The following is a 71917-nucleotide window of genomic DNA, read 5'->3' on the forward strand; positions in this document are numbered from 1 at the left end:
CCATCCTCGCTTGTACGAAATTCTGGCATATTTGTCACTGTTGTCAGCTCCAGCTTTTTGTGAAACCCTTCTGGTCCCACCGCGCAGGCAGGCACCAGCCTGTCCCCAGCTGTCACCCCACGGGCGCTGGCAGGAGAGAGCATGGGTTCACAGCGCAGCCCCTCGGGTGCACATCCCCGAGTTATCCCCCGCTCGTGAATCCCCGGGCTGCGTGATGCTCGCCCTGTTTGCCGGGTCTCACAACCACCTCCTCTGCTTCTCCTTCTCAGCCAGCAAGGCTGACATCAGTCCTGACTAGACCTGACTTTAACCAGACCTGACTTTAACCAGACCTGACTTTTGGAGGATTTGGTTTAAAATCCCACTGCTTTCTTACATCATCCTTAAACCTCCTTAAAATTGCCTGCCAAGAGATAAACACACCTCTACAGATGCTGCTTAGATCTGCTCTCTCCGCTTTTGAGGCCAGAAGACAAAATTTAACATACTCGTGTTTGGGGGATTTTGTTTGTTTGTTTTGGCATTGTTTTGGCAGGGTGGGATGGGTGGGTTTTGGTTGTGGTTTAGGGGGGGTTATTTGGGGTTGGTTTTTACTTCTGCTTCATAAAGTAAAATCTCACATTGACTATCATTTTTTCTAAGTAAGTGCTCTGGCCAGCTGGAGCCAGGTAGTTGGCTCCACACTTTTGGAGATTTCTAAAAACCTTGTACCTCACTCCTTTCTGACCAAATGAGGGTTGGTTGTTAATTATTCTGATTTTCCTGTGTTGCAAAGGAACTTCAGGTAAATATTGCACATTGGAAAAATGTTGACAAACCATGCAGAGCATCCATCACCAAATCGCCTGGTCAGGTTTCAGGAGTTCCCACTCATTTCAAAATCTTCCTGTACGGCTTTGTAACAGCAGGATTGGGCAGCGATTCTTCCCATTTACTCAGTGTGGAAACCAGAGTCAGATGTAACGACGGCTTCTTAGCTCTTTATTTAAACTTCTGAGGACAGAGGGGTCTTTTTCATGATGATTTGCAAAAATCTGTACAAACAATTTAAGAAGGAAACAAAGCTGATAATATTTAGCTGATAATAGTTATGCCATCTGTATGCATGGGAGGTATTTCCTGGTCTTTTCTGCAACCTCATCACTATTCTACTGAGCAAAAGTGCATTTGCATCAAAGACGCCTCAAGTCCCTAACAGCTCAGCACATCAAGAGCCGCTCTCGCTCCCTCTGCCAATCCCAAGCGCTGTGGGAAGCAAAGCAAACTGATAGATTAACAGAAGATCTTTCAGAGAGGCAATCCTTTCTAAAGGTACAGAAATGTGTTAGGAACTTAGACCTAGAAAGGCCCTGAAGCACCAAGATCCTATTGATTTTAAAGGAAGCAAGGTACTTGGGTAACTGCATAGGCTACAGATTTTTTTTTTCTTTTCAAAAAGCTCCTATTTCTGCTATGTGAGCCAAGATTCTGATTTCCTACAACAGCTGCTAAAATTGAATTAGTAGCATTTAGCAAACACTTGCCTTCTAGTGGCAGACAGAACAGTTCATGAAGACAAGCTTGCCGCGTGCTAAATAGGACAAGACACCATATGTCTAATCAACGACATAAATACCGCGATACCTTGCTTCAGTATGCGTGGAAGAAATTTTACTTGGTTTCACTTTAAATATTTTTACCAGGTAATTCATCACCACATAGCATTACTTCCGGTGCTGGCTAATCCTAGAGGGAACGCTGTGAATATCCACTTAGACAAGCCTAAGGCAGAAATAGTGAAATTGTGCCATAAGGGTTGTGCATTCCCCATTACACCAGCTCAGGAGCAGTAAATGCACAGGTGGAGACAACTCATACAGGATTGCATTTTTATGTCAACAGATTAATTTCCCTTGAAGTTTTATCTGTTCCCAAAAGAAATGCAACCGAATGATTCTGTATTTCTCACTGTTGCACAGCAGGCCTGTCCCTCTTTAAAAAAACGGAGCTCCAGCTGCCTCTGAAGGATGTGAGGCAATTCCTCTCACGAGGAAATTTAGGACCTTTCTGCTGACCACAAGCTTCCTCCACACATGGTGCCACTGTAGTACCTTCCCTCAGCAAACAGCAGGTTCCTCCACTGCCTCTAAAATCTTTCCAAGAATTATGGGCCAGATTCCTGGAAAAGATGTTGCCTTAACATGAATTAGACTTGGAAGAAACAAGGTAAAAAAAAAAAAAATACACAATTGCTTCACTCCAGGGAGCATGTTTTCCCAGACTAGAAGAGCTCTGGCTGTACCACGATGGCCGATTCCCTTTAGGCTATGCTTTCTGGTGCCGTGGTACCTTGTGGCCTTTGACAGATCTTCCTTACAATCGAGGAAGCTGCTTTCTGCCCAAACTGTTGGAGTTGTAAGAAGAAAAAGTGCTCAGGTGGGGTGGGGTGACCTTGGCCAGCTGCCAGACACCCACCCAGCCGCTCTCTCCCCCTCCTCAACAGCATGAGGGTGAAAAATAAGATGAAAAGCTTGTGGGCTGAGATAAAGACAGGGAGGTCACTCACCAATAGCCGTCACGGGCAAAACAGATTTGGGGAAAAATAATTTAAGTTATTACCATTTAAAATAGAGTTGAATGGTGAGAAACAAAGACAAAAACTAAAACACCTTCCCCCTACCCCCTTCTTCCAAGGCTCAGCTTTATTCCTTCATTCCTGACCCCTCTACCTCCTCCCTGCTCCAAGTGGTGGTGGCGGCGGGGTTGTAGGTAGTCCATAACAGCTCCTCTCTGCTGCTCCTTCCTCCTCATGCTCCAGCACAGCTCCTTCCCACGGACTGCAGTCCCTCACGATAAACCTGCTCCAGTGTGGGCTCTCCCCAAGCTGCAGCTCCTTCAGGGCATGGCCACTTGCTCCACCGTGTGGTCTTCCATGGGCTGCAGTGTGGCTACCTGCTCTGGTGTGGTCCTCTCCACAGGCTGCAGGGGGATCTGCTCCGGCGCCTGGAGCACCTTCTCCCCTCTTCATTCTCTTACCTTGGTGTCTGCAGGGTTGTTTCGCACACTTCTATCTTCACTCCTCTCTCTCTGCTGGGCAGTGTTTTGCCCTTTCTTAAATATGCTTTCACAGAGTTGCCACCAGCTGCTTGTTGCCAGAACGCAGAGTGGGATACCAGGGAGTCCTGGTCCTACAAACTTTAAAAGTGGCCAGTGCCCCGTCTTCAAGCAGTCTCCCAGACCTCCATGCTACTCTTGTGGGAAAACTGCTCCAGAGCCATATTCCACTAACAAAGGCCCTCTTCCAATTTCTAGCCTAAGTTTGCTCTTGGCTAGCTTATACCCATTTGGTTTGTGTCAACACAATTAAAATAGCTCATTTTCCTTCATGCTGTCTACTGTCATGATGCCTGTGTAGGCTGCCATTGCATTGCTTCTCCACCTTGGTTTTGCTACACTCCCATTTTGCAAGACCTCCCCATTTCTCCGACCATCCCAGTAACGCTTCTGTACCTCTGGTCTTTTAGAATCAGTTTTCTTGAGAATGGGTGACCACAGTGGGGGAAAAACGTGTATTTATCAAAAGGAAGTCCCACCACAGCCTCACCCTCCCACTCTAGCACATTCCTCTTTCCACTAAAACCAGACTGATTAGCAAGTAATTTCTTCCCCTCTCTTTTCATAGTAGCAGGTCTAAGTTGTTGAACAGATTATTCTCAAATATCTTTCCATCTCTTCAGTCACTTCCAGCTAAAACTCCCATGGAAACAGCTGAAATTCTGTTACTGGTCCCTAAAGGGGATTTACACTAATCCCATCGCTCTTACTCCAGCCATCAAAGTAATCTGGTTGTTGCTGTAGGATATGTAATCTTCATTGGCACTGACAGTGCTTCCTCATGTTGTCATCTGCAAACATCACTGCAAATATTCCTACTTTTTATCCCAAGGTCATGACTAAAAACATTATTAATGGGCTCCCTTCAGGCTGAAAGCATTGAGACAAACCATCTTCTCATCAATTTGACCCTTGCTTGTCCATAGATCCTGTTGCTGGTCACCACACCCTCTAGTTTAATCATTTCCAAGATTAAAAATAGTACCTATTCCAGCTGGATGGAAGATGTAGTTCCTTTGTCTACACAGTATTTTTTTATTAAACAACAATACTGGTAAGTCAAGTGTGATCACTTCCAGAAAATAGGTTACATTTTCTCCCATTTTCTGTTTACTTCCTTGTACTCAACCATTCTTCCCATTTACTCTGAAGCCTTTCATCATACTGAGATCAGACTATCAAGCTTACCAGTTACCAGGTACCACTTTTTACATTCTTCCTATAGAAAGTGTAGTATCTACGTTATATATCCTTGAAACACAAGACGTAATTATTTTTCCTCCTCCACCTCCCAGCTTGACTGACTTAAACAAAACACACTTTTTTTTTTTTTAAACTGGACCTTTGTTACTCATTTTTCCCCTTTCTGTTTGAGATTATTTTAGCACCTTTGACTTAAAATATAATGCCTTTGCTACTGTCGTGTCTTGGGAGCCACTGGGGACTCTAGCTTCTCCTGCTTATCCAAATTTGCTCTACCAAAATTGAGAAACATACAGATCTTGTTTGTATATCCATCTATTTAAATTAAATGGATTGAAAGTTCAAAATGGAACTCAGGTTTGCTTTTTAAACCAGTTCTTGTAACACCCTGATGATTACAACTGATCACCTTTGTTGGTTCAGTAATTCTTGGCAAGAGGATGACAGTGACAAAATAAGTTAATCTTCTGTGTCAACGCAACTCTCGGCAGCGTTTCTCTAACACGAGGTCTCTGTCCATATTTTAATCACACCCTGCACTGCTTCTGGCAGATTCCCAGCAGAACCCACATTGTCAAAGTAATTTGTCCTCTGATATTATTTACACTTTTCTTCAGCGTCTAGCTTATTTTTACATCTCTTTTTTGAATAATGCATACCTTATAACAACATATATTCCAGTCACATAAAACAGGCACACATTCCTAGCAACTTATGCCTCAAGACAGCTACCAAGTACCAAAGGTAGAGTCAGCCCCTAGAGCAGCTCTCCATCAGGTTTGGGGCTTTGGGTGTTTCTTTGCCCCAATTTTGGTGGCAGAAGTCCTGTTAGAAGCTCCAGCACTTACTTGGTATCTGCCTTAAGTTAAGTAAGTAAAATACACAATCGACCAGAAAGATTTCCTGGATTTCCAGAATTGTTCTCTGCTTTTCCACTACCCTCTGCAAACTCCAGAAATCCCAGCTCCTGAGTGACTCCAGCCCCAGGGGCAGCTCACACCTCCGTGACACATCATTCAGGGTTTCCACACCAAGACCTCTCTAAGAAAAGCTATGTTCTGGGCATTTGAGTTTACCTATCCCATTCACAGTTTAACAAAAGCATTCACCTCCCTCTCCATCATGAAAAGCTGTAGGGCCCGAGTATGGGAAAGTCATGAGCTGCGTGAGATCTTAACGTAACAGTTTGAAGCTTGGTCATTCACTCTTTGCAAATAGGCACTGAAGTGTTTCGTTCTCCTCAGCCTGCTTCACATGAAACCTCTCCGTCCTGTTGGCAGCAGTTGGTCTTTTTTCATCTCTCCAGCCTTTACAACTCAAAAAGTCCTTTCAGAGGACTCCCATAATCCCAAGCACCAACCACAGCTAGATCTATTAGGAAAACTGCAGGTGATAGGGAATTGAGGCAATCCAAAAGGCTGTTATACTTGCCCCAGGTCAGGTAACGCATTGGAAATGGAGCCAGGTACACAGAGCCAGGCTCCTGCCTCAGTCCATCAGTATGGTCGTCAGTTACGGTAAAGTGATGTCTGATCTAATAGGGTTAGATCAGCTCAGACACTCAGCTCTCAGACACTTTTCAGCTGCTGCTGAGACTGTAGAAGAGTACCCACCAGCAGCCACAGTCTTCTGACATGCAGTTGTGAACACTACTGATGCTACACATCTTCCCAAGGCCACATCTCCTATCAGCTTTGAACAAAGTCACTGGGTCTACATGGTGGCAAAGGATTATAAAGCTGTCACATTTTGTCACCGTGTGCCACTGACCTTGAAGGCTAGGTTTGGAGTGCAGCAGCCCAGTCTCCACAGCTCCACAGGGAAGGCCAGGTTGGTGTTGCGGCTTCTGCCTTCTAGGTACTCCCTGTAGATTTGGCTTATCAACCAAAGAACTGCACCTTACTGAGCCCTGCTCAGAAGTTGAATTTGCACATGCAGGAGAAAAAAAACATATTTGCAACCAATCTCAGGCACTGGAGCTCCCTCCCACAAGAGACCAGCATAACATGAAACCTCTGAGCCTTTCACACAAAGTGCAAAACACATTTCCTTGGTCTAGGTCTCTTGTTTTAAGAGCCTGCAAGTGAGAAGACAGACAGCTACGTAAGTAGTTCTGTTTTCACTAAGTCCATCACCAAGCTATCTGGGCTTGTTGCAATGCACTGATTAAACACTCATAATAGGAGAGGGCGTAGAAATGATTGCTTAAGGGCATGGGGAGCTACAGGGAAATTGTCAAAATGCTCCCATTCTGCAGAGCGGTGTTATTCCCATTTTATAGACAGGATATCTGAGGCAGAAAGTCCCTCTTGGTGACACTAAGCTTTGTTCCCAGCACTCAGTCTCGGAGCCATTTGGGCTCCTCTGCATTCAGCGAGTCAGTAATCTGAGCAGGAGGTTTAATCCATCACATGGACAATTATTTCTACAGCCAGTCAAGGGAACAGCGTTTAGTAACAGACGAAGGTTTCTGTAAGGCATTTGTTACCAAATCTCTGGTATGCTAAATTTCTCTGAATATCTGCAGCTGTCCTTCCATCACGACAGCTCCTCCTTGGCCCAACACAGGATGGGGCAATGCATTAAATCTGTACAAACGCACCAGAATTCAGGCAGAGATCATCAAAAGTCTTTTAATGATTAAACCATGTCAAACATTAACAATGTAGGGATTTTCAGATGAGCCAAGGGTTTATTTCTAGCACATTTAGACAGCCTATTTTGAACATTATAGCTGCTGTACTGAACTATGTAAAGACTCTGCAAACCAGTACCTAGAAATGAAGACACACGCACAAGCTTTGATAATGTAAACATAACAGACACTGTCTCCTTCAAAACAAGGAATGAAAACCCACAAGGCTAGTAGGAGAACTTATTAATTCCCTAAGAGATGTGCAAAAATTTTTAAAAAGATTTAATTTAAAAAAAAATTAAACATGTTAAAACTGGCATTTATATAAATATCAAAAAAACAAATAGTTAAACTTGAGCAATGACCAGTAGAATGTCTTGCACAATTCAATTCTTCAGAGCTTAATGAATAAAATATTCATAAGCCAAACTCCACCACGGCAGATACCAGAACACCAGCAATAGATATTGGCTTTGCAACTGACTCCTCATATGTGCAAGGCAAGATTTTACAAGGAGGAGTAACTTTAATAAGCACTCAACCCAAATCCTCAGATAACGAGCCAAAACATTACCGGTGATATACACAACTCACATTACAGAAACAGACATCTCCAGCACATTTCAGTAACATTGAAAAAACATTAGGTATGACTGAGACTGTTTAATTTTGCTTGTTTGGGAAAAACACATTTGTGTTAGGCACAGTTTAAAAATGAACATATGCTACGTGAAGAGAAGTACAGATACCAACTTAAATACAGACAATTCAATCAGAAAAGCATCTTTCTGTCTTTGTTTTTAAATATGCTTTTGGATATGTCACAGACTTAAACAGTAGCTTCTAAGATGTGGATATGGCTATGGTAACAACACTTGAAATTCTGCCAGTTTCCATATTAAAAACCACTCTTAATTTAGCATATAAGAATTCCCAAAAATTAAAAAAAAAAAAGAGAGAGAAAAGAAAAGATGGGTCCACCCTGTATATACTCTAAACCTTAGAGACGATACTTAAGTCTTACTGGACTGTGTAAGCGCCAATTAATTTTACATTAGTGACATACTTCAAATAAAAAAATAATATCTATTAAAAAGGTAAAATAACTTTTCCATCTGGTTCGTGACTGTTTAGTCAGTTAAAGCCAAATATACAAAACTAAATGCGCCATTTCCAATTTCACTGTATCGCGTAAGAGATACGTAACATTGTGTATCATATACAGAACAGTAAAATGATCAATGGATTCTTCTCAATGACTTTTTAATAAAAAGTCAATCAACTGAAAAGTTGAAACATACCCTAATTTTTAAACCAGTAATATGCTTTGGGCCCTGCTTTTTAATTTAAGGCATGTGTGTTTATCTACTGAAACCAGCATTGTACAAATTACCTCTACAATCACATGCATGATCTACAGTAAAAAAAATGGAGGTTTAGATTACAGTGTTTTCAAATTGTGAATCATAATTCAGCACCTATCATATTGACTAGTAAGGCAACAGCAGTGTCGGATACTACGATAATACTCCCTTCCACAGTCTATAGCGGGGTCAGTGACAGCCCAGAATTATTTTTAAACTTTAACCTACTTTTATGTTCTGTATACAGTTTCTAGGGTGTTTGCACTGGTTAAGTCCTACATAAATCACACTATTCTAGGCAGGAATAGTTACAGTAGCCATTAGAGTATTAGTGCACAACTCTTATTGTGCTTACAATCAGATGATTTTGTTGTTGGGGTTATCAAAATGGTTTTTCAGTTTGGTCTTCAATCCTTCCTTTGTTTCCTTTGTTTCACATTGTTCTCAAGGGAAGAAAAGCTGTTTGTGTACCCGTTCACAGTGGCCGTAGAGCCATTCTGATACTCTTTCCTCCTCGAGGATGCCTTCTTGTTATAAGTCTAGAATATACAGAAAGACACATGGTTTTGCTTAAATAGATATAAATATCTACTTCTTCACAGTAACTCAAGGAACACAAAAGTAAACTTGCATCCATCATTTATAAAGACCTCGTGCTGGTGGCAGAGTCTAACAAGCTCTACCATTTTTTGTGTATGAGGCTATACTATGCCTTTCATTCATCACAGCAAGAGAATTAGTTCACTGGAAAAGAAAAAGGTTTGGTAGTATGATGGTAGCATTGGTAGTGTTATGTTAACAGAAAATCAGAAACAAGGGAAGCAATTTTATGAGCAGACTATGGCAGAAGAAGATACTCAAAATGACAAGTGAGGAAGGAGGTTTGATGCACTGCAGGTGACTGTCTCAAACAAAGCCAGAAGAAGTGGGTAAACAACAGTGAGGGAAGTTCAGAGACAGAAATGTGAAAGGAATTTCACTGGCCAACATGGGAAGCAAAAACTAACAGGATCAGGGAGGCTCAGGACATGAAAAAAAATTACAGACAGTGAAAAAAATATACATGAATTAGTCTTTGTCAAAGGGGCTCAGTCACCTTACAAGAGTGTGTTTCCCAAAATATGTGTGTGTGAAAAAGTTAAATGGTTAAATTGATGAAGAAAGTCAAGTAACATCTGTAATATACTACCATGTTTAATTAGCATGTTCATATGCAGCAAGCGATATAAACCACGGGACTGATTTTAAGAAGTACCTGAAGCTCAGATAGGGAAGCCTGCTATGCTTCCCCCTCATTAATCACTCTTACCAGACCCGAAATGCTCCAATCTTTCAAGAGATGTTTAAAATATGTAACGGAGTTTGCTTGCTTGGGCGTAGTAGGCTGCGTTCATTTGATTTTCTAAAGATGGGTACATCTTTGCACAGAGCCGGATTAGGAACTACTCAGAACAACACATGCCAAGTCCGGATCTGTTCAAACATGAAATCAATTTTGTAGAAAGACAATTCGAAATGCTAATTTTCCATATGGAACTACGAACAAATGCCTGTAAAGGTGAGCCAAAACCAGATTTCTGTATGTTGGGAGTTTGGGAAGTTTCCTTGGGTATAAAACAAGCATTTCCCCTTGTAAGAGCCATAGTGAACAATTCCTTTGGATGCTTCACAGGTTCACAGGCTGCTGTTTTGTTTCAGACTGGAAAGCTGTTTCTTACATAAAAGCTCTTCCTCTCCCTTATCTGCAGTTAAAATTGCATTAGTAAAATGCCTTGTCGTGCCACTCTGCTTACTGAAATTACTAATCGTTCTGAATTACGGATACAAAACATCAGAAGCTTCCAAATTTGAGGGCAGACCAACAAGTATAGTACTTTAAGAGCCTATGCATGTTACTGGAAGACAGCAAAAGGCTATTTCAAGCGTATCTTTCTGTAAAGCAGCTTTCAATGAGATACAGCCAGCAGAATGCTACAAAGAGTCGATGAATATTACTTTTACCTGAATGTAGAAATTTGTGAAGAGGATAATCAAAGAAATCATATAAGAAATCTGGAAATACAGCCACCCCTGAGGAAATGCACATGGCCAAACAACACCACAGCTGGTCTGGAAGATTGTCAGGACAAACTGAGTCTGGAGAAGAGGGGGGGGGAGGGAGAAATGGAGCACATTAATGCAAGGAGGAAAAAAGCCATTAGTGACCAAAATCTCATTAGTTATTTCTGAAACAAGTCAAAATATGCAATACTATGTGTTTGACAAGTTTATCTTCTCCATCCTACTTACAGTGTAAACCTAAGTAAGCAAACATTCAGGTTGTGGTATTCTGTTGTTTGTTTTTATTTGATTAATATAATTCCATTTTACAGCATTAGAGTAACTTATGTAGAATCAATTTATAAATATACTAAGGAACAAAGATCACCTTCTCCCTAGTCAGAGCTCATCAGGGTTTGGCTCTACCAGCCTAACAGAGTAGATCTGCATCTCACTGCTTCAGCTGCAAAAGATTTGGGGTAACCGGGTCTACAGTCAGATCCTGCAAACCTCTCCCCCAGACAGGGACTGCCCGACATATGGCTCCAGTGTAAGAATGTTTGGGGTAAAGGCTGCAGGGAAGCTGGGGAGGCAGGGAAGAGGACTGGGGTTTAATTATCTTCAATTATCTCTTTTGGAAAAACACAGTTTGTGCCGAAGTGCTGCAGAGGGCCTTAAGCAAAATTCATCTTTACGTGAAGGCTACCAGATTAGGGAATGTTTATTTAAAAAGGGAAAGACTGTTCTGTTATTTTGCTGCCCTAACAACTATGCAGGCGGAGCAGGCGGGGAAGTGAAAGCAGCGAGGACAATAGCCAGGGGAGCAACCGGAGCACTGAGACGCTCGCACTCTGTAGCACTCGAACAATCAGGATGAAGAATAGGGACTCAATCTGGAAGGAGAAAAAAACCACAAAGCAAAACAACCCCACCAAATAACAATGACCCTCACCGCTACAATACTTAGCCATCCTTCAGGAAGAAAGAGTGCTAAGAAAAAAAAGATTTTGAGAATCAACTGAATTGAATCTGAATTGCTAGTCATCACCAACAAATGTTATTAAACCTATTCACAGCTCTGAGGGGTTGCTAAGTGGGAAGAGGGGGGAAAAAAAGAAAAAATAAAACGAAAAAGTCTATCTCTAGGCTTCAGTTTCCCCACCTACAAAATGGGAAAGACAAAACACCCATGCACGTTTCCTTGTGGTGTTCTGATGTGTTATACACATTGAAACCTGGTTCTCATGCAGTATCACTACAGCATGTGCCATATTGCTTAATTTTGTTGCTCTTTTCACCACCAGTACACAGCATTCAGGCTTCATCACTGTATACACAGGAAACAATACAAATGGATGCAAGGAGTCCAACACAGAATTAAAAAAGAAAAAAGTCTGCCCATTTAAAGTGCAGAAAGAGACCAGAAATATTGAACAGTTTTTAATAAACCATTTGCAACTGCATGCAAAAGTGAGACAGAAAAGCCATTGTCCCGCAGGACTAGAATGAAGGGCCTTGTTAGCTGCGGACTGCGTTGCACTTGGTTTCTGGTCTGTCATCTCAACATCAGCCTGAGCAACCAAGCACTGAAAAGAAGGTGTTAGCTCAAGCAGGCTTGGAAGAAAAAGCTTCTCCCTCCTCCCTGGCTAGCGAGTCCCAGAAAACTCAGCGCTGTGAGTCCCAAATACATCTAGCCACACAACGTGGGGAGGTGGAGAAAGATCCCACTGATCTCAGCACTGATTCGTGTACGCCATCAGTCCCCAGCTCCCCATTGTCCTCAAGACAGAGCAAACAAAGGTGCAGAAGCTGGATTTCTACGGTGATTTAGGTCCTTAAAGATGTAAAAGGTACTAGCCTTCATTCTCCCTTCTTCTACTCCTGCCAAGATTTTCTAACTCAGTAGAGGCAAGAGGACCCCCTCACGAACACAAGAGCCTGCTAAAGCACTGAATAGCTCATCACTCACCAGCTGTCCCTGAGTGATGTACTTCTTCCACCACAGATAAGGACGCATTGCTGGAACAGCAGACAATCCGTAGTAGGAGTACATGAGGACGTGGATAAAGCTGTTCAGTGTGGCACCAAAGTAAGCTAAAAAAAGGGGCAAAGGAAAAAGAAAGTACACTACATTACCAGGAACATGCTGTTTCATGGATCCTACTAAAATAACAAGTTCAAAATGTTACTATTTAAAATATGATTTTTCTTAGAAGAAAGGCAAGAGTCCACTCCCCTGATTTTTTTTCTGTTCACCCAACAGAGTGGCTGAGCTGCTTTGCAGCTGTGCACTTTATACCAGCCTTCTGGTTTTGTTTCCTCGATTTATTCTTTTTCACATCTACATTCTGGCTTCTCAAGGGAACTGAGGAAGCTGATAAACAGGAGGCACGTAAACATGCTCAACAAATCGATAGCTTCACTCATCTAATTTTAGGCTTATTTCACTTCCTTCCAGTCAGGAGCCTATTTTGTCATTTATAACCAAAAGCAACAGCTATCTTCAGAAACTGTGAGTTAGCCATTTTATTTGTCCTTGTTTACGGCATCTTTAGTCATTAAAGAAACTTCTAGCTTAACACCAAACTGCATAGAACTGTGATGACCAAGCAGAACATAAAGCTTGGAAAGGAAGAAGAAAAACACATCACTAGAAATAGCACAAAAGTATTTTCAAGACCACACAAACACAAGATAGACTTCAAGTGTCTGCACTTTTCACTGTTGTATAAACAGGGATTGACTTCCCTGAGGAGAATGAGGTTCCAGATGCACACTTTTTGTAAGCTACTCACTGTTGTGCTGACAACATGAAACAAATACGAGTTTCTATGTTGTTTGGCTCAGAAAGCAGACCAGCCTTCCTGAGCAACTCAGCCTCTTGGTCTGCACTGCCAGTAGTTCACATCCACTGAATTTGACAAGGTTTCTCTTGGATAAGTGTTCCACAAAACCAGTATCTATAAGCTGCACATCTGAACCACAACTAAGCCACGCTAATGCAGTTAGGAAACTAGACGCCAGCTAAAAGCAATCAAATTAAAGAATCAAAGCAAAATAGCCAGAGGTTAGCAGGATTTAGACAAGAGAGACATAGAAATCTTCCACTTAAGATGTATTTGGTTAAGTTCATTAGCACTCAGGGGACAAGATTTTAATTGAAATCATTTGTTATGGCTACTGGTATAATGAGATTAAATTAAAACAGTAACATCTCAAGTGAACTTGACAGATACAAGGACAAGAGTCACTATTAGCCATCTTGTAGATGAAACAAGCTTCTAGTCCTGACTTGGAAAAGAGTATTATTTCATTAGAGGGTCTGCAATGACCACAAAAAAGAGAAAACAAGGTTGACAGGTATCAGACCTGGACTACTGCTGCTGCTAAACACCACACTACCGAGCAAATTCTGCAAACTACATCGGCATGCCTTTTCTAGAGGCTTTGCAGGTAGCTTAATACCTGCAACTATCTGCAATAGCTGCAATTCAGCAAAGCAGCTTAATATGAGACAGAACAAATCCTGCAGCTGAAGGTACCAGAGATGTTTGGTTTGACCAAAAGAAAACCAAAACGAGACCCTTGTTGCAAGAGTTCCCCACCATAACCCAGTACTTACAGTGACCACAAGGCACCCAGTTCATAACAAACCACCAAATGTTCAGCATTGTTGCATGGTGGTAGACATGCAGAACAGTGATCTGATGATTATTTTTCCGCAAAACAAAAAAGAAGGTATCCATGAACTCAATGAGTTTGGAGAAATAGTACCACCAGAGGACACGTATGATCTAGAAAGGAGGAAAGAAGTTTTAGAAGCATTGCACACTGTGGGGGCTTTCAACCCTTTTGCTATCTAAGCAACTAAAATCCAGATTCTATCCTGCACTACTTGGACTGAAGACACTGCTGAGATCTTCTGTAACGCTTCAGCCTCAGGTCTCTCCGTAGGACATCTAGGTACAAACCCATAGCTACAGCTGCAAACAAGATGACAAAGAATGTTTTATGAGGCTATTGCGGTGCACCTGGGGTGTCCTGGGAGAAACAAGACAATATTTAACCAGACTTGGTCCCGCAGTGCTTTCCATAAAGGAGAGGTCTGAACAGTGACCAGAAGAAATCAACACCACATCTCAGAAAGAGAAGGGGAGTCACAACACACAGTGGTTGGATACAGTCTGAAAACCAAGTCCTTGTTTTTTGACCTGGGAACACTTGAAAATTTACAGATAATTACTCACCAAAATACCAACCATGAATATATTGTAGATTAACTATTATGTTTGACAATGCATTTTCCATTGTATTGTAAAAGGGGGGAAAAAAAGCATATAGGTTGAACACAATCCACATAATCAATACTGTTCTGCTCTCTACTTACACATGAGCGGATAATTTGAAACGTTATTAGCTATAAGTCTCGATTACGTTACCTTCATATCAGCTTCTCCTCCACTGTGCGTATCCTGACAGAAGAAATTGTATCCTCCTTCCCATACTCCTGTCACCAGCTAAGAAGATCAAAGAATAAAGTGTCATTTGGGGAGAAGGCTGCACCCCGCGGCACGTGCAAACCTCAACAGCGGCTCTGCCGAGACATCTGGTGTCAAGGGATTCATGGGCACCCAAGTGTGGCATTAGGTTGAATTCAAGCTCCAAGCAGTGATCGAATCAGAAATTCTTCCAATTGGGGTATAACAGAATAAAAATAGGAGGTAGCAACTTATCTCCACTTATCCCATATAGCGTGTGTTTTGCACAGACATATTCTAGACAGATCCTTAAGAAATATATTTCCTTCTTAGCTGATGATCTAATTGTTGAAGAAAGTGAAAGACCAAAGAAAAGTAAATATTTTTTTTCTGATTATTTTTGGAAAGAAAAAGTTGTATTTTTAGGAAATTTTATACACAGAGATCTGACTACAGTTTTTTCAACTGTGTAACAGAGCAAATCTTCAGCTTTGCTATCCTTAACAGCTAACAACTGATGTTTTACCTTATTTTGATTCTTCAAGATCTTTTTAAATAATTCACTCATCCCAAGTACATTACATCCCTCCCAGCACAAGTGACTTCCTCCGCAGGATACGCTGTTGCCTGCCTGACTTCCTGGCATAACAAATAACACCTCAAACATGACAAAATTACTTTTAAGAGTAATGACCAGCTATTAGTCATGAGACGATGACAGGGAGCCCGTAGCCGAAGGGCTGGCTGAAACCTCTGGAGAAGCAAGAGGCAAGCTGGATGTCCACATCCCACCATTTCATGGGTGGGAGATGGAGGGGCAGGTTGAGGGTGGGACGGGAAGAGGGAGTGGGTGCAAGGACAGGAGTGAGCTCCCCTTTAATATCACAACAGAAGGGATCACTGGATGTTGTTTATAAAGATGTTTTTCCTCTTGGGAATAGCATGAGAAGAGGAGTAACAAATTTAGACAATTCCCAAGTGAAAAAAGAATTGTGAGGTATCCCAAAAAACTTTTTAAAGGCAGAGACAGATATCCTGCACAAGCAAGTTGTCTGGTTTTGGCCTTATCTACGCTCATGCAGGATAAAAAAAAAGCTTTGCAAAGCCATGGAGAAAAACTCTTTATACAGTAAGTCATTTAAAATGATCACTTGATTAAAAGACTACAATAACTGGTACAATGAAGTGCTGCTCAGAACTGTGAAAGGGAAGCTAATTCTAAAAGGTACCATAAAGATTATCACTTAAATTATCTACCTTTCCCTAATGTTATTTCTTTCATGGCTCATTTTCCCCCTAAATTAGCTTTTAAAATACCCAGTCAGCCTAGGTCATTATTTTTGACCTTCTGAGACAGAATTATTGCCACTATTTAGAAAAAAGGGGGGGGGGGGGAAGCGACATCTAGTTATAGCATAACATGTAGACCTGGAATTATCTCGTGTTGTAGAGATAAATCAATACCACCCTGCCACAGTGAGAGCAGGGCAGCCGTGCACGTTGACAGCAGACCCACGCAATTCCTCTATCCAAGTAGCAAAGGGAACGCAGCCACGGGAGGACTCCTCTCCTGGCCGTAAGGAAGACCCCGATGTGCAAAGCACACCAGTTTAAAAGCAGTACCCTGCTAAAGTACCAGCTACATCCTGAAGCAAGCCTTGCACCAAACTGCTCTTAGGGCTCTGTGGCTTCACGAGTGCCCGCCAGTCCCTTAGACAGAAGACCACATTGTGCTGTGCTCGTGTTGTTAAGAGCTTACAGATGTTTTCATACAGTTCTCATAGTTCAAGGAAGTGTTAGGAACAGAGGGATAATCACAATGTTTATATTGTAATTAATCCAAATAGCATCCATCACTAATCCTGCGGTCCATAAACGTCTCCCACGGAAAGGCTAGCACAGTGAAACCCAAAGAGCTTTCCCTGCAAGTCATACAGGTTCACTACCCGAAGCGTAACGCAACCAAAGGTGTCTGGATGGATTGCACCTCTCTGAAGGGCAAAGGCATCAGTGTGGCTACAGGTAGCTTCAGCTAAACCTGAGTACTCCCTCATTTCCAGGAGAGCATATAATAATATGCTAGGAGTTCTAATACTCTCACAGCCAGAGGGGTTTAAATGATAGAAGCAAAGCAACATTTGTAAAGAAATGGTAACATCTTTTATCATATAAATAGTTAGTATAGTTACAAAAATAATTTAATCCCTCCCTTTCCAGAAGGCACTAAATGGTGAAAAGCTGCTACTGCTGCCCACAAACCTTGCTTGGTGCAACATAAAACACACACAGATAATCCTTCTTCCGAGTTAGCCAGCTGCTCCTTTGCCTGACACCACTATTTCTTGCACCCACAATACTTTCAGCGCACGCTGGAAGGCTTCAGAAAACAAAACCAACGGGCCACTCTGAGACCTGACCACAAATGGTTCCCACATGGCTCTGCTATGCACGGGGCTGGGCGTACAGCACCGGGGAGCTGCTTACGTCCCACCTAGAAAGCAAAACACGGAGGTGTCATAAATTGCCAGCTAGTGCATTTAAGTAATTGCTCATGCTTGTTGCGGTCTGCTTCCAGGATAGCCAGAGTTTCTAACCCCTCCTTACAGCTACTCTACAGCAGGTCTCAACTCACCCAACACTCCTTATCCTCCCCGTGACGGGCTGGTGGCTCCTCAGCCACCCCAGGCTTGAGACAACCTTTCCCTGCCTGCCGTCCCTAGGAGGTCCTTCACCTTCAGGTTGGCAGGAGCCCAGGCTTGCTGATGGCATTGCTGATGTGCAACCACAGGCATATCTTCTCTTGAGAAATTAAACTGTCTCGAAAAGGCTGACTACAATCATTTTCACCAGAATATGTGATTTTTAAATGACACAAAAAGAAACAGCTCCTTCATAAGCCAATTAATATGGTACTCAAAGTCAATGTAAAGTCCTTCGGCTCCGGGGAAAACCCTGCAGCTCAAAGTTGCTTTTGTGCTCAAGCAACTCTTACTGCCTTCCCTTGCATTGAAATTTTCTTTTTTTATGTTGCTTTCATTTTGTAATTCCGTTGCTGAATTCTTTAAATTGCTGTAGCATGTGCTTCTTTTATAAACTCAGCTACCAAAATAAACCAGCACACCGACACCAGTCCCACCGGGCTGTAGGAGAGGCGTTACTGGGGAGGATTTTGTTTTCTTGTGATAAAAGCAAAGTCTGAGACTTGCTGGAGAGGTGCAGATAAGGGACCCAGCACTGTATCATGCTGTCAAGGCGTGATGGGTTTACGATCCTCAAAAAGAAAAGAAGCAGAAGTTCATATGGCTGATCAAAGAAAGCAAACGTCTGCAGAGATACAAAATTTTATCTTTACATGAACGCAATCACTGTGGGACAGAGATAAGGGCTTCGGGACCTGTAGAGAAAGAAAGGGGAGAGGAAAGAGCAGCCTGGCAGCGAGCTGCCACCCATGGCTCACGTGCCACAGCCCCTCTTCACCGAGTCCCCTCCTTCCTAAAACAGGGTGCAGCTCTGAGGATGCTTTTCCTACAGCATACACAACACCTCCCTCACCAGTAAAATCTGAGACTTTTCTCAGGCTAATTCAGTAGGGAATTAATTTTTCAGATGAAGAAAGAAGACAGGAAAGTGACTGCTTTGAAGGAAGTGAGCCTTCATCACTGACCAGTTTTCTCAAATATAGGTCCAGGTGGTCCAGATCACTTGGCTAGTTTTGCTAACAAACACCCCCAAAATAAAACAGGTCTGCGTGCTGTATAACTGCGTACCTGGTGCTCTCCCTACTTTGCCAAATTACCCATCCGAGGCTCGAGCAGAGAGGCATGGGCCCTCCTCACAGCGTTGCAAGACAACTTGACTCGTGACCCCGGCGCAGAGCAGCGACACAAGTGGAAGCCGTGCCGCCTCTGCTGCTCTAACTGCTCCCGCGGTTCCTTCAGATACAGGCGTGCCAGCCAGCGGGTGATGAACCCATACCCCATAGCCCCGATGCCAGCTGCCCTGCTACACACCTTCTCCACCATGCAGGAGGCCACCCCTTGCTGCCCCTGCCCAAGACAGGAGTGTTATTTCCCCTCAAAGTCCAAGCACTGTAGATTTATACAGAATAAAACACTGTTTGCCCCTAGTGAGCACCCCCTCTTCCTGAAGTATGGGAGTGACAGGTCAGCCTGGAGAAACCTCTCCCGCTCCCCTAGGTCTGCCTTGCCTTTTATATTGCCTGGGACAAGCACAGTCCACTACTCTGTTCTGCTAGTACCAGAACTCAGCCTGGTCATTAAATGCCCAAATAAATAATTTATAGAAGTACACACAGAAACTACTATCTTAGGAATTCCAAATAAGAGGTATAAGATTTCTAGTGATTTTAAAATAAGGCTATATTCTATTACATCAGTAGACCACATGGTACAAGTAGACAGTAAGTAGAACTAGACAAATATTACAATGCAAAAATTTTTTCCCCATGTTATTGCATACAAATATTTAGATGTAAAGGTGAGAAAACCAAGTTGGTCATCTTTCTCATCCTAGTTGGGAGGATGCCTCACTTTAACATCTTGTTTTGGTCATATAACATTTAAACTGAGCTGTGATGCTATGAATCATGACCTGAACCACCACAGCTATAACTCGGGAAAAACTTCAAAGCAGGGTTTCAGGTGTATCGTACGCAAGCTATTAAAGCAGCTTATTTTCAGGCAGGCTACTAAACAAGTTCGTAAGTGGTGATGTTTTATGACTTTCCTCAAACTAGGACTGAAAAAAGTTTAATCCAGCTGAAACTCAAAGTGACAACAAGGAAGAGAACAGGGAGTTACATCTCTTTTTTGAACGCTGCTCTTCACCATTTTATCTTACAAGTGAGTACATGTACTATAAAGTGCTACTGATGTATGGCTAATCCTTCAAAGCCAAGTTTCCATGACTGATGTGATCCGAGCGAGGGTGTCGCCGGCTTTGCACTGACACAGGTAATTGCGGAGGCACTACAGCTAGAGAACGTACCTGGAGGTGCAGGAAGCTGATTTTTTTCCCCTATCACCTGGCCCTTCGGCTCTCTCCCTGCAAACATCAAGCAGCGCGGTGTTATGTCAGCATGGCTCTCTACTTGGCAGCATTTTTATGGGATCAGTCCCTTGTTGCAGAACATCGCTTGCCCTCACGTCTAGATTGTAAGTGCTGTCAAACACATTTCGTTGCAACTATCATGAGTTTAATAGTCTTCGTAACACCGTAGCTTCACGTATTCCCATTTATAAAGAGAAGGTATATTTACAACAATACCAATGAACACTTCCATATAGATAACGTTACTTTAAGAGCAATATTGACTTTGATACAAAGCGTTTCACTATATAGGAAGGAGGAGCCTTAATATTCACTGTATTTTAGTTGTCTCATTCCTTCACAATATAAAAACTATTCAGCTGGTTACAAGTATGAGGACTTCTTCAGCATACAATAAACAGTCCTTTCTTGGCAACCAGTTCATTGTTAGCAAGAAAAAGGCATTTATAAGATCACCAGTTCAGATCTTTTATATTGGTTAAATTTATCAGCAGGTTTTGTAACACAGCAGAATGTTACAGTAATTTTCATTTGGAAACTATGAGTATTATTCAAGGAATTAAAGGAAAATACTATTCAAGTATTCAAGGAAAAAAGATTGGCTATCCTGAGAATTCTATCCACACTTAGTACAACTGAAGAAAAGTCTGCACTTGTAAACCCTCAATAACATAATTGGAGGTTAAAACAATAGATTATTATATAATTATAAAATAATATCTGCATAAAATAATGCAGATGTTGTACATGAAGTCCACAGCAACACTACTTTTAGACAAATTAAACAGATCAACACACAAATTTTTCTGGATTATAATATCCTGAGAGGGAGGTTAGAAATGTAAGCACATCAAGAATACAAGTTGTTCCAAGTACCTACTGAATCCAAAACCGCTCCCCCCGAAGAATTAAGTATCAAAGATCTTAATAACACAACTCAGTAATTTTTGACTAGACAATTCACTGCACAAGAGAAATAACTTTAAATTTAAATCACTTCCTATCTAAACACTCACCTTGTGAAACACTATAGAATTAACTACAAACTTAAAGGAGAATTACAGCTTTCATATACTTCTAACTAAATGCCACCAAAAAAAAAAAGAAGAAAGAAAAGAGAGATTAGTAGTTTTAGCTCTAGCTTGTAATCGCACGTTGAAAATGAAATCTCTCCTTACAGAAAGGAGAAATGCTTTTGGTTAAAAGCAAGCCAGAGTATTCTGTACTTTAAAGCCACACACTCAATCATCTTCTAACCACATTCTTATTTACATTGCCATAGTTCTTCATTTTCATTTTAATAAAAAACATCAAATTCTGAGTAAAAGCAGCTAAAGCGGGAAGTGGAAAACTTTATACTGCCTAAATCTTTGTTTTGTTAGGAAAGAAAGAAAGTCCACAGAAAGTCCAATTCAGTTTGAAATATATTTGTATGCTTAGATTTTAACTTCCAAGAAACAGATGAATCACAACAGCATTGATGCAATTGTTTCAGCAAAACTACGAGGATGCAAAAGAAGCTATTGCAAGCTTACAGAAATAGCTGCGGAGAGTATGCATGATTAAACACATTTAAACAAAACACATTTGCACTCCAAATCAAGCCGTAGTTTTGCTACGAAGTACTTTGTACAATGCACCAGCACAATCACGCTGAGCATGACTTCTAGGCAAGGAGGAGTTACTGAAGGAGTAGCCAGGTTCATGCTGAAAGATCAGGCCTTCACTTGCACTGAGCGAGAGAGTGCATTGAAACATTGCTAACCAAAGTCAGCATAGGTGTTTAAGGCAAGGATTTTTTCATACCATCCTTAGAGGTAACTTTACAACTATGGTTTTCTCCCCCAAGAAGTGACACTGAAGAATAGTTGCAACATTTCTGCAGATGTTTCCCCAGGTTTAGGAGGACTGTCCTCAGAGATCATTTTCAACATAAGCCAATATAATTAAAACAGACACTGCAAAATAACCCCGACCCAACCCCTTTTCTCCTACCTCATAAAACATATACAGAGAAAGCAGTGTAAGTCCAAGGTTGTAGACCACTAGAATACCCCTGCATGAGAATGGTTGCTTATTCCGCATGTACTTTGGTCCTAGCCATACGATTAGTAAGTACAAGACTGAGAAGATAAAGGTAGGTGTATAGTTCTCCAGAAGAAGCCATCCTTTTACTCTGGGGTCTGAAACAAACAAACAAAAACATACAAACACTTAGATTTTGTAAGGGGAAGAGTTCAATGCACCCAGAAAAAGCTGTACCCAAAATGTTTCTAGCGCCAGAATACTGGAGGAAGACGAAGAAAGAGCAGCAAGCCCTTTTATTAAGGGCCACATTGCTAATCACAAACAACCTTTGCAAACAACAAGCTTTTAGTTGAATGGTTGTTAAAGAAAGCAGAAATAATTCTCCTCCTAAGGCAAAAATATTCTTAAATTATTACTGCTATTATTTTTAAATACTCATTACCATTCAGAATCGTCCATCTTGAATACCATAGATGAGCTTAAATTATAAAGAACGACCCTCTCCCCCTTATTCTCTCAAACCAACCTTTCCCGATAGTACACACCTTATTTCCTCAGAGCCAGTAAAGCTAAGAGTGAAGCAGATACCTTTGTGGTTATTGGTGGATGATCCTGATAATTATTTTCTAATCAATACTAACCCAATTAGACTTACGTACATGCTACTCAAAAGGATTAAATTTTGGAGCATTTGTATGAGCAATGAAACACAAAGCAGTCAGTCCAGTCTGACTAATCAGTACGGTTGGCAACACGTCGACTGCTCAGGAAAAGCATATAAACCACCCCAAACGAGAGGATTTCAGGGGAACCCTTGGGACAAGTGCGTGATCCTTTTGAACCACAACTGTGTTGTCCATACCCAGCAACAGCGCGGTGATTCACTCATCTCACTAAAGTCAGCCCAAAGGATTGAAACCAAGTTTACCAAACCATAAATGAACAATTCAAGTATTGCTGGCATTCACAGCCCTGACTTAATTTTGAAGGAGTCATATGTAGATCCTGAATGTAAGAAACGAGGCCCTAAAACGTAGGTTGGGAAGTAGTTAAGAAAGCTGGGGAATTGTTTGGATTTGCCACCTTTACAGTTCATTATTTTTAAGACACGGCAAATATAGACCATATGCCAGCACGTACAATAAGTTATATCAGAACATCCAGACTAATTTAAACGTGCTTAGTATGAAGAGGGGGCCACAAGGGCACCAAGCTACTAAAAACAAACAGAAAACACACTTTGAAGGATCAGAGGCTTGTTCCACCTCCTGTGGACTTTGTCCTCAGAGGAAGCAGCACCACCACTGGAGTTTCACTGGGACAAAGAAAGAGGTAGAAAAGATGCTGCTGAAGCAATCAAGGGGAACAAAGCACACACCACTGAGCAGCATTGCTATGCACACTCCATAGGGGATGCTGACATTTAATTCCGTGGTCGGGACCAGGTGGAAGAGGGCCATCCCTACCCCAGCTGGAAGCCCTCACCATGAGGCCACTGCCTGTCCCAGTCCCAGTCTCCCTTCCTTGTGCTGACCAGGATTGCTGTTCTCCACCTGTAGACTTTTTCTCAGTGAGAAACCTACCCCAAACCATTGCTTCTTTAAAAAGAACGGTTTCAAAGAAGCAATGCTTTCCAAAAACTAGAGATTTTTTCAGTGAAAAATTCCTTAGCAGCTCTAGTTATGAGGGCAAGACTATTTTTATTTCATCAAATGCAAATTAAAAAAAGATTTTTTTAAATAAAAGCTATTATTAAATTCTAAAAAAAAAGGCAAAGAGTGAGATAAGTTGTTCACTAAGACTAACAACACAAGCTTAACTGATAGCAAGAAGAATAGCACCCATGACTGTCATAGCTGAAAAATTAGAAGCTCTTCAGGTCAAAAGATCAGAAGCATTGAATAGACTTTTTTATTTATTACAGAATCATACATTTTGATGCTTTGCAGATATTAAAGAAAGCAGTCACCTGTTAACGTCAGGATGTTAGGGGGAAGCTGCTTCTTACGCTCCAGTATCTGCACTTTAATATCAGTTTTATTTATGTATTTAATTTTTGACAAAACTTACCTCTGGGTCCAAGCCAAACATCAAGGTAGCTATTGATTGTTTTATCCAGAAGTTCCATTCTACAGCCTACTGAAACGGAAAGAAGAGAAGAAACTTAGTTCTTCAGCTCACAAAAACAGTTTAATCATCTGAATACCATCTGTTAGGGTTAGCAAAGAAAATACTAATATGCAAAAATTGCAGCAGACACACTGGACATTACCAGCATATATAAAGTACATAAAGCTTATTCTAGTCTCAGAGAGCCACTGGTGTAAGAGCAGTATTTCCCACTGAAGTATTCAATCATGGATCTAGATACACAGAAGCTTAAAATAATGAGTTCAGATTAACCTGAAGTTCTTGTTAATTCTGTATTTTGTAAGTGCAAATACAGGATGACATCTTGCAAGATCCCTCTGCAAGGAGGAGGAGGAGGATTGGACCTTGAGAAAGCCACCAACATTGAAATTCTCAAATAAATACTATGAAGCTCTTTTAACAAAGAGCCTAGAAGAGCTAGCAATGCTAGCTGGGGAGGAGGAGGGAAGGAAAAAACGTGAAAAACTGGCTCTGCTATCACTTTTGTAGACAGGTGACCGATTACAGCCCATAAAACCACGAGATCAACAGTCACCAAACGACTGAGAGGGCTGCAGAGGCAAGGGAGAAAACATTGCAGTTCGTGGCATGAGCATCTCCGGTTCCAGAAACTGCTTACTGGTAAGACATTACCAGGTAAAACTCATCCAACAGCAGTACAGTAGAGTGATCCAAATGTCATCTGTCAGCTCCTCACATGGCCACTATTTATGGGTAGCACCGGGTATATATACTGCGGTACTGAAGTTGCTGTACCTCCCTAAGGTTAAAGCAGGGCAGAAGTAGCAACGCTTTCCATGAGCAGGGACAACTGTACATGAAGCTGTTCAAGAGAAGAAGTAGTAAGTTTCTTCTTGACTAAGAAAAAAACCAAACCAAAACAAAAAACCCTTCCAATTTCCTCTTTTCTAGCCAGAACTGTACTGAACTTTCACTAAAATAATTTTATGCATTTTTAATAGGATAGTTTTCACTTCTTGGTGTTTCTCCCTGCCCGAAGTACTAATATTAACAGCAATTTTTAGTTATGGGGAAATAACGTAAGCAACACATAAACTGTCAACATACCCACAGCACAAACCAAAACGATAATGCGAGTTTACATGTCATTGCCAACAACAACAAAGTTCACCTCCATTTTTTTCAGTTCTTGCTAAAGAAATATCTCTCTCCCACCTGTGAAAACCCTGCCTCCAGGGGATTTCTGATTTATGCAAGTAAAATTAATAGTAGGTCCTCTGATTTTAGTCAGCTGGGACTGACACCTCCATTTCTTTTGAGTCCAGCAAGAAAAGCCAAGCAGGATGGAGGTTACTGAAAAGAGGTTGTGGAGAGGTGGGGGTCGGTCTCTTCTCCCAGGTAACAAGTGATAGGATGAGAGGAAATGGCCTCAAGTTGCACCAGGGGAGGTTTAGACTGGATATTAGGAAATTTTACTTCACTGAAAGGGTTCTCAAGCATTGGAACAGGCTGCCCAGGGAAGTGGTTGAGTCGCCATCCCTGGAGGTATTTAAAAGACGTTTGGATGAGGTGCTTATGAACATGGTGTAGTGGTGGTCTTGGTAGTGTTAGGTTTATGGTTGGACTCGATGATCTTAAAGGTCTTTTCCAACCTATACGATTCTGTGATGCAAACGACGTCCTCTCCCTGGTCCAAAGCAGGACTGGGAGCCACCCGGCCTGCGCAGGGGCTTCGACTTCCCGTGGGACCAAGAAAATACAACGGGCTTGGATACGTGCATTTACACCGCGTGGTCTTCTATGTAAGTCCAGATCCCTTCCACCGCAGGGCTCCAGGCAGGAGGCCGATGCGCTCGCCGAGGATCTCCGGCTGCACCCCCAACCCATCGTTTCCCGCGGGCTCTCGGGGACAGGCGCAGAAGAGGGCTTTCCCCTCCGCGTGCATTGAGTCTTCGTACCGCTTTGGACTATGCAAAGGCACAGAAACTTCCCTGGAATCCGGCCTCCAGGCACAAACAAAAGAGCTTGATTAAAATAACCAGGAGTGTTAAAAGCCTTTTGCAATCCTGATTCACATCAGTTTTATTTTCCGACCAAAGAAGCCCAGCCCAAATAAGTACACACTTCACAAGAAGGTGCATTTTTGGGATTACGCCACCTCATCAGCTATGACACACAAACTGCGAGCGCTTGCGTGAACGGCCACAGCACCAGTACACTGGCATCCTAGGAATAAGGAAATTTAACCGAGAAGCCTATGCTGTGCTACCAGAAGCATGAACATCAGGAAGACTGTGAGAAATGAGTACGTATTTCCAAGGAGAAGAAAGAAAGTTATCTAGAGCAAGCTCTTCTTTTTTTTTTTCCCCACCTCTTTTTTTTTAATCTGTCAGCTTAATATCGCCAGGAAAAGCACTCCCCAGCGGATAATTAATTTTGTTGCTTGAAATCCCCACTTACTCAATTTGTCTGTCGCTGCTTTGATCCAGTACTGATTGATTTAGTTACGCAGTGCTGCATCACCCAATAACCCAGCATCTGCGCCTGACTTCAACTCCCCTTTTTGCAGAGGCAGACTTCAGATGGGAGAGTTTGTTTCAAAAACAAAGGTTCGTTACACAAAAATATACAAAAAAAGCTCAATTCGGAACTGACTTGCTCTATACTGTTGTTTGCTGGACACTGAAAATGCAGATATGTAAATGAAACAAGAAAGCAGAAACAAACTCTGCCTAGCTATAGCAAAGACAGCAAGAAATGAAACTCCATGTTCAAGCCTTCCATAAAATTGGAAGAAAAACTCATTCCCCAAGAGCAGGGGGCTTTCTCCAGAGGTCTCAGCTTTTTTGGGCTGCTACCCCAAAGCAGCTTTTTGTGCCACTACCCCAAAGCAGCTTTTTGTGCCAGCATTATCAGACAGCAGATTGTAAAAGGCACAGCGAAGGAAGAACTACTCCTGGTGTCGATTTCCAGAATTTACAGAAAAAGAAATTGTTTCAAAAGGAACTCATTTGTGTAACAGAAAAACAGAGGGAAACAATCTGCTTTTGTTCCAGAGGGGGTCATGTGAAAATGCATCAAGTCTCCTGCCAACAGCCACACAACATTAAACACTGCTTCAATGGCAGCAACTACAAGGGTTCTTTTTTAATTAGAATAGTTTCCCAATTCAGAGGAACATCAACTTCCAGAAAAATTAAACCAGTGGCCATTTGAAACACTGTAATCGGCATGTTTCCGAATACTGAAAGTAAGCAAATTCTGCAGCTGACCACATACACGAGCAGATCACTAGCAACGCTCCTTTACCTAGAAGTCATCCCACAGCAAGGCACACTATTCATAGAATCACAGAATAGTTGGGGTTGGAAGGGACCTTCAAAGATCATCTAGTCCAACCCTCCCGCAATGAGCAGGGACAGCTTCAACTAGATCAGGTTGCTCAGAGACCCATCCAACCTGACCTTGAATGTTTCCAGGGATGGGGCATCTATCACCTCTCTGGGCAACCTGTTCCAGTGTCTCACCACCCTCATCATAAAAAATTTCTTCCTTCTATCTACTCTGAATCTGCCCTCCCTTAGTTTAAAACCATTACCCCTTGTCCTACCGCAACAGGCCCTGTTAAAAAGTCTGTCCCCATCTTTCTTATAAGCCCCCTTTAAGTACTGGAAGGCTGCAATAAGGTCTCTCTGGAGCCTTCTCTTCTCCAGGCTCAACAACTCCAACTCTCTCAGCCTTTCTTCATAGGAGAGGCGTTCCATCCCTTTGATCACTTTTGTGGTCCTCCTCTGGACCCGCTCCAACAGGTCCATGTCTTTCCGGTGCTGAGGGCTCCAGAGCTGGACACAGGACTCCAGGTGGGGTCTCACCAGAGCAGAGGGGCAGATTCAGCTCCCTTGACTGGCTGGCCACCCTTCTTTTGATGCAGCCCAGGATATGGTTGGCCTTCTGGACTGCAAGTGCACATTGCTGGCTCATGTCCAGCTTTTCATCCACCAGTACCCCAAGTCCTTCTCCACAGAGCTGCTCTCAGTCCCTCCATCCCCCAGCCTGTATTGATACCAGGGGTTGCCCCGACCCAGGTGTATGACCCTGCACTTGGCCTTGTTGAACCTCATGAGGTTCACACAGGCCCACTTCTCCAGCTTGTCCAGGTCCCTCTGGATGACATCCCGTCCTCCTGGCGTGTCAACTGCACCACCCAGCTTGGTGTCATCTGCAAACTTGCTGAGGGTGCATTCGATCCCACTGTCAATGTCATTGATGAAAATATTAAACAGTACTGGTCCCAATACAGAGCCCTGAGGGACAGCACTTGTCACCGATCTCCATCTGGACATTGAGCCGTTGACCACTACCCTCTTGGATGCGACCATCCAACCAATTCCTCATCCACCAAACAGTCCATCCATCAAATCCTTATCTCTCCAATTTAGAGAGAAGGATGTTGTGGGGGACCATGTCAAAGGCCTTACAGAAGTCCAGATGGACGACATCTGTAGCCTTATTTCGTACCTACGGTCAGAAAAAAAAAAGTGATCCAATTATGCCACACACTGCTTTTTAAAACAGGTACCTCTATATACACTGGTTATTTTTTCCTAACCTGCCTTTCTACAATGGGCAGGAAAGAAATCATCCTCTCTGCTACCAAATTTTACCAATGCAGTAAGGCCCCTGAACACCAGGGCAAGCTGGATCAGAGTCCGGAAACACTCAGGCTAACAACCTGAAAGATGCTTTACTCCTTCAAGTCCAAATATTTAATCCAGAAAAACACATATCTGATGTTTTAAACAACACAAAATTACTGGACTTCCAATTCTGCAACACAAACATAACGAAGGATAAAGTTGCACCTTGCCTGAACAAGATCACGCTCCATCATTAAAATATTACTTTTTCAAAATTCCTCTGGATTTAGATAGACAGGGTTTTTTTGACATCCACAGAACATTTTGCATCCTTGGTCCACTTCTGGCGCTGCGAGCTGGGTCATGCACTATGCTCCAGCAGCCACCCGTGTGTTTCGGCAGAAGATATGGGCTCTGCCCTGCCGCTCAGTCTGGGCATGGATGGCCCCAGTGCTCCTCGGTGTGGCAACGGAAAACACAGGCCAAAGGCTACACAGAAATGTGCTTTTCTTGCAGTATTTTTATTTATTTATTTATAAAAGTTTTTCATACAGGCTACCCAGCAGTGACAACCTGCTCTTCTAATGCACATCACTACTCTCTGAGGAAAGGACTACTAAATACTGAAGTATTTTACCAGCCCCTGCCCTTCAAAGGAAACTCTCCTACGCATTCCACAGAAACACATTCTGGGGGTGGGCGGTTTATGCCAGAAAGTTATTTAAGAGTTATTGGTCACATTTTAATGTTGTTTCTTGAGTTTCTTCTTGGAGTAACTTCAGTTTCTAGGTGCAAAGATAAGGCACGAAAATATACAGGTTTGCCCTCTGTCCCATGACACTCTTTTTCAGCAAACCAAACAGCAGCAACAAAACATTTTGGGCTGAAAGCTCAAAGCATTGGGAGCCTGCTCCCTTTCAGCAGGGTCCTCCAGCTCTCACCCTGCTGCTTGAGAACTCCCTGAAACAACAGATCCCAGTTTTCACATTTAAGTGCCTGAACTTGAGTTCCAAAAAAATCCCCAAAATAGGCAGCTGAATGATCGTGCTAGCTTCTGAGAGCAACGCGCCTGGCTGCTCAGCCTTCTTGGAAAACAGCCACTTCATCCGTTCTTAAATTAGGACTTCGAAGCCTAATTTTAGGCACTTGATTTTGGAAATCTTGAATTGTGCTTTCTCGTTAAAGTGATGTTTCCCAGTCCCTGCCACTGCAGAGGTGACTCCTCTTTTCCCTCCTCCAAAAGTACAAACTATCCCTCCTCCAAAACACAACGATCATGCTGCTGTTTGCTTTTGTAAATGTACTGGAGTTGAAAACGCCCAGCTACTTGAGAACTGGAAGACTGCACCGATAAAGCTGTCAACCATTTTCTGTCCATTTTCCAAAGCTGCCCAGTTTCTCCTTTCTGTTCCCAAAACCTTAACTATCCCTTGCATGTATTCCCTTTGCCTTTCAACTTGCTGCCAACCCCAGATTCCCTTTTTTTGCCCTTTTTGAATACCCTCTTAGGTCCCAAGCATGCTTAACATTAGCAATAAAAAGTTTAGAATAATTCATAGTCCATATTGATCTGAAAGTACAAGTACATTTATTGTATGGGAAACCAAGTGAAGCACGAGTCCTGCGGATTTTGCACTTTAGCTTTGTTAAAATGCAAGAAACTATTTTTAAACTTTATTTTGCAACTGTATCTCTAGCAAAGCGATGCAGATTTTTGGCCCACCTTGCATCAGCGGCAAATCCTCCAGCCTGCTGCTGACTCACTGGGACCCACAGCGCTCAGCTTTCACACTCACCAGCAGCACCAGCGTAAGGAAGTTTAGAAAGAAATGATTTGTATAAAACTCAGGGAAGCGTAAAAAATGGAGGACAAAGGAGAGAAGCTAGTCTCAAACAGTTTAACCTCAACAGTATTTAAAAACATTCGAAAATGCAGGGGGTAAAGGAAGACTTTGGCCAGTTAACCAGGGGGATGATTTCATGCCATTACTTTTCCTGTCATCCCACCCTCCCAAATCCTTCAGTAACGATTACCTTCATACGCAAACACAGTTGTGGTAATAAAAGTATTTTACAGAACAGAAACAAATACAAGAAAGGATACTGCAAAATGGAATAACTAATTCTGCTCAATACGTCATTAAACCAGAATCTAAATAATCTTCAGATAGGTGAATTAAGACAAATCATAGGTCCTTGCAGTTTTAGTCACATTTTCAGCAGATCTAAACTAGCTCAAATTAGGATCCGAGTGTCCTAGGATTAGGACATTGACATGGATTTCATCCCCTCACAGCCAACAGCTCTTGCTGTGCCATGGGATAACTTCAGCCAGAGGGAAAACACGGAGGGCGATGGCCAAGCGGGAAGAGCAAGTTGGAAGCAACCACACAAATGCACCCATGGAAGTACTAAGAATCGGAGGAAAATGGCAAACCACCGCCTCTCCATCCCAGAAGGAGGCATCCAGCACCCAGCTACAAATAAGGATCTCTCGTGCTGCAAAGCCCCCCTTAGCAGCAGCAGATCTGGCATCCCTCAGCGCCAGGGTAAAATGCTTTTTGCAACAGCATGCATTTTCCTGGAACAAAACATTCGAGGGGCTACGCTGTGCCCAGCCGCTGCGCCCATACCCCAGCACCGCGATCCTGGAAACTTCCTCGCTGCTGCAGCTTATAGTGCGGTGCTGTTAGAGGAACAAAGTGAAGATTGCAAAAGTATTTACAGAAACAAAACGGGGAGGAAGAAAAGGCAAAGCATGCAGGTTTATTCAACTGCTGTGTTTGTAAGAGCACGCAACTATAAAATGTGCAAAGACACTGCACAGACAACTCCCGGCTGGGGGTTAAAGAAATGATTTGGGGTTTTTTTTGTTTTGTTTTTAAATAGGAAAGAAACAGAAGAGAGGATCTGTAGCAAACTAGGTTAGATGGAAACAGGGAGAATATGTACATGGTACAAGAGCTACAAGTTGACTTTTTTGGAAGGAAAGCCAATGCACAGCATTCGCTATATAGCTTTGCTCCAAAGCCCTCCTCCCCAAGCAGTATGTGAGTGTTTATTAACAGCTACTGTTATAATCTGAAGCTCCCTCCTTTTTCAAAAGCTGCGCCGGTATTGCAATTGGGAACACGTTGCTAGCTGTGGCTCACAATGGCAAATTAGCCAGAGGAAGCCTGGGAAGCTAAAGAGAGAGAGCTGAGAAGATGGAGGAGTCAAAAAGCTAAGTCCAGAGGGCCATAATATGGACTTCAGCTTTCATTTTGGGTCTCCTTTCTCTTATTCAAGTGCCACCTGCAAGGAGGTCTGAAAAACACTTCCCCTTTAATAAAGGGACTCCTTTAATCTCTGTTTGTGCACTTCACTCAAACCAACTTTTTACTTCCACAAGAGAAAAATAAAGGTATGGTCCCCAAAGCCTATTTTAATGAGCCTTCTTGGTCAAAAGGCTGCATTTTCTAACAACAGAGCCGATGAGACCACAGCCAACAGGTCCAAAGGACAGAGAAGCCCAGTCTTGCATGACCATTACTAGCAGCAGAGTTCAAGAGTACTGGGTAGCTTTAAGACAGTAAGCTTCAATTTTTTTTTTTTTAAATGCCCACATCTCATAATTGCATATGAAAATTTAAAAAGCAAGAAGTAGGAAAAAAAAGAGTTACAAGGGGGGCCATCCTTCCACCTCAACCCTCATTTCCACCAACACCCTGCAGTAGCGGCACCAAGTCTGAGCACCGGGAAAGCATCGGCCACCAGCCTGCCCCTTCCCCCTGCCAAAATGCTGCTGCGCCAAGGTCTGAACCCAGGGGACATCTCAAGAATAAAACTGAAAATATAGGACAGATCTATAATTCTTGGTTATCTTCTTTGCACTTATTAGCTTGACATATGAAAGCTTGCTATCTGACCCATAAAAGCACCTGCAGTTCTCCTGCGCATGTGAAACACTGTGCAAAGCAAGAAATGGCTGTGTGCAGCTATCCAGTAAACAAGGTTTAGCCATAAAAAGGTTATCTGGGGTTCGCGTGCTGACTAGATACAGCAATCCAATAAAGAGCTGAGAAATTAGAGGAAGATCATGAAAGCTGAGGATGACAGCCATGAAGGTAATGCCACACCACGTAACACTGGCTAGTACAGGGATAACAGCATGCGCAAAACCTGAATTAAGATGCCCTGCTAAGTGGTGCAGCTACAACCCCTGTGTTCAGATGGGTAAATGATACCTCTTGGAGGACCACTTGGGTTTGGGAAACCAGATCAGACCGAAAAAGCACACAAACAAGTCACCCTTAGGCAAGTTACAGTATGTTAAGTATTTATTTGTATTCTTACTTTTATTTCCACTGAGCATGGGGTAGCACTTGGAGTGCTATGGGAGAAGTGAAATTCCCTGGTGGGCCCTAACGCACAAAAAATACATGTAATACACTGAATTAGTTACATTCCTCAATAAAAGTGAAGTGAATTTCTACACTTTCACCTAAAGGAAGAAAAGATGCAGACTGACACTGTAAATGTATGCCATGGCTTGCCTTGCTGCCGTTTCTTCATACGGCCAGCCATGCTACGAAAAGTCAATCTTAAAACTTTTCTGTCTTCCTGCTGTACCCCCATGAGACATGAGTTAATCTTGTACAGCTGCAGCTGCACCAGTGCTTGGTGCCTTCATTTTAAGACGCTAAACATCATGCCAGACAGTACAACCATACGTAGTGAACAGTACCAACAAAAAAGTCAGGCAACTAGGAATGACGGCTAGCTTTAAATAGAAGAAGGTACCAAAAATGTTCCTTTTCCCACCATTCTGAGAATTAAGAGAAAAGAAGAAAAAAAAGAGACTCCATGTACAACTTATGCCATGGCATCATGCTGCTCAGGACAAAACCCTGCTGCTAGGCACCCTGTTAAACCCCCTGCCTTCAAAACAGTACAAAAATAATAGGTTCATCATTCAGAAAAGCAACTGCCTTTGAAGATCTAATCTCCTTTCCAAAGGATAAAGGAGCTAACACTATGTAAGGCAAGATTTTGACCTTGTTTTCTTCCTGCCCAGGACTGGCAAGGAGTACAGAGAGTGAAGACTACGTGTCCTGGTATAGGAGCAGAAGACAATGAGACAGGAGATTTCTTACAGATGCATCAGTTGGATCATTCCTGCCCTTTCCCTTCTTGCACACCACTTAGCACATCTGTAAAGGAAGTGTTGCCAAAACCACACAGCCAGCTAATGGCATTTCTGTTACAGAAGCTCAGGGCTGAAAAGCCTGGTGGGTCCGGAGGAGCTGAACGTCCTTGCCTGCACCAGACCCGTGCCAAACCAACCACTGCCGCGAAGCAGCAAGTTTCAGGGTACCAAATCATCGCTATAAGAAGGGCCCCTGAAAACGACTGACTCCTGGAGTGGTTAGACAAGAAAGCATTTCTACCTGAACATTTCCTTGGTTTCATGTTGGCAGCACTTTCCTAAATGTTACTTCGCCACAAGACCCTGCTCCAGGAGGCAATTACTGCAATTTCTTGTACTCTATTCTTTGTTTTAAGGGGAGAAAGACCAACCGACCAATTACAAGGAAATACTGTAGTGGTAAAACTTGGTGTGATCTTATCACTGACTCTTTCTACGAACTTTAAACAGACTACTGGAGGGAAAAAAAACACACTGTCCACACGTCTGGCAACTGCCAAGCTGTCTTCTACAAGCTCATAATATAAAAAATTCAGGCACCTGCAGAAGTCATGTAAGGAATTCCCGCAAAATAATTCAGTTTCCTCCAAAATTTAGCTACTCTTCTTTCAACAAGAGGCAACAAATTACTGGTGCAGTGGAAATCCCACTGCCATTAAAACCTGTTCCAGCAAAGAACCCAGCTAGACTGAACCCCCAGCTTTAGTGCCACGGTGCAGAAGGTTTTACTACATTTGCTTCACACTTTCAAAAGCACCGGAGCAAAGGCAGGGTCAGTACTGTAATTCACTATAATAGAGCTGCTTTAAATACAGGGACAAACCGATACCCACAGAAGCAGCAGGCAAGAAGCTTCCTCCCCCACTCTGCAGCTATCCTGTCCTCTGCAGGGCAGCAGTCCCCTGGAGAAGGGGGTACCAGATATGCCTCCTCTGCCTCGCCGCATGTGCAAAGTCTCTCTCGAACAATGTCTTCGGCAACTTACTTGTTCCTACAGATGAGAAGCTCCCATCCATACAGGCATTTTTCCTGCTCACACCTGTTATGGTGCTGGCTCGTGCCCACCGGTAACCCTCAGGCTGACAGCCACCACATCGCCTTACCCTCACTTCAGCTCCTCCATTCAGCCAGGTCCATAGCTATAAAACCATACCCAGGGCACGTGGGGTGACCAGGAGCAACCAAGAACAGATCTGACGCTGCTGCAAGAGATGCTTTCATTCCTTTCCTACCCTCCACCCTGCCCGGGTGGAGGGAAGCAGGGGGAAATTGAGGCAGCCCCAAAAAAACAACCAAGCAAGAAGATGAGCTTTCAGCTGGGTCCATCCCACCACCTGATGGACTGCAGGAGAAGTACCAGCATGAGGCAGGCATGTGGGTGACAAAGAGGTCTTCCCTGACTGAAGCTGAGCAAAGCCATCACATTGCACCCGGCAAGAAACCAAGACCATAGCAAAAAGAAAGGTAAATAGGACAGATAGACAAAAAGAAAGATGCAGAACTTTTAAAGCAGAATTCTAAAACGCTCTTAAGAGAAGGACAAAATAAAATGCATTGCACACACATCATTTTACATATAGGAATGGTTCTAGTGAAAAGTGCAAGAATTGCAGAAAAAAGAAAACATGAAACAACAAAAGCTCATACAGGATATGTTAATGTCATGCAGAGCTAACTTACAGAGATTTCTTAAATATAATCGTAACAGTATGAACTGACAGATTATTACACTGTACAAAGCAAACAACAACATGCCCCCCCCAAATGTTCAGAATACAAAGCAGACAGACTTTAAGATGCATTGCTATGTTTCTGTCTTGGAAAACTGCAGGACTAAAGATGGTCTCAAGGCAGGTCAGATGGGAGAGGGCAGATTTCAAGGGGAAGGGGGAGAACGTTAACCACTGAGAGACCCAACAGATGGAGACCAATGACAGATTTCTTCCAAAAAAGGCAACTTGAATATTTTACCCAATCTAAACGCAGCAAAAATATTCCAACAGAAACAGAGTTTATAAAAAGAAATATGCAGAAAAAAGATTGAAATAAAAAGCTGAACAGATGGTGAATATGACCAAAAACTCTTACTATACACTGGTCAGCCTGCAGCTGAGGACCTTGAAGACAGAGGGGAAGTACCCCCTTTAATTCTCAGCCTTACAGCATGTTTTACTGTAAGGAACGATAACCAACCACCTTACTAGTGATTTGAGACACACCTTGAGTGCAGTAGCCTAAGACTAAATTTCAACGGGAAGTTTGATTCTGATAATACCAAACACTTGATGCCCAAAGCTTATACTTAAATTCAATATATGAGGAAAATACATTGCTAGATAATTAGAAGGTGATTTATACACGGAAAATAAAACTTCCTCCTTTACTATGCTGCTTGCAGCAAAATAACTTACACTGTATTTTATAAGCGCTCATATTTTGCCAGGAGTGAAAGATAGGAAAGAATTAAGTTGCGTTTCACCAGCCACGCTTGTATAGCAACTCTTTAAACTCTGGGCAAAAGACAAGCTCTTTAGCCTCTACAGTAAAACTCTGTACATATCTATTATACAGGTGGCAATATATTAAGAGGTAAACCCAAACCTTTACATTCTGAGTGCACTTATTTCATGTATGTTTTGTACAGACCGTGGAGGACACAGAATGATGCTTCAGGCAATGAAATTGCTTATTCATGTTGGCAGCTCTCTGAAAGTTTGCCTCTCCAGAATCTTGCCACCACCATGCCTCTTTTTACTGCATGCTAAAAGCAAAACATGCTTTTGTGCAAAAAAACGCTTTCATGAACCAATTTTTCAAATATCAAAAGACAATTCCAGTGGTTGGAGGCTATTTTTCCACAATGTTTTTATCTCCCTGGAATACAAGTCCTCCACACAGATGGGTCATCTCTAAAATAAACAGCAGTGAAGGGACTCTTCATTTAAATAGCCCTGGAAATTCTGGACCAGGGAAGCTAAACACTCAAGTTCATGGCCTCATGCAGGAACTGGTACGTGGTGGAGGAACAGAGGAAGGAAAAAAATAAACAAGCCAGATTTGGTTAATATTCTGCTCTCACGTTAATGACCGACAGCTTAGGTGGGAATTTCATAGGGGTCTCGGCAGAGCGATGCTGTAAGGAGGGATGCTGTAAGGGCTCCTTCATCAGTTCAGCCCAAAACCCAGCCCTGCTCCTCTGTTCTGCAAAATAACCTCCCAGGGCATCGGGTGAATAAGCTTTTAAAAGACAAAGCCTGAAAAATAGGTAAAGAGAGAAATATGAAAGTGAGAAAAGGAGCAGCAAGGGGGGAGAGGGGTGGAAAACCCCTTAACTTAATTGCTAAGCTCCTTCACGCATGCAATTGGCAATTCACTTACAGTCCCTGTCACTGTAGGTTCAAAGACGGTCACCTCCTCGCAAGGCCATACATCTCTCCTTCAGAGGCAACACAACACTAAAGATGTAAAGCACTCATTCCAAGACGATCATTTTTCATACACTGTAAATGGTGGTTAAAAGCTGGCGACTTCCCAGTGTTCTCACCAAGTGCATCCTTCAGGACTCAAATCTGTATTTTAACAGCTTCCTAAATGTACATTTGAATACACCAAGTCAATCCCCACAAATGCTTAGAAAACTGAACTGTGCTAGATGCAACTGATACCTGAGTCGGTGCATCGTTTGAGCCTGACGTGTTTTGTGAAACCAAGAAGTATTCAGTCTGCACAACTGTAAATTCATGATAGCTCTGCAATTGCTCAACTAGACATTAGATTTGAATATCTTATGTAAACGAGCTCCGCACTGAATTTAGAAGGAACGAGCCAATTAGATGGACTTCAAAAATGAGAGAAAAGCGTTTGAAAACAACATTAGCAGTCCCTTCCTGTACCTTAATGCAACCACTTAGCAGTGGAACAAGAAATCAATATAAAGAAGTACCAAAGGATGTTATTTTTGTTCTGCAAGGCATAGTCAGACTCGCAGCCTGCTTTTGCTTGCTTCAAAGGGAGATGGCAATGGTTTTGAAAGGGCAGAAGAAAGGGTAGGGAAGTTAGAGGTTCCGGGAACCTGTCAAGTAAAAGTGGAGGACAGAGTACGGCCTCTGGAGAATTACTCAGGAACCTGATGAAGGCTGCAAAACCAGAGGAGAGAGCTACAACCATTTAAACTCTCATGACAAATGGTCTGACACCATCACTGGCTCTAAAAATGCCTTATGCCCATGCACAATTTTTACCTATAAGCAAGTAGAGGCAACAGCAGCAGCTCATGCATTAGCAGGGCAATGATCTACACTGCAACACAGTGGCCTTTCTGTGACTACCCATATCATTATTATTTTTTCTCCTCATTTTTAACTGAGCAGACAAGGCTTGCCAAATGCAATACTCCTTAGTGACTTGCTTAGTGCCATCTCTCTCCATCTCTGTGTAAAGGGTCTGCCACCCTATATACTGCCAGTGTTCCCTCGCGCTTGTGTTCTCCTCTAGCCCTTACACTGCGTTTTAAGCTCTTGCATAAGGTGATGGGGACACCCGCCCCAAACTTCCCAGCCCATGGTTGAGTCTGGTGGCCGGGGCCAGGCAAGCCCAGCCACCCCTGCTGTAGCCGGAGCAAACGAGAGGCTGCAGAAGCGACCATGGTGGAAGCTGTGCCTTCTGGGTGGCACGCAAGTCAGAATTCAATAAAATAGGAAAAAACCTGCTCAAATCTTTCGCAAGAGGCTTTTCTGCTTAGGCCTGTTAAGGAGGCAGAGAAAAATCCTTAAGTAACCAGGCCTGCTGGACTAGCAGCTTATTTTCTGTCACTATATCACATATGTTAATAAAAAAAAGAAAATTCTGAACCGCGTTACAAGCGCAAGTGTTTTCCCCATTAATGAGGCTTCATACATGCAATAAGTCAAGCTCACGAGGCTAATGCAAAGCTTAACAACACACCAAAAGGCCTCAGTTCACGAGTGAACTGAGGGTCAAATATGTGATGCAAGGGATAAATGCATGCCCCTAACTTAGGACAAACAGCTGAGAGCTTGCACCAGTTCACAGGGTCTGTGATCAGCTAAGAGCAACCCCTCCATGCCAGTACTGTGAAAGAGAAATGAACCACCAAACTGGAATCAGACATTCACCATAAGCATCTGCTACCCTGCAATCCTCCTAAGCATAAACATAAAAATGCAAGCACAACTGTCGTTGTGTCCTTCCAAGCCAAATCCAGATTCCTGTGCCTCTACCAACATTGTCCTGCAGCTACCACGTGAGATCTTGCTCAAAAGCGTGCGAGCAGCCACGTGAATGAACTGGACACGTAGATGCTTTTTGGTAAGCACACATGCCATGCACCCAAACTAGCATGCCATTTGAACTTCAGCAGGCAAAAAGGTTTCTCAAGTTTCTTTTTCTAAAGGGCAGGGTGATGTTAAACATTGGAGAATGTCATCCTCCTAACTGGTTAAAGGTTTAATTCTTGTTATTTAAGTCAAAGGTTCTCCCTATTGTTTGGCTAGGAGATGATTCTCAAAATGATGATTCAAAACATCAGCATTTTTAAAAGCCACCCGGGAGCAGGAGATAATGCAGGAAAAGGTTAACAGAAGCTTTCTGATTAAATTATGTGCATAGAAATAGCACATAAGAGGAACCCTATAAAGAATAAGGTATAAAGGTCTACAGTTTCCCAAGTCTTCATCATCACCTGATTTAGCTTCAAGACCTCTATGTGAATATGGATGCCATGGTTTTAACTCGGCAGAGGAGCTCCTCCACCAAGCTGCGGTCTGCTCCAAACCCACAACCGTACAGCATCTAAGGGAAAAAGGCATTTTCCCATAACTAGCACTTGCTAGGGGCTCCTTAGCCAACAAGAGCACAGCAGAAACACTGCCTTCATCTGAAATGCTTCCCAGCAAGTTTGTAATAGCATAAAGTAAGGGGGGGGGGGGGGAGAGCAAGACAGGCAGCAATGCAAATGTGCATGCTTATGAATTAATTAGCTAAACATATGGCCTAAAACCATAAGATACTTTGAGGTGTATTCAGTTTAATAAGCTAAACCACATTATTCTGCAAATTAATGCTAGTTAGTTTTCATCTAACACTGGTAACATCCTTAAGACCTGTGACACCAACAGAAACGTCCATCAGCACGCATATGCCTTAAAAGCCAGAGTGTTACTTGAAATCAAGACTACATCCTTTTTGAAATCAAGTTGTTTTACAGCAGAGAGCCTGAACTTGTGCACAGGAAGAAAGCAATTGCCCTCCAGTCACAGCAAAGACAGCCAGCAAGAAGAGAAACGGTTTTGTCAAGGTCACAGGGAGAGGAGCGCTTCCAAGCGATAACAGAAAGGGAATAGTCACTTTGGTCAAATCGCTGACCCAGTGTCTCAAAGGGTAGGGTTATGTATGGATCAAAGAGCAGGATAGAATTTAAAAATGCAGGAGAAGAAGGTTTATTCCACGTTTGTTGTAGCTTTGCACAAGCAAGTTTTGTTTCCTGTAAACGTTCGTGCAACTCAGAGCATTTAGTCATCACCCAAAGCATCTCACTTGGCAGGCAAATGTTCGGTATGAAGCTTCGACATGGAGGTCAATTAATTCCAGACAACTTGAGCATAAATACAAGTTCATGGAAGATTGTTATATTTCTACCTGCTCAGTATGTCATTGGTCATCAACAAAGCTATCATTAATGAAGCACAACCTCTACAGCTAATAATGCTTTAATAAGGGCATGCAAAATACCCAGGTGCAATGGGATGCTGAGACCAACTCTTAATTCGCAGCACTGAGTTCAGCCTAAGTAGCACGATTCATTTGTTCTTGGAGAAGTGACAATTACACTTAGCAGCATGCATCTGTAAAATCTCTACACCTGGTAAGGTAATTTATTAGGCTGACATTGTGCCTTGACACTTTGTGTTTCATATGAGTCAACCATTTCATCGAGGAAATTAAATAATTCTCCAACGCATCAAACACAGCAGGAAAGCATTTACCAACCACATACTTTGGACAAGTTTGCTCTTGTGCTCTTATTTACCCTGTAAGATACTGTGTCCTAAATGCCAAAACACAAACAGAGAAACCAAGGCAATAAATTTTAGGAGATTAATTTCATTGACCAGAGCTAGGGAGAGCCACTGCGTACGCAGTCCACAGCAACTCTACGAGTTATCTCCATAGTAAGACTGGAGGCAGCTTTTATTTGATTCGTCAATCAAAAAATCAATCCAGGTCACTGTTTGCAATACCTTTATCAAACAGAGACATAACTGCTGTTCTGTCGGACGCAGGGAACAGGCTTCGGTGCCCTCAGGAACCCAGATAGGAACCCAGATATAAATCACTTTTACCGATCAGCACTTAGGAACTCCAGGGATGTCAGCCTAAGCAATGTCCTCTTAACCATATTGCTGCAATACTGAATTTAAACGGCCTTAGGAAAGGCCATAGCAAAGCAATTTGAACTGGAAATAAGTTTTTAAACAGACTAACTTCTATGTAATCCACTGATTATCCTTTTGATTTGTCCTTGTGTGTGACCTTCCATCTAAGTGAAGAAGCATTTCCAATGCTAGCATGCATAAACCATTTGGATTGCAGGAATCTTCTGCATTCTTAACACATTTAAGAATCACAAAACAAATTAGCGATTATATTGGGTATGACAAAACAGCTACAGATTACAAGGATTCTTGTCAGTTTTGTGAAGTATTTGGATGCATACAGAGAAGTGTCCTCTGACTGGCATGCAGTAAGCCTCAATTTCTTAAGTCTACTATATAGTCAAAAAGCTTTCAAAAGCTTATGTTGCGTCCTGGAAGAACATCATTTTGTACACTATAAAAAGAGGAAAACAAGAGCATTCCTGTGAAGAGCTTAGGCCAACATCCCTAAAAGTATTCCTATGTTTAAACAGCTTTATAGATCTCACCCCTATGAGACTAATTTCAGACACAGCAATGAAAGAAGGTGAAAAAAGAGGATCAAGATTAAGAGGACAAAATGAGCAAGTTGTTCAGTTACGCAGGGGAGGTTATAGCAAACAGCACCATCACCTATACATGCCTTCACAACCTATACAAAGAGCTGCCAAATCCAAGTGGAACTTTAGTAGCTTTGAACAGGCAACAGAGTTTGCTTGTGACCCATCTCAAGACAGCATGCCACTCATGGGAGGAAAAAACCGACCAAGAAATAATAGGTAGAAGTATTTGTGGCTCTGCTCCTCAGCAGTGAAAGAGCATCCCTGCCTCAGCGAGAAGTCAGAGAACAAACCCTCAATACATGTAATAGAAAACCCACACCATCAAGAGCCCATTTGCTCCAAAAGGCTTTCCCAGTCCGAAGGAGCCTCTCTGGCACGACCCATCCCCAGGAGATGACTCTGCGCACAGCGTGGGAGCTCTGGCTTCTTGCTGCTGCAGCAGGAACCCCTGGCCAGGCAGCACGCAGAGCGCTGCCGAAGCCATCTCCTGTGCTGGCAGCAAGGTGATGCCCGAAACACCGCCAAGCCCACCCTCCTGCCCGATTGCTGCCCCGCACCACCACACCGCTCCCACCCAGCCCATCGGGCAGCGGCAGGCAGGAGCAAGAATGAATGCTCATCGGTGACATCCTTTTAGTGCTAGCTCCAAGAGGGAGAGAGGGGACAACAGGACACAGAGGCACAACACTGTTTTAACATGGGACCGTATGCAAGATTTGTGCCAGGTGGGATGCAGACAGCGTTAATTAGGAGACTTGCTTCGTCCGCCACAGAGTGAGGACTGCTGAGACCACTAGAAGACAGGCAGAAGACGAGCACTTTAACCTTGCAAGCACCACCACCTTGATCTGTATAGGGGGGGTGGCTCTGAGCTCAGCAGAAACAGAAGCGTTTGATGTTGCAATGTTTGCTGCCCAAAAAATGAGGAAGGTAAAGCAATGAGGTCAGCTCGGTACTTGAGTGTGTTTAACCAATTACCAACTGAACGTCACTTACAAGGAACATGCTCCCCAAGGGGCAGCTCTGGATCGCTCTCAGAGCTGGGCTTTCCACCTGCAGCTGCCGGACTTGAGCACCAGGTCAACCTGAAATCTTAAAATATTGCCAGTTCCACCATTGTTCCAAAAATCTGAATCTTCACACATATTTCCAAAAATCTGCTCCTAGTGAGTCGCAAAAGAACAAGCAATTAAAGGTGCTGCCCAGAGGTCTGACGGATTTACAGTATTATTTTCAATTTACATTTTTTTTGTTCCATTGATCATATCTTCTCTAAGTTAATTCCTCTTGTAAACAACACAAAATGAAGGTCAGCAGGGAAAGAAGAGATTAAACCAGAGAATTCAAAATATTTTATTTCAACTCTGGCTGTACTAAAGGCAAGGAATGCAACAAGAGGAATTCTTGCTGAGAAATGTGAAGACAACATCAACTTACTAAAAATACTGCAGTAAGTATACCCAGAGACCGGTCAGACAGCACATGAACTAAGTATCCTTAACGATGGTACATTTATGTACCAAATATGCACGAGTTTTAGTCAAAGATACTTCATCTGATCAGCTGCTGGTATGTAAAAAGATACTAAACCACACAAAGTGCAATTGCTTTGTAAAAACCACAGTGAGGCAAACAGACCAACAGCCAGACTCTTCCCCAGCTTGCAAGACAAAGCTCCATGGCATATTAATTTCACTGCTGCTCTCTGGTTGCATTTGAATGCTAAAATATAGGAGATTTAAGTTAGATCACTTACGATAAATTCACTTAGCTGCTTATGGATAAAAAACACAAAGAAGTCCCTAAGGGCTTCCAGCACACATTACATATGTAACGTGTGCCTTGTAAGAAATTCAGTAAAATCCAGCAAAATTCTGGCATGTCTTTTAGTGTCCTTGACCCGTGACAGCTGGCAACAGCATCTTCAAGGGCAAACCCACTCTTAACTTCAGCAAACTGAGGACAGGGGTCCCTCTCATCTGCTCCCCAGCTCATGTAAAGCTGGAAAGGGATCTCCACCCACCGACCCCAGCCATCTCCAGGCACCACAAGTTTTCAAGGGAAATCCTCCCTCCGTGCATGCAAGTACAGCTCCCCCAGGCAGAGTACGTGCCTTGGCTGCTCACCACTCTGAAAACAGATTATGTCTAGTGCACCCTAAATACATGAATACTTTTATAGGAAACGCCAGCTTTCATTTGCTAAACAGCATCAGATGATCATGTGTGCCACAGGCTTACTCTCCCTGACGCAGCTTCAACTTCTGTTAGCAGCGGTGAGGATACACCAGTATTTATCTCCAGCTATGGAGTTTTCTAACAGCAGGGAAAAATCTCAGGCTGCGACTGCACTGAAGGAACGAGGGCATAGAGTGAAATATCAGAGTTTATCACAAAACCCTTCAGCGTTATTCACAAGTTCATATTGAAAATAAACAAATCCCCTCCCTCTACACTAGCAGCTTAATACTGATGCAGCAATACCGTTAGCCTGCATCTACAAAAACTTCACAGCGGCAGAACCTTCCATCCAGCTGGGGCCACCGGCGATAATTTAAGCCAACCGCTTACGGCAGGCCCGCAGCTGCCAGGTCCTGGCAGAGAGCTGCTCTTGCAGAGATAACCTCACCCTGGAAGCAACCTGGCCCAAAACTCCGGTGAAAGGCTGTGCCGCCGCCAAAGACGCCTTGCACACTTGCCCTCCTCTGCTTTCAGCTGCAGGGTGTGTTTCCATTTACACAGAGCGGTTTCAGAGACTTCCTGATCGGAAGCATCCTAACTGCAGCCATGCCCCTGCCTTGTTTTCCCTCACCATCGCTAGCAACCGGCTGAGCTCTTTGCTCACGTTTTTTGCCGTGGTCCCAAGTACTCTGCCACGGTACTGAATCCCACAGCACCAGAGATCACCCAAAGCACTGAGAATACAAATCAGCCGTACGGAGCACTGCCGTTCGACCGTGGCTGGAACACCGAGCAGGCAGTACACCCAGCTGCCAGAGGGAGAAACGCCTCTTCTCATCTGCCAGGAGCCCTTCTTGCTGAGCAAGCCAAGGTGTTACTATTCCTGCCCAGGTCTGCAAAACTGGCCTTTTGTCTGCAGAACTGGCCTTTTGTCTGCAGATTCAGAGCGTGGATCGGTGCTGAAAAGCTCTCCGGGGTGGGATCCTCAGCTGCTGCGTCCCTGGGAGGCGGGGGGGGGGGGGGAGGAGGGCAGAAAAGCAGCCAGGGCAGGCAGGGAAGGAGAAAACACTCACATCGCCCAGGACGATACTCCGCATAACCCCGATACTCACTCCGCATAACCCTGAGCGTTGCCAACTTCTAACGCTGCTGATGCCCGATGGTTTCCAGGAGATGGAACAGATAAAAGCAAAGTCATAAAGTTTTTAAGAAAGTCCCTGCACACACATCTGACATACTGACACATTTCTGTCGCATGCCCTTCCTTTTCTACTTATTTCCTAACGCTTGTACTCTGTAAACATGTAGATTTTAAAACGGGTAGGCACCTTTTAGAAGCCCTGCACATCTCCACGGCGCTAGTTCAATGTGGCGTCTGCCCCGTCCCACGGACAAACCCGGGAATTACCGTACCAGCGGCTCCCTTCCTAAAGCAGTAAGGCGGCGGGGCGGTGAGCGAGATGACGGGAAGCAGCAGCCGGAGCCTGCCTTCCCCTCCGGGCCCCACGGGACCTTCCGCGGACACCCAGCCCCTCTCTTCGGGGCCGTCCCCGCCCGGCGGCAGCCCCGCTCGCCTGGCCCAGCGTCCCCACGAGCGGAGCCGGGCGCGCAGCGTGCTCCCCCAGCCCGCGTGATGCACACGCACACCCGCGACGCGCCCGCACACCACGGGGGAAAACACGGGTCAGCGGTTTTTGCTGGGAGCCGCAGCAGCGCTCAGCGCTCCCCGGGCAGGCAGCGTACGGCCCAGGGCCGTTTCCTCGCCGCTAAAGGCAGCCGCGGGAGGCTCCCCCCTTCCTGCCCGTACGATTTCTCCCGACTCCGTGCCCCGCCACGGCGGAAGGAGCCGCCGCCGCCCGGGGATGCAGTAGCCATGGCAATGCGAGATTGCATCATGCTCTTGACTAACTGCACCGGGGAAAGACTCTCCCGGCGAACACCCCAGCCCTTCCGCCGCCCCGTCCGTCCCGTCCCTTCCCTCCCTCCCCCGGCCCCGGCCCCGGCCCGCCCGCCGCTGCCGGCCGCGGCCTCGCCGCCGGGCGCCGAGCCCGCGCTCCGCCGCCGCCGCACTTGTTGCGCGCCCCGCAGAGCGGCGGCGCCCCCCGCCCGCCGCGGCCCCCACCCGGTGCCCGGTACCCGCCCCTCTCTTCCTCCTCCTCCTCCTCCTCCGGGCCCGGGCAGCCGCGTCGCATCCCACCGCCGGGCGGGGGACGCGGCCCTACCTGGCGGCGGCGGCGGCAGCGCTGGGGGCGGCGGGAGGGCACCGGCCGGCTCTGTCACGCTGCGGCGCCGCGGGGGCGGGGCCGGGGGCGGGCGCGGGGCGCGGGGCCCCGCCCCCCAGCCGGCCGTGGGCTGACCGTGACGTAAGAGTGGTGCGGGGGGCTAACGGGCGGCGGAGGAGGGGGGCGCTATGACGTCACGGCCGCCGCGGGCCAATCCGGCGGCCGCGGAAGGTTCGGGAGCGGGGTGGGGAACCGCGTTGGCCCCGCGGGGCTCACGCTCGTCTGAGCGGGCCGGCGGGCTCGGGCTGGGGCTGGGGCTGGGGGGAGGGAGGGTCTGGGTCGCATCCGAGGTCGAGCCCCCGCGTCCGCTGACGAGGGTCAACGGAGCTGTCGAGCGTCACGTGAGGGTTTCCCAGCCCAGGCGGGGGAAGCAGGAGGCCCCCGTGGAAGGCAGTACGGGACCGTGTCATTAAAGGCTATCATAATGAGATGAGCCACAGGCCTCCATTGAAGGCCACAGGCAAATGCAGTTGATCTGTTTCCTGTGTGTTGAGTAACGGGCTTTGCAGCATTATAGCATTTTTCAATGCAAGTTCTGGGTGCGATAAGTACGTAGGATTTTAACTCGGCCATGTAATAAACCCCTGGGTTTGTTGCGTAATTTAGATGCATGTGCTGAGCCCGTCCCCACAGTGTCAGATGTCTGAGGAAGGAGTCTCAAAGCATCCTCTTTGGCTCCGCTCCCACGGCCGGGACGCTCAACAGCGGGAGTCCCCTGTACGCACTCCAGATGCTTCGTTACCTCCGCGAGAGCCTAACGGGGCAATAGCGAGGGAGCCTTGGCGTTGGTATGGCCAACGTGACGAAGGCAGTTTGTTTCTCTCCCTCTCTCACGTACTCCCTCGTGCTGGAAGGTGACCTTTTAATTTGCCCCCCCAAGAGTTTGTTCCATCTCTTTGCTAATTAAATGAAAATGTTACATAAATAAAGAGCAGGGTGCTTTGCAAAGGAGAGGAGTCAAGCAGCAATGCGCATGGGTTTTCTTCAAGATCAAATAGGAAGCAGGAAGCGATTAGCAATTTTGGAAAGCTGGAGGAAAAAGGGTTTCCTGGAGCTTCCTCTGTGGCTGTCAGAGGCAGCCGTACAGGGGGAGGCATCAAGGCTAACCATGCCAACCCAACGTCCAGTAGCTTCTCCTGGGTAGTAATGCCCTGGTCCCACGTTCATGGTCATGGTCCACGTCCATGGTCCACGGTTCAGTCATTTAGCTGAAGCAGCGTGTTGCAACCTCACCTAACCTGGCTGAAGCTCGGTGTGCAAACAGTCCCCTGAGGTGATGCTGGGCTGTAAACAGGCAACGCGATAATGTTTGCCCATGTGGGGCATGTTTGCCCAGTGGGATCTGAAATTACCTTCCTTAAGCTCTTACTGGGACAAGAAAGAAATCTCCTTCCAAAGTAGACATCGAGGCTATGCCACAGTTCTTTGTTTAATTTTATTTCTTTATCATAGTAAGATGTTAATAGGAATGCTTTTTGGGTTGGGTTGGGTTTTTTCTTTCTTTTTGTTTTAAAGCCTGAGTCTCCCTTTCCCTTTCTCTTCGAAGGAGCATGATTTTTGTGTGTGTGATTTGAGGCTTTGTAGCAGTTTTCAGTAAGGTATGAGCACTCACAACTGTCCCTGCCTATGTGTTTTAATACTTTGAAAAAAACCTGAAAGCCAGCACAACTCTCGAGCGAGTATGCCCTTCTGAAGGCCCTTTGCCCAAGTTCGTGTTTTGGAGATTTCCGAGGCATCCCTTCTTCTTTGAGGGGAGTCAAGCAATCTTGCTACTAACAAAATTAATGGAATAAGGCACGAGTCCCTTTTTTTCTCACTTGAGCTAAAATGTCATGAGTTCATTGAAACGTGACCAGCATTAGGTCTTTTCACATCTGTAAATCTGAACTTGACTTTTAAATGTGCTTTAAATAAAGTTGCTTCCCAACAGGTGTACACATTTGTTTCCATGGTTTATTGATGAGAGATGATTGCACCGAGTGTTACTTTCACAGCCAAAACAGCTTTCTAAATCTGGAAGATGCTTAAATAATTAAGACTCAATCTGGTGATTTAAAAATAAGAGCCATTTGCAACTTCAGATGCAAAAAAGGATGGAGCGGGGTGTAGGGATTGTAGGCAGAGAGGTGGGTGGTGGCTGGGAAGCGAGGGGCACCCCGTGCGGGAGAGGGATGTGCTGCTGCCTGGTACCCGCGCCGTGCCCTGCCCTGCCTGCGCAGTGCCAGCAGGCAGGGGAGCGTGCCCTGAGCCCGCCGGAGGCTGGCACGCACCCGCTTCGGCTCCCTCCGCCGCAGAGCTTGCTCTTCTCGCTTGGCAGTGGGGTTTTAATGAGGCTCTGTACACCCGGGGTGTCGAGTAGCTGGCTCTGGAGAGGGGGGACACAGCTGCTGATGGGGGAAAGGATGAAGCTGGGGGAGACTTTGGCTTTGCCAGCCAGGCTCCAGCGTGAGACTCCCTGCCCACCCACTGAGCTGCCGGTTCTTCCCTCTCCTGGCCTCTCCAAAGTGCTCATGCTGTTATCAGTCAGAGAACAAGAGCAAGGTCACAACGTGGGAAATGTCATTTCAGAATTACCCATTCAGGAGAACTAAGCAAACAATGCCAAATGTTTTGGCACTAAACGTTCGGCATTTAACGAGGGGTAGGGGCTGGCCAGTGTCATTGTGGGTTGCAGATGTGCTGAGTCTCAGCGTTGTACCTGTCCTCTTGGAGCATCTGCAAGTTTGGCAGGAGTGAAGACATCGCCTTTGACCTCTCCACTGAGCGCTGATGAAATTGCTGCTGGTATGTTTGCTCAGGATGGGCTTCAGAGACCTCGTTATCAGAGTGGAATCAATGAGGCTGGAGTTCAGAGAAGGGTCGACTAAACATTATTGGGGATTTAAACATATTGCTAGGACAGGTTTAAAATAAGTTATACTTTGCATTTAATTTTTACCTGTGTCTCATGACTATTGTAATCCTGCTTTTCAAGGGAGAAGAGGCAGAATCTGAGCACAGCAGAAAGCCGGGTCCTAAGTGACCCAGCCTAGGTAGCAGCAGCAGAGGTGACAAGAGGCCTCAGCAGATACAGTTGTCCTCACTAAATCAATGGTAAGCAAAGGGAAGAGGTTAAGTAGATGCTAGCGTTTGAGAGTATGGGTAGGAGGAGAACAGCTAGAACAACTGAAAGTAGAGTGAGGAGTCAGCGGGGGCTGCAGCACTGGGGAGATGAAAGGGTTTGGAGTAGAAGGTCCATCAATGCGGTGTTTGAAATTACCTGGATAAAGCATGGAAGTGTGTGTTGCAGGGAAACGAGACTGAATGGTTGTCTTTGGGAGGGGGGCGAGCTACCAAATCTTTTCTGTCTTCTTTTTTAAAAATCTATTAGAAATCCTAGCTATGCCTACTTAGTAGTGGTTCATCATACACACTGTAATGAATAGGTCCTTGTTTTGATTAGAAACGAATTAATCCAGTTTTTCCAGCAATAAATTAACAAATTGATTAGAATAAATAACCATTGTTTGCCACTCAGTCATTTTAATGGGAATTTTCAGTTCTGCCTGGGTTTGCCTTGGCTTCCCTCCAGGCTGACTGCGGCAGCTCCGTGTTCTTTATCAGTGAGAAAAGTGGGATGCGATTACTGTTTAAATCAAACACTGGACTAAAGTATCAGGCTTGAAATTTCAGCATCAATCTCTTCTGAATACGGCGTTTTCTTCTGTTGTGCAAACCACAAATGCTTCATGCTGTTTGTACAACTTTGTCTAACTTTTAAGTACTTGATCTTCGTAGGAAAAGCTTCCAACCAAGGTTTTCTTCACAATTTCGTGCTTGGCAGGTCTCATAAGCAAGTGGCTGGATGAAGCTGCTATTTTGAGACTCCAACACAAAACTGGTGCGAACACACTAACTCTCTGTTCTGAGGTATGATTGTGTTACAAACTGTCGTTAACTTTCAAGGGTGCTTTTCGCTCTCTGCCATCAAGGGCAAAATTCTCACAAGCTAGAGTGGAGGCAGGTTTTTGGCCCTAACTATGTTTCTAATCCAATTTCATGCGTTTTACATTAACAGCAGTTACTTTTCTGCATTTCTTCTTCCTCTTCTTACATCTCCCTGCAGTGTGCCGTGTTGTAGGCAAATGATTACTTTCTAAGACTGAAGACCTGCACCGACTCACCAAACTTGCTGTGTATTTTAAGAGCCAGGTTTACCCCAGAGGCAGAACAGATAGTGTCCCATGATAGCACAATATTTTGTTTCTTGCCAAGTAGAGTCCAGGTCAAATAATTAGGAAGTTTTCTCTGCCACTGGTGTTAGTATGTTTTTCTCTCTCACCATGCTGCTTGTCATCTCAGAGAGAAAATGTGATTAAAGTCCTCCCTTGTCAATGCTGCTTACCTTAGTTACTTGGGATATGTGCATTTTTATTTGGTGTCGTCAATTGGCTGCTAAAACTTTGATTGCCCCAAGCTGAGAAAATAACAAGCCCTGGGAATCTTACCACTATATACTAGCTGGTTTGCCCCAATGGCACTGCTAGACAGCTGTCACTGGCAGCTGCTGGGGCTGCTAATAGGAGACACGCAGAGAATTAAAAGGTGTTTCTGATGAGCAAGTAGTAAGGGAGCAGATAGTTTCAAAATGGGCATGAAGAAAGCGGTCACTTAACCCAGAGACACAGATATTCAGCTAATCCACGTGGGTAGTGCCCATGTGTCGTCCTCAGTCTGTCTGCTCTTTGTCAGTGTCTACATTAGAAGTGGCAATCAGGAGCATCTCGTTTACAACCCTGTACTCAAACCGTACCTCTCTCTCTCTGGGGCAAACCCAGTCTCTGGTAAGGCACGACCCACCTTAGCCCATACGGGGCTTTTGCTGATGGTTGCAGGGTGCAAGGGGAGAGCAGGACGTAAGGATCATCTTGGCCCAGAGGCAAGGACCTTGGCCGGATCTCGCCCTGGTGGTACTTTGTCCCGCTGGCTCTGCTGCAACCCCAGAGAGCCCCGGGAGGCTGGGTCCGCTCTCTCTTTCCCTGCCTGTTTTTGGGTATTCCCCTCACGATTTGGGCACATCTGCAGTTAAGATTAGAAGGTCTTCAAGGGGGAAAGTATATTGTCACTTCATCTAGCAAGCAGCTTCGACTGCTGTAGAGTGATTTTATAAGAGCTAATGGTAATCACTGTAGGGTGAATAAAGTATAAACTGCGTTATTTTGCATTAGTAGTTGGATGCCTGCTCCTTGCCTGTTCCTTTTGTGGTGCCTTTTGGTTGATTTACTGTATGGATTACAACATCTAATCCTTCAAAACAATGTTCAGTCTTCCAAAACAACATCATAAACCCATTGTTGTCCACTGCAGCCTGTCACCAGTTTTCCGCTTTATTTCAAAACTAGTGGGACCAGGATTCGGACCTGTCACGTTACTCAGTATAATGGAGCTGGTAGGAGTACAACACTGCATTTCCATTAAGAGTATTAGATGTTCTGGTTTGGAGGAGCAGTTAAGGGCAGCGTTTGCAATCCCTCTTCATGTGCCATGCTCCCTATCCCTTTCTCTTTAATCACAGCCAGCGTAAACTGTTTGAGATAATCCTGTTGTTGAGAGAAAACATCGTCTCACTGCTTAGAGCAAACAGTAAATTGTGCTGTCTTAATGCAACAGAAGAGATGAGGGAAAGTTTTTTTGTAAATGCTCTGATTTATCTGGAAATGTATACATGAATCTGAATGGTTGTCATTCCTCGTTGGAATTTTTCAAGTATTAAATCCATTCAAATTGCCTTGTTGCTGAACTTTGTGGCACCAACTCTTACCTGAACAGTCAGTATGGTTATTAAGTCATTAGCATAGTCATGTTTTTGAGGAGGCTGTTTCCCTACAGAGCACTCAGATCCTGCTATAGCCCCTTTCCTCTTTCAGTCTTAAGTGTTCGCAAAAGATCTTTTCTGCATTTCGAGAAAACCATTATACCTGGACATTTGTCCTGAGTTTAAACTGTTGCATGCTATTTTAATAGTCTGTTTTACTGCAGGATGACTGTCTGTGCAGAGCAGCCTGAAGTCTCCCTTCCTGGCTGCAAGATACTAAGGCCTCAGTAGACAACACTGAGCCCTCCTCTGCCTATCTTCTTCCCAGGAGATCAGTTCACTGCAAATCCAATGTGCTGTCTCTGTTGCTTGCTAAGCCCACATCCTAAGGTGAGAGTAACCTTTTTGCCTGATATAAAGTGTTCAGATATCCTTTCCCACTTCTAAGGATTGTTTCAGCTCTTACCTGGGAAGGCAGGACCTGCCTTTGCCCTGTGGTCTCTGCAGCCTTCTTGGGACCTCCGCTCACCGGCCTGGGAAAAAGGAAGGCTGGGAATGTATTTTACAGGCAATTAGAAAAAAATGCCAAGTTAAAGATTGGACATTCAAAATAACCGGTGTTTTAGGGTTTTTCACCTTCTCACGGGCCATCTTCAGAGAGCCCTCTGTGGGCCACCCAAACCAGTGGCTGCTGTTGATGTTTCCAGCCCTGCTGCTGACCTCAGGAGAACTGTGAGGGGACCCTGGCTGGGTTCCCCGGCTGTGAGGTACCAGCAGCACCCTGCCAGCTGTTGGGAGTAATGCCTGGTGAGGCATATAGCCACCAATCCAGGTCAGTTTTTGTGTAGGGGTTATTTTAGCGTAAGCTTGCTTCTTGTTAGATGAAAAGTAGTTTGGTTTTCCCTGGGAAGGAGGGGTGGTTTGGCTTTTATTCTCCTAGGAATGCATTTTTTTCCCAGCTGTGAACAATACTGGATATAGGTAGACACCTTCCTCCCTCGCTCTGTGCCTGTTTACTCTTACACTGTAAACTCCTCAGGGCAGGGACTCTTTCCTACTATGTGTATGCAGAGTGGACCCCAAATATTTAGGAGATAGGAGAAGGGTATAGAAATTTTGCATCCCACTGGAATAATTTTGATAATGACCCAAAGAGCGCTAAGGGAAGACTGGGTACAGTCCTGGTAGCTCTCCAGAGAGGCATCCCGGGCTCATCATGAGATTGTAAGTAAGGAAAGGTCTTAAAGGTGATCGAATCCTTTCCCTTACCCTTAGGCACAGTGAGATTTTCCTGAGCATAGCCAAAGATACTAAACTATTCCTGCTGTGCAAGGTTAGCAGCCAAAATGAACATCCCCAGCCACACAGGTCACCATGTCCCACGTGTATAGGTTGAGACTGCGACTGCCGACCAAGGCCTTGTGTTGAAGTCCACAGGAGGTCGTGGTGGGGTCCTGGGAAAGAATGTGAGTTCTCACTTTGAGCAGAGGCTGCTGTCTGTGGGGGCACGGTGCTGCTGTTGTTCAAAGAAACAAGCCTGATGTACACTTGGATAAATATAATAACAACAACAACAATAATAACAACAATAATAATAATATTAAAAACAATGCCCTGGTCAGTCTCATTAATTTCTTCTTGGACCCATTGCCTCCCTCAAAAATCTTTTAACCAAAGAAATACCAATAATAACAACAATTAAAAATAACAAGTGACTGCTTACGACTTCAGCATGAAAGCAATATCTTAATATACTTGGTTTGCTTGTTTTTCATGCTCCTGAGGTGACATTTCTCCGAAGACTCTTCTTTTATGAACAAATGCATTTAAGTTTACAGTCCTGTCTTTTAGTCTTATGGTTTTTCATTAAGCTTTACATGTATTTTGATGTAAGGGACACCTGGAACAAGCAGTTGCTTGTTGCAAATCACCTAACATTTCTCCTATGCCTCTGTTACAGAATTTGGTCTATAATCTTAATTCCAACTTCCTGCTTACATAGATCTGTGCATTTATAACATTTCCAAGCTGCTAAAACCTGTTCATTTGCCTGCTCCAATCTTTGTTTCCAGTCTTTTGACACAAATTTTCGCTTTAGTACTTGAACAGTCTCACTAACAATTATTAGCGTTTCTTTTATTTATTGGTTTATTTAAAAGGCAGGAGGATGCCATGATTGCACTATTATCAGAAACAATGTACTAGCGTCTCGCATCAATATCCATCCTACTTAGCTGCAGTGTGCTGATGACATGATGTGGCTTGTGCTGACTGCTTCCCTGAGTAAAAGGCTAGTACATCTACACCTGTGAGTAGCTGCTTTTATGAAAACATTGGAATTATGAGACCTGGTCCTTGGTTTTTTGTCTGTTCTTATTTCTCTTGCCTAACTCCATTTTAAATGAGGCAAGTTCCTCTTTCTGAGCCCTGTTACAGTTTTGTCTCTTGCATTTAAGGTTAATCTTTTCAGTGATTTCTGTAAGAAAAGATTCTGTTTCTGAACTTGATCTCATTTTCTAGTTTGGCTGTATCAATGTCTAATAGCTGTATCATTGTTATTTGATAACTTGAAATACCAAGTTTTTATCTAATCAAATTTAGAGGAGTTCTGTATTCTTGTAATTGTCTTTTCCTCATTTTGAAGGAAGAGATTTAGCATGGTTCAACTAGTAGCTGTTTTTATTTCATTGTAATTTTATGCACTGAATTTTTCTAAAATTGAAAGTGGTAGCAACGTATATCCAACCTCAGATTTTTCTTGTGTTTTCAAACAGAAACCAGAAGTGGGTTTTTTGTGCTCTGAAAAATTGACCGAAGAACCCCAACTATATAAAAATTGGCAGTTTATTTGAATTTTGCAGTAGCGCAAGGCAAATGGCTTGTATTTAGCGTCATCATCTCCTGCAATGTGATGAAGGTGAAGACTCAGGAGTTTCTTTCTTGTTTCAGGTTGTCTATTAAAAGAAGAAGGCTATTAAGCACTTACGGTCTACTTCCCTTCAGCTGGGTGATCCCAGACTTTCTGAACCTTCAGCTCATGTCAACCTTGTAAAGTTCCTGTCTTAAGGCCCCCTTGGCATCCCATATTTCATTAAAACACAGTAAGGACCAAAAACTTCTGAGCAGTCGCTGTGGCTCGTTCACTGCTGCCTCCAGCCTCCATGTGGGAACGGCTGCTGTCCCTGGACCGGATGTCCCTGGACCCTTTCATCTCCGGGATGGCTTCTCTGTGTCAGGACGAAACAGCTGGAACTCAGAAATGCCAAGCTGCTGCTGTTTAATGAGTTACCACATCACTTCAACCACAGAAATAAGTTGTTTGTGCTCTTACTTCCTGTTGGAAATGAGAAATCAAGTACATCAGCCTAAATCTTTGCAGATCGATGCTAGCATGCTTTGCTTTTGCTGGGGACTGCGAGCTTTTAGCTACTGCTCCTGCACAGGGACTTGTTCAGCTGCAGGCACCACTTAGGTCTCTGAGCCCTTACATATATTTTAACAAGAACTAAATTAGCTTGTTGTATACCGCGGACACTTATCATTGCTAACAGCTCTCCTTGGCACCAGAAGCTCTTCTAGGCATATATATGTGAGTGCCTCTGTTCTCATAATTATAGTATTGCTACCAGCATGCTATAATTAGACAAGCTAAAAATTGTCTGAGCTCCTACTTCTTGCTGAAATGCGCTAAATTCCATATGCAGTTGTCACTGAGAAAAACCGCTTTGAAGCTTTTGCTCCAGCATAGGTGGTATCCTCACACCCTCCTCACCTTTCACTTCAGCGGAGCTTTTTGTGTGGACTTAACATGCATGGATGGTCTTTGTAAACAGCTCTTCTTGTCTTTTTATTACATACCAGCAGAAGCATTAGAGGCTCAATGGAGTGTATTTTTTAAAATAAATCCTTTATGCCACCTGCCAGCCTTAAGTGTCAGGGTTTTGTTATTTTATTACATCACCTTCTCACGGAATATGTTTATTTTCTGTGTTGGGGCTGCATAGAGCATCCTCTGAAACTCGGGAAGCATAATCAGTTCACTCTTTTATTCCGTGCGAGGTGTCTGTGCTCCTCATCCCTTACCTCTTGCAGATAGCAGGTGCGAGCTCTGCACAGCATGGACAAGAGGTTCTAGCTTTCAACTGCTGCCAAATTCAATAAACTGTCATCTTCAATGTATCTTGGTTTCTTCAACCTACTTTTATGAGGGTAAAAAAAAAAAAAGCATCACCAAGGCCTATTTGCTTTTTGCTGTAACTGCTTCTCCTCATATCATTTTGACAAGGTAGTTGCCTTGTTACATCCCTTGTATGGATCATTGATCGTGTCGCTTTTTATAACCATCACATTTTTGCTCCAACCCTGCAGTGACAGCGCTGACGGCAGAGGAAAGGCAGCTCAGAGCTGAGACTTCTGGCCCCATTCTCATGACCATCATAGCAGGGGATTCATCATCAGAGGCTCTCATCAGAAATCCCCATTCTTCACATAGTTTCTTATTTGCCTCCTAGCTCTTGGCAGGCTTTCTGCTTCCACCCACATGGTAAAGGCTTGTCTAATAATGGCAACAGCGTGAAGCCCATTAAGATCAGAATTGCAGACTAACTGAGCCTAACTCCCCCTTTTGATAGTGGAGAGTTGTCTTCTTTAAAGGAAAGCGGGAAAGTGGGTTTCAGTTAATAATAGCTGGCTGGTTTTTCTGACATTGAAGCAGGAATGTGTGTTGGCCCTGCGAGTGCCTGAATGCTAAGGCGGGCTGACGCGGCGCGTCCCTTCCTCAGCTGTGTTTGCACCGTGCCTGCTGCAGTGAGGTCCTGTCCCATCGGCGAGGAGCTCCCGTGGGCCGTGACCTGGGGCAGGATTATTAACCGCCCCTCCTGCTTCCAGCAGATAGCTTTGGTACACTTGGAGCCTGCTTTTTATTTCAAGATATGATTCTTGCCTTTCCTCTGCCCTTTCCTCAACCCTAGCCTCTGCCAGACCGACTCAAAAGCCGCAGTCATCTAATTTCATCTGGAGCATCTCCCTGACGAGGAGGCTTAGCGTTCCCGGTGCCCAGGGTTTAAAGGATGTCTGTCCCCAGGGGCGGCAGGATGGGCCACAGAAGCGCTGAAAGGCTTTGAACTCTGCTCTGTGTGTATTAGCAGCACGGACTAGTTCCTGTGTTTAATATGTACATTAATCAGTGTTTCTTACTGCACCATTATAGTCTATGATACGTAGTGTGTATTTTGTCCTGCATCAGCAGGGGAAGCTTGCGCTCCCCAAATGAATTATGTGCATAATGTTAGCTTTATAAAATATGCATCCCTAGTTCATGATCACAGTACAGCATCCCACAACTAATAGCTCGCACACAGAACTGTGCCAGCAACCTGCCCAGGTAGTGCGCAGTAAAGACGTTCATCTGTTGTCCAGATCCTGTTTTAACTTAAACAGGGGGTAAAGGCTTCTAGGAAAATGAAGCTTGGCTATTTAAACTCAGTTTTTGCCCGGTGGACTGTATGTGTACAATTTTCATTCCTGGCAAGCCGCAGAATGCATCAAGCAGGCACAGGTCAGTAAGATGGGTCCCTCCTCTTGGAAACTAACGACGTGCATAGACATCCTGGTAACTGAAAGACTAAGGAAGGGCTGGAATGAGTGACTAGGCTTATAGCTGTGGAGTAGCTCCCTGCAATACCTTGGCCTATCTGATCTCTCCACATTTCTCTTTCACTTCCCAATGGGCCCTTTCTCCCCAAGAATATGGGGGTCTTCTTTGGCGAGCCTTGCAGATGACACTCGTTCCCCTCAACAGTGCCTGTGACAACTTTTTTCAGGCTGTAGTGCCATGGTCAGCTTAGTCTGGCTGCCATCAAAGGCCTGGTCTGCTACTTCACCTGTGACTTTCTGCAACTGCTTGTTCCAGGTGTCCCTCGTTGCCATTTGGCTGATCTCGGGGTTGAACCCTGGCTGGAATCTAACCCAGCACGAGCAAGGAAGATTTGCAGAAAGTCTACACCAGCATGTATAATTTACCAATTAAACTTGTCCCAGGCTGTTTGCTGGCACTGAGGATGCCTGTGCCCAGGGTGTCAGACTCACTGTGAAGTGAGCACCCACAGCAGGGTGACCACCCACAGCAGGGTGATTACCCACAGCAGGGTGTCCACACACAGCCTCTCGGTTGAGAGTGGTGCTTCCTTGTGCTAACCTCCAAGTCATAACCAGGAACTTGGCTGGGAGATGGCCAGAAGGCATTGCGCTTCTCATTTAAGCATGGATGCCTGAGCTCCAGTGGCTGGCCACATTTCCTGGCACGGCTTCATTAAATGAATAGGCGTGGTCCATATGGCTGTGTGAGCGATCAACAAACCCCTACTGTGGAAGAAGGTTCAGAGGAGGTCGGCAAGGAGAAGGCTTCAGGAGGTGTGCTCACGAAGCTCAGGAAAGAACGTAGGAAGTGACCACAGCTATGGTAAAGGAAGCTGAACTTATCTAACCATGAAGGGGACCAGAGGGTGGCCTTTGTTGTAGATAGACCACTGTGTTGGTTGAGTGGGTCAACTGGTTGCACGAATGGCCTTCCCTAAAATAGTCAATAGAAAGTAGTATCTTCCTGAGCCAGCCAGACCAGCATGGTGGAAGCGTATATACGGCTCAGCCCAACACGGAGTATAAAGATCAAACAGCCAGCAAAATTAACTGTGAAGAGAACAATGGCCTTGAGCTGGCTTCAACCCACCTATTCCTTCCCAGCGACTGGAGATGCCCAGCATTGTGACAGTGAGCATATAGAGACTGGTAATGGGAATTGCACTTATATTGTGATTCAGCTGTGTATTGCAATTGCTATATTATGCTTGTGTTCTGATTTCATTATATTGCTGTATCGGGTTGCTAAATCATAGTCCTGTGGAATGTCAAATATTGTCAAATAAGTACTTTAGGATTAAAACATTAAACCCTGCTCATATGGAGTATCAGAAAGAACCTGTTCAGAGAGTGTTAGGCTCTGGCAGGCTGCATGAGCTTTGGTGTAGGTGCAAGGGAGAGGATGGGAACGAGAGCTGGGAGCAGGGGGAAGACAGGACCACCCCTTCATGCTCGAGCGAGGGCATGTGCTGGATTAAGAGATCATTGAACTACGGTGTCAGTCGTCACTGCAGACACAGGTGTGGGTGCTGGGTGCTTACTGCAGTTTGCTCCTGCTGATGGTCTCCTTTTCTAGAAGGTACCTAGGATTAGACCTCTCATTTCCCCCTCTAGTTTCAAGCAGACTTTTGGAAATATTGACTTCTTTTTCTGCTTTAATTGCTTGCAGTCTCTCAAAAACAGACACTTAATACATTTTCTGATTTTATTCTTTTGCGGGTGTTTCCCCCCCCCCCCCAAAGGTTTATTTCCCTGCATTAGCTCCTCTTTCTTTGGCTGAGTTTGCAAGGAGGAAGAAAACCATGCTGTCAGATCTCATACAACTAGAGCTGAAACAAAGCATGTATTGACTGGACCTCTCTCAGTTCAATCCTTTTTCCTATTTGTCAGTGAAGCCTTAGAGCAAATTAGTGCCGTGAGCGGCCCCTGCAAATTGCAGCAGGTCCACAGGTGGTGGGAGCGCTGGCTCTGCTTCCCAGGGGCTCAGGAATGTCCCTGAGGCTTGTTAGGATGCGCAGGGTAAGAGCCCCCAAAGTCACACAGCTACGAAAAGCCGTCACCTACACCAAAGCTGTCCAGTCCTGTGTACTTTGGGAAACGACTACAGTTGCTGAAACGCCACAGATCCAGCTCTATGGGTAATATGCTATAAAGGAAACATTTCAGTCAAAAGAGTGAAATATTTAGTGAAACCTCTTTAGAAACATATATTTACAAGAGAGGGAAACTTAACATGGTGTAGGTTTGCTGGGTTTCTTTTTTAAAGAAAGAGCAGGGCCAAGAGGGAAAGATCTGGTTTACATTTTCACAGAACCAGGGCCCAGCTTCTTCTTAAACTTAAATTGCCATTGATTTTAACAGCAGAAGGAATGAGCCTCGCATTGATTTAGACAACAACTAAAAATTGGATTTCATGTGGCAAACGCTTCTTGGATCACGACTAATTACATCACTTTGGGTAAAAGCTATTAAAAACCCTATATTTATCATGTTCCCCTTTTAAATGCCATTTTGTCTGAAAAACATCTCTTGTGAAGGGAAAAAACCAAATTCTGTATTCAGTTCAGTTTCACCTACCGGACAACACTTCTGCATTCTGTAAAACCTGCAAGTAGAGGAGTGAAATTACAGATACCAGCAATGGTGGCCGGAGAGCAGGGCACCCTGGCTTTGTAGGTCAGCGCTCAGCAGCTGAATCGCGACGCAGGGAGCGGCGCTGCCGTCGCGGTCTCCGCTCGGAGGGCAGCCATGGCGTCTCAGGTGCGGGCGTTCAGCCCAGCCCTTGCCGGGAAGCTCGTGTTTTGTTTTCCACGGCCTTAGTCAGCGCTGCCTCTTGGCCTCTTGCCTCAGGATGTGCCGTTGCGGGCCACTCCCTGAGGTACTTCAAGGCATATTTTTTGCCAGCAAGGCCAAGAGGTTTTGGTTAAATCCAGGGACAAGCTGGGCTTGTCTTGGTTCAAGCTCCCTCCTCTCCTGGGAGCGCCTGGGGAGGTGCCCGGGGAGCAGCTTGAGCTGCTGATAACGTCCCAGGTGAGGTTACAGCAGATCTGTAGGGACTGGTTATGTGGGTCATGCCCTCTTTACATTGCTGTAGCCTTAGCTGAGGTGCAAATGTGCCCTGCCCTGCCTCGGGGCAGGAGGTACCAGGCCACAGCAAGCATCTCTCTGGGGTGCGTGGCGGAGGCGGGAAGGCAGCGCAGGGTTCCCAGAACGAACAGGAGGGGTGAAGTCCTGAACATGGTTTTGCAAAGGAAAATAAGGACTGGAAAGGAGGTGTCTTATGAGGCTGCTGCTGCAAACCATGGACCTTAAGGAAGGAAATCAATTGGCATTATTCAGAGCCCCCTCCTCTGCTGAGCACCATATTTGTACAGTAGGTATTGTGAGCAGAAGCTTTGGTTGGTGAGAGAGCTACAAGTCTCTTCTTGTGTTTGAACGGTACAGGTTTTTATTAAAAATTAAATTGAATTATTTTCATTCTAGCAGCCAGTGCTAGACGAGGCTGTCCTGATGCCACACCTGCCACAACATCGCAGCCTGCATCATTACGGAGACTTGCTCTTACCTGTCGGGAAGAGTAGTGGGCTGGGGCTGAACAGACATGAGCTAAACAGAAGTTTGGGACCCAGATTGCCTCCATCCTCGTCCAGTGTCTAATCTTTTGGTCTCACCCATTCGCAGGGCAGTCTTGTGTTAGGAGCTTCAGCCTCTGCTTGGGATTTTCTACCCCCACGGACTGTCCCACTGATGAATGTCTCTTCCAGGTTGTCCGTCTGTACTCTTCTGACCACGGCTGTTGAGTGCAGCCTTCCAGCCCAGCACACGGGCGTTCGGGCCTCGTTCACCAGAGAAACACAGAAGTCTCTTTCTCCACACTGAATTTGTGTGGTCATGTTGTCATCTTAAATTAAGAACAGACTGATCCCTGTGGTCAGGACCAAAGTTCCTCCATCAGGCCACGATTCATCCCTCAGATAAATCCAGGTCATAAAAGCATTCACCCATGGCATACGCAATTTTTTTCAACACCATTACCAGCATTGCTGGCCTCTCTCTGCAGGTACTTTCAGAACATCCTCTTTTTCTTCTAAAAATATGTGCTTCCTTCCTGTGCCTCCCTCCTTTTTACATTACATAGTATCACTAAAATCACAAATATTTATGGTGTTGGCTGTTCATTTTAGTTAGCTGAGAAAAAGAATCAAAAGAGCTCAGAAAGTAAAACTGAAAGCTGGTGGAAATGATGCAGAACACTGGAAAGAAAACAAAGGGAAGTTATCTTAAGGACAAAGCTGAGGAGCAGACAGAAATCAGGTAAGGCTTGAAGAGAAACAAGGAAATGCTGCCTGGAAAAGACGATGACATTTTGAACAGGCTAACTAAACTGTAAAGCTGTAAAGAATACAGCCATTCATATCAAATCTATTTTAACATTCTCTTTTTGAAATACCAGTGGCAAAACCCAGAACCATAAATATCTTATTTTAAAACAGCAATAGAAGCTGTGAGCTTAGCTTTCTTGGAAACATTTGCTAGTGCCAGCAGTCCAGCCAGCTGAAGGCAAACGGTCTCCCCGGCTTTACCAAGCACCCGAATCCTCCTCCTCCCAAAGAAAGGCAAAAGACCAGAAGGAAAAGATGCCCGGGACTGTCACCGCTTCTCCTCAGCTCTCCGGCTCGTCACGGTGCAAAGGACAAATGGTGGGAGAGCCGCTGAGCGTGGCGGGCAACGCAGCGCCCTGCACTCAGAGCCCAGCAGCAGCTAATCAAATAGCCCTCATCATTACTGATCCCCAGCGACTTTTTTGTAGGGTGCTAATCAGCAGCTTGGCTGTTTTCCAGCCCACATGATTGCATACTGCCTGCTGAAATTACCTTCCGCAGTTTGAACTGAATTTGGTACCTTTCTGCATGTCCTAGGTGCTAGGAGTGCTAGGGAGATGTGTTTGTGCCATGTCGCGACTGCAGCTCCCGACTGACAGGGTGTAGTGATGCCCTCCTCTCTCTGCCTCTGTTACTTCTTTCGTGCCTTAGAGCAAGGCGATTAAAAATTTTGCAATGGGTTCAGGTCACACACCTGGAAATTGCTCTCAAGGTCCAAAATATGGCCCCAGCCTTATCACGAGCTGTGTGCTTCCAGTCAGAAGAGACTCCTGCATATAAGTGCCACCTAGTATTTAAGGAAGCGTATGTGCAGGCAGTCGGACATAAGTGCCTTGACAGCTTCCCAGGTGACAGTTGGCCTCCATTACCTAACTGTTTGCTGTCGGCCTGCGGTATGGTCATGTAAAACCTGTTAGCTGCAGGGATTTAAATAACAAGTCTTCTCTCCCAACTGCCACAGGCTGAGAAGACAAGGCAGGACTCGCCGATGCCACAAGCAGGCTGGGTGGCTGCCGGCGGGAGCAAGGCAGGGGTAGCCGTGGGCTGCCTGCCTCAGCTGCACTCACTCCCCAAATCCTGGCACCTGCCCGCCCTGGTCCCACTTTGCTCTTCCACCTTTTCCAGGACCATAAGCAGAGTGGCTACACACTTGAATTTTGCTTACGCCGCTGAGATACCTGGAGCTGGCTCTCACGCGTCCAGTTACCATGCTTCAGTTGACAAACAGTAACTCATTAATCATGGTAATTTACTCACAGCACACCACTGCAAGAAAATGGATCAAATTCTTCTCCCAGCTCTGTTTGGGCGGTTGCACGACTTCCAGGAGCTTAAGTAAGGGGAGGATCTGGCCCCTAATCTCCCAGGAGAGTCACAGTTGCTGCTGGGAGCTCCTCCTCCCAAATCCTCTGACCTCTCAGGCAGTTTTCCTGTTGCAAATTGCCCTGAAAGTATATATAAAAAAAAAAGATCTGTTGAGGCAAGCTTGGCTGAATGTTTCATTGTTCCTTTGTTTCTAAACACATGGAAGCTGATTTACTTCTGCTGCCATCCAGTTAGAGAAGAACGACTGCTTTAAAAAAAACCCCACCTCTGGAAACACAAGGGAAAATAATTGGGGTTTGAACACAAATGGCCATAAGCCCAAAGAGAACCATGTCTGACAAAGAAGAAAAAATACATAGATTTATTCCTGCTATATATAAAGCAAACTGTATGTTTTTAAACCCATAAGAACAAATACCCTTTGTTTTCAATGCATGTTCGAAGATGGTGGCATCGATAGCAGGGAGAAACAATTTTAATGCCTCACTGGGGGAAAATGGCATCAGCACTTCCCGTCTTTGTCAGCGAAACGTTCCCCAGCCTTGGCAAACAGCCCGGCCCCTCCACTGCGTGGCCGGAGCGCGCTTGCCCTTCTCCCGAAAGCCGCGTTTCCCTCTTTCCCCTCCCAGCTGTCGGGTTCAGCGTTTGCCCCGAGGTCACTGAAAAAGCCTGTTAGATAAGCACAAGGTATTGTTAAGATTGAAATATTCCGAAACTGATCTTGTGATTTTTTTACCATACTACCAAGGATATGCTAGTGCAATATTTCTTGCCAGGCAGCAACTGCAGGAGCCAAACATATGATGGTAGCTACAAATATATTTTCGTAGTCCACAGAGGGCTTTAGTGGAAGTACAAGAGTGAGCTCCAACATCTGCACACTCCTTTCCTTGATTTCTTACTCATTCTTCCAGGATCCACAAGAAATTTAGCTTGCAGCAAGAGATTATTTTGGTTTTGCTATGAAAACAGCACAAATGAATAGTTTTCACCTTAAAATCTTAAATTGTTCACTTATCTTAACTACCAAAAGATGAGAGTAATTTAAGAGAAACCACTTAAAGCACTTTGTGACCTAATTACGCTTTTGTGTCCTCTGGCAGTGGGAAAAGACTTTAAAATGTGGGTACACTGCAGGCTATTTTACCTTGCCAGAAAGATGTATGTAAGTACATGTGTCAGTACTGCAATAACCACTGTCTTCTGTTGCAGTAATTTGAAATTAAATGCCATTCTCTGACACCTCCTGAAAAAGGGACAGTTAAGGACAAGGTCTAAATGCAGCAAAGTCACGTACCGTACCTTCTGGATTTTGTAAAGGATGAAGCTTTTATCAAAATTAAGCTTTTTGTGGCTTTTTTGTTACTTTCCCTGTTCCCGTAAAATGCACAATTGAAATGCAACGTTCAAAAGGGGAAAATGCGCCTCAGAAACAGCTTTCTCTCTCTACCCATTTGATGCTAATATCTGCTGTAGAGGAAAGGACTGGGCAGCAGGCAAGCATTGCTGTACTCCTGGACTGCCTTCCTCTTACAAAAAAGTTAAACAAAATTTTTCCCAAAATAAATTGGGTGTATTTGTGTGCTCGTTTTGGCTGGGATAGAGTTAATTTTATCCATAGTAGCTACTATGGGGCTATGTTTTGGATTTGTGCTGAAAACAGTGTTGATAATACAGGGATGGTTTAGCTATTGCTGAGCAGTGCTTGCACAGAGTCAAGGCCTTTTCTGCTGCTCACCCACCCCACCAGCCAGTAGGCTGGGGGTGCACAAGAAGCTGGGAGGGGACACGGCTGGGACAGCTGACCCCAACTGACCAAAGGGCTATTCCATACCATATGGTGTCATGCTCAGCATATAAAGCTGGGGGAAGAAGAAGGAAGGGAGGGACATTCAGAGTGATGATGTTTTGTCTTCCCAAGTAACCGTTACACGTGATGGAGCCCTGCTTTCCTGGAGATGGCTGAACACCTGCCTGCCCATGGGAGGGAGTGAATGAATTCCTTGTTTTGCTTTGCTTGCGTGTGCGGCTTCTGCTTTACCCATTAAACTGTCTTTATCTCAACCCATGAGTTTTCTCACTTCTACCCTTCTGATTCTCTCCCCCATCCCACTGGGGGGGCAGTGAGCGAGCGGCTGTGTGGGGCTTAGTTGCCAGCTGGGGTTAAACCACGACAATTTGCAAAGGGCTTTAAGGATATTGCCTTTATAAGTTTAAACAAACCCTGAGTGCAGGTGTAGTTTATATAACATGACCGGTGAATGGGTAAGCATATAAGAACAACAAAGGATAATCTGTTTATGCATTCCAATTGCAAAACCCTCCTGCTGGATGCCTTTCTGCTGTCACTTATTGTCAGTGTAGTGCTGAGGTAACCTCAGTGCTGTAACTCCGCATCTATAGCAACACAGGTGAGAGAACCAAAATTTGGCCACCTACCTCATTTTGATACAAAATGCTCTGGACATCCGTTACCATCAGTCAGTGGTTTGCATGGCTCTGCACAGTCTTCACGGGTAACACACCTCTGCTTTGAGGTGCAATCTTTTTTAGACAAATGCCATACGACCAGTAGAAGTTGAGGAGTGAACCATGAAGTCAGTAGCACTGGAGACATGCCTCGCACTGGAAATCTGCATGAACGATGAGAACTTGAAGGAAAAGGGGACATGTGTTTGTGCTTAAAAGACCAGGAAAGTTTGTCCAAGCACTGAAAATGGTCTAGGGAAAGGGCACCAGGTTGGAAGTTGAAAGCAAGCATCAGTGGGAGTATTTAGGAGGGAGGATATGAGGGCATCATTTGTCACAAGGTGGGCATATAAGGAGATATGCTCTGTTCTGAAACAACTAAAACCAAATTGTGGATGTGACTACCTATCTGTCATCTGACACAGGTAAAAACCCTGCGAAACATTCATGGATACAATCAGGTTTGTCGGTACAAATTTGAGGAAGTATGAGAACTCCTATTAAAACTCCTTTGTCTTCTCTCCTTTCCCCTCCCCTCTATGCTTCTCCCTCTCTCTCTGTTCCTTCTTTCCACCACTCTTTCCATCTCAGGGGAAGGAAGATCTTTGCTGCTGCCGGCCACATCCTTACCCTTGGCTGCAGGTTGGTACCAGAGGTAAAAGGTGTGAACTGCTTATAGCCCTGCAGGTTTCCAAAGGTGCTGGGTTTCTGTGTGGGTCCTGGGTATGCCCAGAAACAGAGGAGTGGGGAGACAGGGAGGAGGGACACCCACGGTATCCACCTTCTGAACATCAGGACATGCTCCTTACATCCTGTCCAAAGTTCCCGATGCAGTGTTTAGGCCCCAACAAAACTTTATCTTGGAGAAGATCCCTTACTGCTTTGCCTTAAAACATTTTAGTCTGTGATATTCAGAGCAGACCTATGATGTTCCATTGCACACAGCAGTGTTCTGGCTGCCTAATCTCAAAAAGCAACATCACCCTCTGCACCAACCATGAGACATCATTTTCTGCTCTTTTCCTCTCTGTTCATGTGTGTCTCTGCCATAACTCAGTAATTGACCATTGGACTAGATTGGAAACCTGCACGAAGCTGAATGATCATTCGTTTTGTACTAGTGGACAGACCAACATGGGTTATGTTGTTGTGGGTGTCTTGTACAGATCATCAGATTGGGAAGAAGTAGTAGATGAGGTCTTCTTCAGATAACTGGAAGAAGCCTCACATGATCAAAGTGATTTGGAGTAGTCAACATGGATTTATGAAGGGGAAATTGTGCTTAACCAACCTGATACCCTTCTATGATGACATGAGTGGCTTGGTGGATGAGTGGATGTTTTTTATCTTGACATTAGCTAGGCTTTCAACACGGTCTCCCACAACATCCTCATAGACAAGCAGAGAAGTATAGGCTCAATAAGAAGACAATGAGGTGGACTGAAAACTGGCTGAATTGCAAGGCTCAAAGGGTTGTGATGAGTGGCACAAAGTCCATCTGGAGGCCAGTCACTAGTGGTGTACCCAGAGGTTGATACTAAGGCCAATATTACTTAACAACATCTTCATTAATAACTTGGGATGGGACAGAGTGTCCCCTCAGCAAGTTTGCAGATGATAAAAAAATAGGAGTGGCAGATGCACCGGATGGTCATGCTGTCGTTCAGAGGGACCTGGACAGGCTGGAGAAATGGGCAGAGAGGAATCTCATGAAGCTCAGTAAAGAGAAATACAAAGCCCTGCATCTGGGGAGGAATAACTCCATGCTCCAGTACAGGCTGGGGGACAACTGTCTGGAAAGCAGCATTGCAGAAAAAGGCCCTGGGTGTCCTAGTGGACAAGTTGACCATGAGCCAGCAATTCTCCCTCATGGAAAAGAAGGCCAATGGTATCCTGGGCTTCATTAGGCAAAGTGTTGCCAGCAGGTCAAGGGAAGTGACCCTACCCATCTGCTCAGCACTGGTGAGGCCACACCTGGAGTGCTGTGTCCAGTGCTGGGCTCTCCTGTACAAGAAAGATATGAGCTTACTGGAGCGGGTCCAATGAAGTGTCAGAGAGATGATTAAGGGACTGGAGCAACTGTCATACGAGGGGAGGCTGGGAGAGCTGGGATTATTCAGGCTGGAGAAGAGAAGGTTCAGGGGGGATCTTGTCAGTGTGTATAAATACCTGATGGGAGGGTATGAAGAAGGCAGAGCCTCTTCTCAGTGGTGCCCACTGACAGGACAAGAGGCAATGGGCACCAACTGAAACACAGGAGATTCCATCCGGAATAAGAAAACACTTTTTTACTGTGAGGGTGGTCAAACACTGGCACAGGTTGCCTGGAGAGATTGTGGAGTCTCCATCTTTGGAGATATTCAAAAGCTGTTGGGACATGGTCCTGGGTGGCCTGTTCTAGCTGACCCTGCCTTGAGAAGGGAGATTGGACTAAATGATCTCCAGAGGTACCTTCCAACCTCAACTGTTACGTACTTCTGTTCTGTAATTTCTCAATTGCTATGCATTTGAACTGCACTTTCTTTTATCAGGAAAGCAAATCAGTTCTTGCTCACACCACAGGGAACAGGCAGTGATATTAGACCCTCTCCATGCATGAGAACATCTGTTTGCTATTTCAGACACAAAGCGTGGATGTAGCTTTTCAGATGTTTTACAAAAAGTTGGACTTGAAGACAGTGTGTAAAAAGAACATTTGTTATATGAGACTCAAATGCTGTTTGATTTTCACGAGGTTGAATCATAAATTTCTGAGGCTTTGCCATTGCCTGGAGCTGCAGTACTTGACCAGCCTCCTCATCTGTGAAGGGCTCCTTGGGTCCTGTATAGTACGTGATGTACCATCAAGTACTGCTGGATGTAACCAAAGAAGCATAACATTCCTCCAGTTCTGTAGAGAGTCTGGTGGCAAAACCAAGAAAAGATTTGGGTACATGAAAGTTAGATGTCGTTATGCCTAATTTATAGATACAGCCCGTTCTCACCAGTGGAAGTTGGTGGGAGGTACGTATGCTACATCTGTCCTAGTAAATGAAGCAGTCCAAGGGGGCTGACTCACCTCAAGGCCAGCGCAACGTGTGTCCGTACAGCTAAACTCTCTTGCCCTCTGAGCAGTGTGGCCACATCCTGCCTGCCTGCGTAACTCTTGAGCCATGCCTCAGAGTGCTGATCAGCTCGGGCTATGACCATGCAGGCAATAAGCTAACCATATGTTTTCTGTGCATATATGGCCAGCCAGGACTGTTTGCTTTTCTAGGACTGTATATGAGCCCCAAACTCTTTTTCCACCTCATGAGTAGGGTTGGGTATCTCCATGCTTCAAAGCAACCAATACTTCCATCAAAGGGGCTAGTTAATGTTAACAGGCTTTTAGTGCAGTGTTTCCCAAGATGTGGGCTGTACCCATTAATCAGGTTATAAGACATGATTGGGAAGGTAGTTGGGGCATGAGAAAGAGCAAGTAGAGGTAGATTAATACATTACTTGAGTGGTCAGGGAGAAGGGTATGAATGACTGAGTTCACCTAGAGCAGGAGCATGGAGCAAAACAGTTGAAAATGCTGCTGTATAGCACAGTCAATAGGAAACACTGAGGTTTTCCTTACATCCTGCTTAGTCAAGGTTGTTAGAGAGGTAGCCCCATGGGAGCCCAGACTCCTCTCAGGAGATGAAACACCTGCCTGTTCCATGTAACTGCGGAGAGGGATGGGCTGGCTTCACCCTTCTGTCAAGGAACACAGCAACATGGCTGCAGCAGGGCTAGTTGTCTTCTCTGCAATACTATTGTGTTTGCAGGGCTCACCTAGGAAGCTGAAGACTTTAATTCAGTTGCATGCTCAGCCACTAAAAACCACCCTACAGGAGGAGCCACCAGGCACGGTCAAGGCTCCCACCAGAGGAGGGCATGTGTAGGCCTGGTGACTGGGAGTTTACCTGCTAGGGGAGAGGTCCGAGTGGTCCATATTATCTTTTTCTGTACTCTACTAGTGACTGCTTGAATACTGATCCGGCTCCCAAAACCCAGGACTCCTAACCCAACACCTACCTGCTAGGCTGCAGTCCTTTCTTTCTCCTATGCTCTCTTCTCAATTAGCATTGAATTGTGTAAGAATGTCATGCAGTCAGACCAGAGAGCCAATGTTTTCTCCCTGGCAGATGTGGATGCTTAGGGAAAGAACATGAGAAACAGCCAGTACAAAATGAACCTTCCCTGACATATTTTCCATGTTCCAGTAGCCTGTGGCTTGGGGATTTCCTCAGACAGAGATGGCACCCAGATGACAGCAACCAGGATGCTGAATATTAAACCAGATAATAACAATAATAGTAATGACGATGATGATGCCACTATCTAGCTACTGTAGCTACGTCTTCTCCATTAATTTGGCTAATCACCTGCTGAACCCTTCCATATTTTGGCCACCATAACATCTTGCAGTGATCAGTTCCACAATTTACTTAGATGATTTAATTTTATGTATCCCTATCATGTTACCCCCCCCAGATGCCTATTTTCCGAGAGAACAAATTCTAACTTACTTTGTCTGCCTTGTTATGAAAGACCTTCTGTTCTTCTGAAAATCCCCTTTGGCCTTGGCCATCTCTTGCTCTGTTTTATGCTTTTTGAGATTAGGCAGGAAGAACGCTGCACAGTAATGAAGATGTCGGCATATGGCAGATTTATACAGAAGTTTAAAAGTATCTTCTGGTTTGTTCTCTGTGATAGCAAAGTCCAATAAGGAGGATGGAGAATTTCCATCCTTTCCAGAGACCCCTTAGAAAATATGTTAAGAAATTGGTTTAGGTACTCTGTGTGGAGATTATATGTATTTGAACCCTCTGAGGTAGCAGAGCATCAGACTTTCCACTTTCTGAGAAGTGTCCTAACCACAAGAGTCTCATATGAATTTGAGACAACATCTTTTTCTGCTAAGCCCTTCCTGAAAAAAAAGGAAGTGGCCACTATTGCAATTTGTGGATTGCCATTGCCTGTTGCTTACCTTCCAAACTGAGTGCCTCTGGGACTTGGGCATTGCTGGTTTGAGCAGTGACTGGACCTACGCAGGTCCCTTGGTGCTCCCCTCTGTCTGGAGGGATGTGTGCCGAGACACCTGAGAAATTGGAGGTCAAATGTAAGAGGAGTCTAGAGCTTAGACCCTTGTAGAATACCACAAATGAGCAAGGGTCTGATGCCTCAACCCATCTTAGAAAAAACTGTTGACATAAATGGACTTTTATCACTCCTGAACTAGATAAAATATTGCTGTAAGCCTGCAAAAGCCAGTTTGTGCTAGGATTGCTGCCATGAGCGATGTAAACCTTCAGCCGCTGTCCCATGGCAGTAGGACACACAGCCATCGTCGCAGTGCTGCATTGGTTGTGTTGGACCCAGCTGCTCTCCAGCCTCACTCGTGAGAAGCTCCCTCTCCAGTCAAAATGACAAGTCCTGACATTTCACCTGAGGCATGGCCAGCAGCCCGGTCTCCCTGTAAAATTACCATTTTACCCCAGAAATTCTTCATTTGTTTTCAGTTTCTATCTCCCACACAGAAAGAAGCAGAGGCAGGATGGAAACTCCAGCTTTTCTGAGGCAGAAGGAATTGCTAGGATTTCTGGAAAAGACTTGCCAGTTGCATGTCAAAAACCGGTTCCACGGTAGCCAGACGCAGAGGAGTTCCTGCCTGCCTCGTCGCATGCCAAAGCTAACGAGGTAAGAATACGAAAGCATTCCTTGGCAATCATTTGAGGATGTCTAAGTTGCAAGGAGTGGCTCAAAATTAGAGTAGCTTCTTTTTTTTTTTTTTTAGATTTTCTTTTTAAGGTAAAATTTTGCAAACAAAAAGGCCTTCCATCCAAATAATACGCCAGCCTTATTTCCCTTGGACCATCAGGCTCCACAGACACTGCTGAACTCTCCCCGCTATTTAATCTTCCCTGAGTTTCTCCTGTTCTGCCCACTCTTGGGTTCCCTCCTGACTATCTCCTCGCTTTATCAGGTTGCCTT

General features: G+C 44.6%; 1 protein-coding gene across 3 annotated transcripts; it reads right to left on the reverse strand.

Annotated features, from left to right (window-relative positions):
• Positions 1-6915: 6915 nt before the first annotated feature.
• Positions 6916-46326, reverse strand: ELOVL5 (ELOVL fatty acid elongase 5). Of its 3 annotated transcripts, none has more exons than XM_072855172.1 (8): positions 46247-46326; positions 23982-24050; positions 21879-22066; positions 14775-14852; positions 13958-14129; positions 12305-12429; positions 10297-10431; positions 6916-8834 (listed from the first exon to the last, which is right to left on the reverse strand). In XM_072855172.1, the coding sequence occupies exons 2-8, from the start codon at positions 24037-24039 to the stop codon at positions 8703-8705; spliced, it is 888 nt and encodes a 295-aa protein (XP_072711273.1). In that variant the 5' UTR covers positions 24040-24050; positions 46247-46326; the 3' UTR covers positions 6916-8702. The 3 variants fall into 3 exon arrangements, with proteins under 3 accessions (XP_072711273.1, XP_072711274.1, XP_072711275.1); XM_072855173.1 differs by having other exon boundaries at positions 23982-24047; positions 46247-46312; XM_072855174.1 differs by lacking the exon at positions 46247-46326 and adding an exon at positions 45438-45457.
• Between the last annotated feature and the right edge of the window lie 25591 nt (positions 46327-71917).

Source organism: Ciconia boyciana, chromosome 3, assembly GCF_034638445.1.
Source record: "Ciconia boyciana chromosome 3, ASM3463844v1, whole genome shotgun sequence".
Lineage (NCBI taxonomy): Eukaryota > Metazoa > Chordata > Aves > Ciconiiformes > Ciconiidae > Ciconia > Ciconia boyciana.

What these genes read in the sequence shown, in the direction of transcription:
- ELOVL5 (XM_072855172.1), bottom strand. Translation starts at nt 24,039, where the DNA reads ATGGAACTTCTGGATAAAACAATCAATAGCTACCTTGATGTTTGGCTT. An exon ending in TGTTTGGCTTGGACCCAGAG is followed by an intron (nt 22,067 to 23,981) that starts GTAAGTTTTGTC and finishes TGTTTGTTTCAG; the next exon opens with ACCCCAGAGTAAAAGGATGG. An exon ending in ACATCACTCAGGGACAGCTG is followed by an intron (nt 10,432 to 12,304) that starts GTGAGTGATGAG and finishes CCTCTTCTCCAG; the next exon opens with ACTCAGTTTGTCCTGACAAT.